The sequence below is a fragment of the Sinohyriopsis cumingii genome, chromosome 12, assembly GCF_028554795.1.
Source record: "Sinohyriopsis cumingii isolate HCF-2022 chromosome 12, ASM2855479v2, whole genome shotgun sequence".
NCBI classification, from domain to species: Eukaryota; Metazoa; Mollusca; class Bivalvia; order Unionida; family Unionidae; genus Sinohyriopsis; species Sinohyriopsis cumingii.
Window position 1 is genome coordinate 20769702 of NC_142972.1, and position 72089 is coordinate 20841790.

A 72089-nucleotide genomic window follows, 5' to 3' on the forward strand; every position below is an offset into this window, starting at 1 on the left:
AAAAAACTCGCAGAGAAGTATGCGAGAAATGCTGGCATTTCCAGCACGAACACTGATACATTACTGACACAGTGTTTTACTGTCCCGGGTGTTGTCGCACATGTAGCCCGAGAACGAAATTCATGGAGACCAACCCCGAAGAGTTTTCTCGAGGATATTCAGCAGAGCTGTGTCGAATACGGACACGGTGGTTTGTGGAATACCCAGTATGATCACCGCGATATGATATCCGTCGACATGACGGCGTGTTATCCAGGAAGTTTCCTTGGGCGCGGAGAATGTAGTGAGTATTTTAAACGGTTTGGTCACATTACAAACTCGATGACAAGAGTAGCTGTTGACGGACCATTGCCTGATTTTGACCTGACCGGGGTTGCTTGTGTGTCGTCGTTTAAATTCGCTACGGGTTTACATCCTGTGTGTTATGCTTGGTTTGGCAGACATTTCGTTGAACAGCGATGGGCACCGATAGTGTTATTGCGATACATGCTTGACAGTCGAATACTGCTGTCGTTGACGGTCAGTACCGCGATTATATGTTATTGTCGTCAAACCGAAGTTTGGTTGCCAACTCCGCAAGTCACCGTAGAAATTGAAAATTTCCGAGAATATCCAGAATCGTTTATCGACACTATCATCGAAAGAGCTCCCCGAACTGATGAAAGCACCGCAAAAGATCTAGGACGAAGAATAATAGGAAAATTTACTCAAGGTGGAGCGTATGATCATAAATTACATCATAGTCGATTAATCATGGACGAGGCCGAATTGGATCTTATTGTCGCTGATGCCGCCACGAATAATACGTTTTGTACCCGCGAAGATGTGTTTCTGTCAAACGGGGAAAAACTAGGGACTGTTTTTAGTTATATCGACGGAGAATCATCTCAGTACACACATTTGAGATCTTCGATGCTAGCTTATGTATCAATAAACCTATTGTCGATGATTAATAGGTTTCCCGTTGACGCAGTGAGAGTTGCAACGGATTCATTCTATATCGATAAAAAACACTTAGCGGCGTTAAATAAGGTTATACCGAATGATCCATCGTGGGGTTCATGGAGAATAAAAAATGAAATGTTGCATGGATATTGTGAATCGGCTGATGTTGAAATCGAGGATGAATATCGCGGCGCAGAAATATCTGGGAAATTTTCAATTTCTACGACAACTTCGCTGCCGCCGGTGCACGATCCTGTTGTGAGACACAAAACAGTTTATCTCAACGGGGCTGGTGGTTCCGGTAAGACAACTCGAGCGATAGAATTATTTAGAAACTCTGACATGATTGTGCTAACACCCACACATAGACTTGCCAGGGAGATGAGACAACGGGATGTTAACGCGTGTACGTATCACAGTTTTTTCAAATACAGCGGCGGCACGTGGACACCTACGCGAATGGGAACGAAGTATATCCCTGGAATAATCATCTGGGATGAGATAGACACTGTCCCGTTGGATACATTAAAACAGTTTCTGGATTGGTTGCTAAAGAAAAATACCGCAGTGGTGATGTGCGGCGATCATGGTCAACCACCGCCATTTACAGGTGAATCTCCACACACGTGGCTGAAAACTTTTGTAGATTATTATGAGGAAATAACTAATGATGTTAGATCACTCGATGAAACGCTGAAAGAGTTTAAGGCGTTGATCAGGCTACAACCTGATAAAGTCCAGTGTGAGATAATGCGTGAAATAATTCCACAGACGGAGCTGAGCGACTTTTGGGAAACGTGGAAACCAAGTGATCTTATAGTGGCAAGTAGAAAGATAGTCAGGGACACACTTCAGCAGCGGTTATTTCAGTTACATCAGAAGAAATTTCCAATGCTGGTAGTGCCATTGTGTTATAGACCAGCTGATACGCGATTGCAGAATACCGACGTTGATATACCTGGGAGATCGGAAAAACAGAATTTAGTATTAAATGATATTGTCACAGTTGATATTGATGTTGTTGAACAGGCACTAAAAATGAGCAAATCCCCGTGGACGCTAGGATACGCTATGACCATCCACAGTTCGCAGGGACTAACTATTTCAGATACAACAGTTTGGATTGTTGATGATCGCATCGAGTGGTCAAATTTAGTTTATTTAGCCGTGTCAAGAGTAAGAAGGATAGGTCAGTTACGAAGAATTGTATTAGATGATGTTATCAACGACAGCATCAACAGCTCAATCGCTGATGATACAATAAGAAAGAAATTAGCCGGTTACAAACAGAGCGACAAAAAAAATGGTAGAGAGTTTGATCTCGACGAAACACTCATTATACAATTACAACAACAGCAGAATAATCACTGTGCGAGTTGTAATTGTTTATTGCTGTGGCAGTATTCGAAAAACGACCCAAGACAATTTACCGTAGATAGAATAGATAGCAGTCGTGGTCATACACGTGAAAATGTGATGTTGACCTGTCTTGAGTGTAACCGACGCAGAGGTGTTGCTGCAGTTATTTAAGTGATCGGGGTGGTAATTGTGTATCCGTGGGAATCACCTGAAGTTGCTCGCGTTTAAATCCGCGTTGAGGAGCAGTCGAATCTAATCTGTAGATTGCGTTTCTCCCAGTTGATCTGGTTATGCTGGATATCTTATGTGTAGTAACACTCCATGTGGGATCGGTTGCTCTTTTTTTTCCTCCTTCTAGTTCGCCTGGTTCGTATAAATACCTAACGGTGACATTACCCGCTAGCGTCGTTGGCTGCGTTGAAACATGTCCGTGAATCACTTTAGTGATCGGGGGTATATATTTTTTTGTGATTGCATTTACAGGTCTCATGTTTGTTGTTCTGGTAATTTCATTATTCAGTGCGGCTATCACGTTTGGCAGTCTTGCAACCCATTCACGAGATCTCGTATCGTAAATGAATTCCCTCGCGTACTGGTATCCGAATAATCTCTCAGCGAGTGTTCTATTAAATCGCTCAACAATTGCCTGATCGTGATGAATTTCAGTATGCCCTCGTCGTATAACAACGTTATGCTGCTTTGTCAACGATGACACCGCGCCCTGAAATTCCTTGCCAGGATCAACTTGTAATAATCGTGGCCAGTTTAGAGGTCCTCGCTGATAAATTCGCGAAAACGCAGAGGCGACTTCGGACGCTGTTTTAGTCGCTAACGGTTCTGCTTCTTTGTATCTACTGGCAACATCAACTACTGTTAGCGCGTATTTGTATATTTTTCTACGGACAGTATCATGAGGCAGGAATAGTATGTCAGCCTGATGAACTTCATTGGGGACACTAACATCAAAATGTGCAAAGTTGATTTGTCGAGGTGGTGGTAAGTAGATTTGCCATATTGCTTGTTTTGACAGCCATTTTTTGGCAGCCTCGCGTGTTACTGATGCCGCGTTGGCGAGTTTATTAATTGCTGAGTTACCTCTCCAATATCCGATTGGGGAATAATAAATCGCTTGCATGGAAACACTAGCGTTGGAAGTCCTTGGACTTGTCTGCATCGTTATTAATTATCCAGCGCCTAATGCTAATTTAGATTTCATCGCTGATCTTACTAACCAATTAGCGAGTGACTCCCTAAATTATTTATTTTTTATGGCGCTTAGTGCATGAATTAATTTCACATCCGCGATATGCCTGTCTTGTAGATCTTTACTTCGATAAGCAATATCATGTATGTGACACGCTGCGTCGATAGCGTTTATCGGATACTCGCCGGGTTTGGGCTGATCGTTGCTGTCAAGCCTGATATCTAGTCGTGTTCCCGGACCGCAGTAATTGTATCCTGGGAGATGTTTTTCTCCGGGATACTTTCCCCAAGGGGTACCTGGAAGTCGTCCGAGGGCGGCTGCAATGTCACCACCTCGTTTTTTTTTTTGAAATTTAAATTTTTTTGTGCCACATCGCGTACACGTACCTGAAGTTGCTAGTCTGTTATTTTTTGTTGTAACCGTTGTTAGATCATTCGTAGGGGTTCGTGCCCGACACTTCACACAATATAGATCCATAATTATTATTCTTTGTATACAAATGGAAATTACAGACTTTTCTGCGACGCGGCGAAGGGAGCCAATCAAGCATAATTCGGTGTTGCCAAATTCTATCAGAATGATTATCATTGGACCGTCAGGATCGGGTAAAACGCAGTTGTTGCTGAACCTGATTATGAAGTGGATGAAGTGGGATAAGCTGTATTTGGTAGCACCATCTGTAGACGATCAGCGATGCTATAATGTTATAAAAGATTTTAATGAGAGTGCAAAAGCGCTGAGTGAAGACGGTGAGGAAGTAGTTGAATTTATCACTGATATCGAAGAAGCTCCCAGCGTTGAGGACCTCGACGGGGAAAAAAATAACCTAGTAGTGTATGATGATGTGATGCTGGATAAACAAAAAAATCCTGCAAGGATATTCTCCCGGGGTCGTCATAAAAACACTGATGTCATTTATGTTACTCAACGTTACACACAAATACCAAAAGTAATCAGGGATAACTGTAATCTTCTTGCGATATTCAATGGAGTTGATGTTCATACGCTGAGAAATATTCATCAAACCTGGTGTAGCGGCGATATGGATATTAATAAATTCAAAAATTTCTTTAGTCGCGCTCAAAGAACCCCGCACGGATTTGTAACAATAAATTTACACGACCCGCGGACACGATACCGTATTGGACTTGATACACTATTTGCAACATAAAAATGTTTCCTTGGCGTCGAAGCATTTCTCGGGGGCCGGACCGACCCATGGATTTTTCAATGACGACCCCGCGAGCGATACTAGCATCGTCGGGGACATTTTTTTTTGTCCTGTATTCTGAATAGAAGGGTTTATTTCGTCGAAATAAGCCCTCTATCGAGGAATAGTTTCCTGGAAGGGTTTGTCATGAAAATAGTTTTGGTCTGTTCGCCCCCTCTGCTTCTCCAAATGATCTGAAGATAATTAACTCAGAATCTGGCAACAACAAAGAAAACAACTTGTTACCAAGTGTAAAAACCCAAAACTGAGAAATCTCTCTCTCTCTCTCTCTCTCTCTCTCTCTCTCCCCACATCACTGTTAAAACTAACAAATGCATAGTTATGGAAAAACCAGAATTGTGAAATCAAATGGGGGGGGGGTCACGTGATGGTGTTTATATCACGTACACCAAAAATCCCTGACGAAAACCAATCATTTTCTCTAAGAAATAAAATTTAAAAAATTGTTTACATCTTAAACCCAAAGCCCCATCATGACCTTGACAACAACCAATCATTTTAAAATAAAATATAACTTTGTTTACTAATTTTGAATCAAGGTCAGCATCCAGGCCAACACCTGGTGTTTATGAAAAGAATGATTCAGGTCAACCAATTTTCTGGAAAAATATAATTTCCATTGAATAAATTTACACTATAATAGCATATAATAGAAATTTTTAAAATTAAAACTGACAAACAATTAAATTAAAATAAATATGAATTAAATCAGATATACGTAACAACACTGGCAACTGGAGCTATAACACAATTCGGGTTAATGTAACTGGGTGGGACATGTAAATCTATGTAGATAGGGTTAACATATCGGAACCTTGGCTTGTGAAGATGTACACCACTAAAAACTGCCACACTGCAGACATTGTAGCGATATGACTAAAATTGTTAAAGCTACGTGAAAAAGCTAAAACCACACACACACACACACACTTCAGGTGTTACAATACTAGCAAATTTAGTACTGTCAGTACTGTTGCTTTATAACAGAAACGATATTTTATTATCAGTATTGACTGTAGTAATAATAATTCTGGTCTTGCAGTACGTTTGGTGTTACAGTATTATAAGAATTTGTAAAAGTTACAATACTGGTGCTCTAGTATCATTTGCATGGCAGTACCGTACTAGTGAGCTGGTATTGTCAATCTATAATGAGGGTTTTCATGACTGACCTGGATGACGTCACATGAAAAATATATGAAAATTGTGAAGGGCAGTGATACACTAAACTCAGCAAAAAAAGCAGATTTTCACAGAATTGTAGAATTAGACTCAGCCTTATTTTAACCCATTATGGGCCGGAAATGATTTTAGATCCCGATTTCAACCCAGTATAGACCGGAAATGATTTTAGATTCTCATTTCAACCCAATATGAACCGGAAATGATTTTAGATCCTCATTTCAACCCAATATGGACCGAAAATGATTTTAGATCCTCATAAAATACTATTTGTATGGGCTACCAAAACCATCAAAAAGACGTAAATCACTTCAAGCGGTGTTCCATTTGTAACAAATCAATGAAAAACCAACATGTTTAGCTGCGTTTCTTGTTCCACAACATCAGGCAATTAATGGATTATTGGGAATCGCTGAAGAATAATTGGTTCCTTAACATATTTCAGATGTGTATGTTCTGAAATGGGAGACAAAACATTCATTGAACAAACAAAAATGCTGCAATCAGTACTTATAAATATTGTATAAAAATGACAATACTTTTTTACCAAATCGTCAAGACAAATAATAGAAATCTGAACGTTACTAGTATTTGCTGGCATTGTCCAGTGTTTGTAAATTATATAATTTACTTGCAAAATACCGATAACAATAATGAAATAGTTTCAACAGCCATTATCATCAACAACACTGGTTCATCCAGGATCAAGGATGCGTTCTACATATACGTGGACCACTTATCTTGTTTACCGGAGACTGGGAACTATGACAAGCCACCGGGGCTATAACGTGGAAACGCTTCGCGATATCTGGACTGTTAGGCGAACTAGAGAAAGCTACCAAGATAGTGCTTTTTCAAACACTTGATCTCTGTAATGCACGAAGTGAGTTCTCCAGTTTCCAATTGAAACTTCCACTTCGCGTAATCGAACTACATATGAAGTCAAAAGGGTCATGTAGAGAAAACATTTCTTGTTCTCGATGCTCGAATGCTTGTATTCAAAGCTTGAATACGCGATTTCAAGCGAACCGGTTCAAACGGTAGTTTGAATATCATATTCGGCACAACATGAACAGTGGTTCTCGAAGCTTGAATACGCGATCTCCAGACAGCCAATCAGGTAAGCAGTTTTCATAATGTCTCTCATGGTAGCATATTTAAAAAGGCGAAGATTCACGTTTTCGACGTTTAAATACGCATTCTCGAGCCTCGAATATGAGATTTAGTGAGAAATTACATTATTAATACCAACTCTTCTATCTGCAGTTTCGATGCCTCGTATTCCAGAGCTGATAAATGCGCAATCATACTGTTTTGATCATATACTACAAACGACTCTTCAAACTGGCTCACTAGAGTTTACGTATCCGATCTTCCAGAACATGTAACGCTTACAGTTATGACCCAGTTGTCTTGCCGTGTAGTTCGATTATGTCAAGTGGGAGTTGATATCTCGCAAAGTGGAGACTTTCATTGCGCGTTATGGTCATTTCGATTACATGACTTACAGAGACGATGTAACTGAAAAATATCTTCTGGCTGACTCTCATAAAGTTCACGTAATGCTGTCCCAAGATGACGATTCCTTACCAGGTCATGGTCAAACTATCAAACCCATAAGGGTTTTGTTAGCATGCAAGGTGTCTCAAACTCAAACCACCCTGAGGGCCACATGAGGGCGTTTTCAATGGCCTAAGGGCCGCACCACCTTTGTTATATATCCTGACACTTTGTGACGCCAATGATTTTGCGGTCACAAGATACTACTGGCCGCGTGTTTGAGACCCCTGACATAGAGGATAATTTTATTTAAACAGCAATGAAAATGTATGGACTACTGATATGTTGAGTGTTACCTTATCTTTTAAACAATCGACAGTTTTATGCCAAAGCATGTCATTATGAGTTACATTTCATTTTCAATTTAATCTGTTCCAGCATGGCCCCGGTGGCTTGCTGTAAGGGACCAATTAAACACAGATTACATCACGGTCAAGGTTTTGGATAACTTTGCCTCGGACTTTGCACATAGGGCGTATGATTGAGTTAGCATTTGAAAGGCATACTCTCAGACCAGTGTGATACAGTTAGCATCTGAAGGACAACATCTCAGTCCTCTATCAGGTAAATTGCGTCGTCTCCACAATACACAATGGCCAACAGAGACAAGGCAGCTAATCAGCTAAACGACTTCAAGGATGCTCAAACAGTGAGTTTTTAACTCAATACGTTTTTTTAAAAATGTTTTACAAGATTCTGACAGAGTGCCTATGCACTGATTTTATTTCAGTAGCGTACAAGTAAGCCATATAGGCATACCCAGTTAAACTTGGTAAATAAGTCATGGATAGATAGGCTTCTATTTAAATCAGACATGACTACAGCATTAGTCAGTTTAATATCAGCAGCAAAAAACAAAACCCAGTATGATGAAATTTAATTTTTCTAACCAACCTCCTCTTTCCAAAATGGTATGTGACATTTCAAGTATACACAGTTAAGTTTGAGCCCAGAAAATTTCAGCAGAGGGAACGTGTTAATTTCAGGAATGCAGAGAATAAAAAGTCAGGTAAACAAAATTAGATATTGTGTATGTACGGAGATGTATATTTTCCTATTTTTAAATCCTCCATACCTGACAATCACATATTTGTTGTCATTATAAATTTATATTTCAACGGATACTTATAACTGCTTTTGAAGTGTGAAACTCAGAAAAGTTGGTGCAGGTTTAACCTGTCCATAATTAGTCCGATAAATCAGCCTGATCCTCTTCCGAAACAAAACAACCTATGAATACTGATGCGATGTTTTTTGGGAGTGATCTCGTGTACACAAATGTGTCCAGCAACACATCCTTATACATTTGAACTACCGGTATTTGAACCACACACACACAGAGTTTATAAATGTTTAAAGCTTGTAAACTCTTCAGGGGCAAGAAACGTCTTACAAAAGCCAAATAAAAACACGAGGGCTAAGAGAATTAATTACATTAATTATTTACATTATTTGAATTACGTTATTTACGCGATTTCCTAAAGCTAGAAAAATAGAGCTATTTTTTTGTTACAAATCCGATGAAATACAGCATTAAAAAGTGCGAAGTACGGTTATATTTGTATGGGTCCTATTGTAGTAGCCCTTTTATGTGGGTGGTTTATTGATGATGATGGTTGTTCTGTGATATATATATATATATATATATATATATATATATATATATATATGCAATCTCTCAGTAACAGCATTTTCAATATGGGAACATTATTTTATAATTATAGAAGCCTGATGTGCTGACTACAGGTACTGGGGCCCCAGTGGGGACCAAGACGGCCACGATGACCGTTGGACCCAGGGGTCCAGTCTTGATGCAGGACTTCGTCTTCACGGATGAGATGGCTCATTTTAACAGAGAAAGGATCCCTGAGAGAGTCGTCCACGCGAAGGGAGCTGGTGAGGACCTTCAGTTATCACTTTATTAAGGTTGAAATTTCAGTAAATATTTAAGGACATTCCAGTTTCTCAATTGTCATGCAGATCAATGAAAACGTGATAGCTCCACCGCCAACAAAATCTGACCGACTGAAAAGAACTTTTTTTTCAGGAAATCACCCAAACGTATAAAATAATTTTAAAAAAGCATTATTTGAGTATAAAAATCAGAGCAAGTGATAAACATTTTTAATTTGACATCATTTTTTAAGTCACGTAACTACTTGGAGTATATAATAAGTAAAACATAATGTAACAATTCCTTGGTCGATTTTATCCCCATGCATTTTGAAGAGATGGTAAAGGTTATATGACCGGGTCCTTGCATGCCTGTATAACTTCGTTTACTACACCGTTGAAGACGGAGACTTCAGAACTGGGCGTATGATTAGAAATGGTCCGTAGATGATCACAGTTTCAGAATTTTAATTCACATGCTGAGCTAGGAGCTTTCAGTCCACATCCAGCGGTCCCGCGTTTAAGGGTGGAAACACGTCTGCATACCGTATATTTAAATGTGTATGTAAACTGTAGCGATTTCATGAGTCGTGTAATACGGTACCGACTTGAAAGTTTGGAATATGATTGCGTGGTCGGTCTGTAGATGTGCACAATCCGGTTCGATGTCAGTTTTTTTTTTTTCTTTACAGTTGAACCCGATTTCTAATTGAATTAGACGGTAGTCACCTTATTTTCATTATGTGTTTCATAATGGGATACTGAAATGTATCAGTGGGAGAAAAATTATTTGAATCAGGATGAACAGATCTTAAAATATATCGACTGGATCGTCTGTAGTATACATTTATGTAATCAACGAGGTGATGCTATCAAGAAATGCCTTAAAACGAACTCCCACCAATGAAAAATAGTCTTCAAGGATTAATTTTTAAAAAATAGTTTTTCAAATGAATCATGCAAGCTGTCAGTGACTTAGCTTACCGGCCCTTTTGCTACTCGATAGTCTGTTTGCCTGTGCCAATAGACTCGTATGCCTGTTACACTCGACGACAAACGGTACACATTGTAAGCACAAGTTCTTGATTATTATAAAGTTATAAAATTGTTTAAGTAGCGATTCATCACAATCATAATCATGTTTTGCAAAGATGGAGAAAGTGGGCATTGATGAGTATTGATTGTGTGAAATGTCGAATTTTGAAGTGCAGCGAACTTTAAAGTTGGATGCATTGAGCATTAAAATTTTATCGCATTTAAGCTAGAAAAGTCTTTGTGAAGGGTCACTTCGACCTTTCTTCGTTCACCCCCTCCCCCCATGTCAAAGTAAACTTTAAAGGGACAGCATTCCAACTTTGTGAAATTGACCTGGGTAGCTTAACACGGTCCTTAGAAAGTAAACATTTGTTGTTGTTGTTGTTGTTGTAGGGTTTAACGCCATTTTTCAGCACACGATAGGCTATACATGGCGGCCAGTATTAATGGTGGAGGAAGAACCCGAGAAATCCACGGAAAGAACCACCGACCCTCAAAGTAAACATTTGAGTTACCGACCCTAACCGCTTGGCAGGAACCTATGTCCACTTATCGTTTTTTCAAAGGGAAATTGTCACGCACTGTCGTTCACAGATTCCGAGCTGTCTAAACCTGATGAAAAGAATTATTTCTTTGGGAAAAAAATAGGGACCGCTGCCTACGATTGGGCAGAATAAATTAGGGCGTACACTTTAGAGCAATCAGACTTTAAAGTGACGGCCTTAGTCGATATTCTTTAGTCTGAACATTTCCCAGAAGAGGAAACTTAGTCTCGACTCCGTGGAAAGCATAACGAGATTAGTGCTTTCCTCGTGAAACAAGGAAGGGACCAAGTGGTCGTCTTGTAAAAAGAAAGATATGTTTAGTGCTAGGACGCACAAGTCCTGAAAGAGAACAGCAATTAGGAACAACTTTCTGAGAGAAAGACGAGACAGTCTGAAGTCATAAGTCCGGGGAAAGAAAGAAGGACGAGGTCAGAATAAAGGGACCAGGAAGTCTATGAAGGGGCAAAGTATAGAGCTTAGGAAGGATGAACTAGGAGACGTTGATATACGGTCAAAGGGAAGGAAGGTGATGCAATCAATCGTGGACATTGCGCTCTTTTCACCTTTCGTTATTATGATGAAATAAATCCAAATTAGACACACCTGTTAAATTCTATTGATATAATCAAACTTGAGTTGGAATTGCCGTTAATTGATAATAACATAGTACCGAATTAAAACATTCAAGTATGTGCTTGTACGGAATCAGTGTCCTGCATTTTTTGTTATACTCATAAATAAGTGGGTGGGTGTAGGTGGGATATGACCTAAGTACTGGTAGCGGATTATGTATTTGCCTAGATTGGTCAAACTAACTGGCTAATACCTGCTGTACCCTTTGTGGGGGAATATCCCCAAACCCCTGCATCTTAATGAATGATGTTTCCAATTGTATGTAATGCACAGATGACGGTACATTGATGTTGAATTTGAATTATTTTAAAGCAAATACATTTTATGGATAGTCATCATGTCAGTGAATGTTAGGGATATTCATCATGTCAGTGAATGTTAGGGATATTCAGCATGTAAAGGAATGTTAGGGATATTCAGCATGACTTAATATAAGGGATATTCAGCATGTCAGTGAATGTTAGGAATATTCATCATGTCAGTGAATATTAGGGATATTCAGCATGACTAAATATAAGGGATATTCAGAATGTCAGTGAATATTAGGGATATTCGTCATGTAAATGAATGTTAGGGATATTCAGCATGACAGTAAATGTGAGGGATATTCAGCATGACAGTAAATATAAGGGATATTCAGCATGTCAGTGAATATTAGGGATATTCAGCATGTCAGTGAATGTAAGGGATATTCAGCATGACAGTGAATGTAAGGGATATTCAGCATGACAGTGAATGTAAGGGATATTCAGCATGTCAGTGAATATTAGGGATATTCAGTATGTCAGTGAATGTAAGGGATATTCAGCATGACAGTGAATATTAGGGATATTCAGCATGTCAGTGAATGTAAGGGGTATTCAGCATGACAGCGAATGTAAGGGATATTCAGCATGACAGTAAATATAAGGGATATTCAGCATTTCATGGAATGTAAGGGATATTCAGCATGGCAGTGAATGTTAGGGATATTTAGCATGACAGTGAATGTAAGGGGTATTCAACATGTCAAATGATTTAGGTACGTTCAGAATGTCAAACGACTTAGGGACATTCAACATGTCAAGTGACTAAAGGACATTCAGCATGTCAAGTGACTAGGGAACAGTCAGCAGGTCAAATGACTAAGGGACAGTCATCATGTCAGATGACTAAGGGACATTCGGCATGTCAATTGACTAACGGATATTCAGCATGTCAGGTGACTACGTGACATTCAGCATGTCAAATGAATGCATCGGATATTCACCATAACCAAATATAAAGACAGTCTAGATAATAGTGATGCAAAATTTATTTGGATTAGTGTGTGTAACTATTATTTAACTCTATACCTTGTTCGTTCTATGAATATACAAGCATATGACTGACCTTCATATCACAGAGATACCATTATCAGTTTGGAAGATATACGTTCTTGAGCTATCATAGCAAGGCAATAGGCAGGTCAGGATCTTTTCATGTTGCACTCCCACCTGTTACATATACCTGTGTGTATCTAGAGTAAGTCAAGGATACCTTGTCTTTATTAAGGCAGGGATACAAAATAAAGAAATGTCAGCTTGAGCAACATGATGATAGGTGAAACTATTGTAAAAGTGCAGAACGCAATTCATAAAGTTGCATCATTTGCATGAACTGGCAAAATATATGGCAAACTATATATTCGAGACTTTAACAGGGTGGCAGATGCCTATGTCGAAGAATGGATCATCAACCTTAGACCACTTCGCGAAAGTCCTGTTTACAATGCTGAACATTGATGTGACAGAGAATGGGTTCCCAATGTGGCCACTGCAAAGACTAACTAGCCGTGAGGTGTGACATCTTTAGTGTGTTCTGCAGAATACACCCCTCACGACGCCCCACGTGACGGACGCTCTTTTCTTTTGGCAAGCCCAAAACTGGCACGATAAAATATTAGAAAAAATAGTGTGTTGTATATACTAGGTGTGGCGACAATGGTGTGGCGACAATGTGTGCAAGTGGCTGCTGCTGGGAAGAACCGATCAATGTGGGGTGGCGTACGCCACGAAGTATTTCAAAGTGTTCAGGTAAAGGCTGATAAAAAGCCATGCGCAACCACTGCCGTGCTGTGTGGAAATGGGACCCGTACAAAGGCATGTCAGCTACAAGGTAAAGCGTTACGTGCAGCACAGGGAAAATAAATCCAGGTCGCAGTATGAGGTGGTGGTCACCGATCGGAGAGGTGTGTCCGCAACGGCGGTAACCATTATTTACAATTATTTTTGCATGGCATGGATAAAACGCGTTGCGAAGTGTATACTTGCATCTATTAAAAGAAACATTGCACAGTGTATACCGCAGAGTGGGCACTGTCAATAAGATGTAACGTGATAAGAGTTTGAGACTCTGGTGGTTCCCACTCCCCTTACCTAAAAGAACCGCGAAGCATTACAGCAGCTTCGGGAACGATTTGACTGTCTGAAGGCCGGCACTTGCAGATCTTTCTAGACCTGAAACAATGGAGTGAGCGTCCCGTGCAGCAGAGACAGGAAGCGGGGCAGTAATTTTACTGCCTCAGTGCTTTGGAGCCCGAGAAGCCCATTAATCCATTTGACCTTGACGATGTTGCGCCACACCTTGCGCTTGTTCATGAAGACATTGTCCCCGTTGTCAACCAAGACTTTGAGGCGAACGGGGCTGCGTACATCTTTAGAACCATTCGTATCGAGGGGGATGATCCATTAGGGCTCGGAGACATCAGCGTCTTGGAAGGCTACATGTCGAAACACGGATGAATGGACCGTTGGGGTCAAGTTCGACTCGGTGAGGACAGAAGTGCTTAGAGGCAGATAGGTGGTTACAATTACGCATAAAACAAGGCCTGAGCTTCTCGTTGGCATTGTCAGGCATTACTAAGGAAATACCTACTCAGTGGATTTAGCTATATACGGCCTTTATTAAGTGCTTGACCCCCAACCATATACGTCTACAACGTCGAAATGCCCTGGGATTACGAGCCAAAATAATTTTCAGCAGTTCAGCGTGGACCACCTGGACAACACCAAGGGTCACTCGAAGGACAATGCGAGGTTAACTTGACTGAAATGCAACTGCAAACGAGGGACTGCGTCTTTTTCTTCCGCAGCGCAAGCACAGCCGGTTTCGACCTCAGAGACGTTTATATTGACTGAGGACCTGGTCTGGTGGTATCTTTATGTCCGTGGACGCTTTAGCTCTTCTCGCACCAACGCACCCTTAGGCCTTGCATTGTCGGTGCTAAGTGGATAATATAGTACGAGCAAGCCGGTCTCAGCCATAAGTGCTCGACGCGAGTTTGATGTTGAGGAAAAAAAAAACAATAATCTAAAGAAAAAAAAAACATATAGAGTGACAAAAATACCTCAGATTACCCCCATGACCCGTTCTGACATAGGACCCTCTTATATATTATGATAGAGAGGGTCCTATGTCAGAACGGGTCATGGGGGTAAACTAAGGTATTTTTGTCACTCTGTGTGATTTTTTCCTTTAGATTATTGTTGTGTTTTTTTTTTTCAACATCAGACTCGCGTCGAGCACCTGTGGTCTCAGCAACTACACCCTCTTGCTTGCAGACGTTTATGGACCACACAAAGCTGGTGGCGCGGCGCTGTCCGCGGTTTAAGAGCTTTCCTGGCGCACATAGGTACCGTACCAAGGTATTTGAAGGCAGGAATTTCTCTTCCAGACGGACCGCGTCAAACCTGGAGTTTGCGTTTTGGTTGCACAGACGTAGCATGAACGGTATCAGTAGGTCTTACCGCTATGCGTTGCAGCCACGCTTTCCATGGTTTTGTTATACAGTGTCTACTGGGTGTACCGGTGTCCAAATAGCAGTTCAGACATGACAACCGTTGACCATCTGTATAATGACCTGTGCACGATTGATGCCGGTCTTGCCCCGCCTCGCATGCGTGTTCATCCTGGTCAAGATACGCAACACAGTGACAATAAACTCTAGGGTACGTTTAACGTACATCAAGCATATCGAACCTATTTGGAGGCACATGCTTCTAGACAAGCGCCCGCATTTTTACAGCTTTAAAAACCTCCTTTGTGGCCAATGGGATTGGTTTCCGTGCGATAAGAAAAGAAGATCCATGTCAGTAGAGTCACATTATTTGTTGGGAATGTCCTGAGACAAGGCAATCCAAGTTAGTGGAGTTTGAGATTATTAGGGGATTGTCCTGAGATCTGTAATTCAAGTGAGAGGAATTAGATTATTTGTTGGGGATTGTCCTGAGACAAGGAGATCCAAGTAATTGGAGTTGGATTATTTGTTAAAGGGGACTGTCCTTAGACCAAAAGATCCAAGTAATTGGAGTTTGATTATGTTGTTATATTGGGACAGTCCTGAGACAAGTAGATCCAAGTCACTGGAGTTTGAGATTATGTGGGGATTGTCCTGAGATGAGTAAATCAAGTGAATCAAATCAGTGGAGATAGATCAGTTGGGGATTGTCTTGAGACAAGGGGATCCAAGTCAGTGGAGTTTTGCAATGTTTGTTAAACAGAGGACATCTACCACAATATATTGCCAAGAGTGAGATTTTCTTGTCACAATGCCAACCACCTTTTTAGATTAGTTTTATGTCCCACCATAATGGTGATAGAGGGATATAGCGTTATCTTTTTCTATCATCCTTTTGTATGTTTATACACTAGGTGGATACTGTGTTATCTTTGTCCATTATCCTTTTCTTAAATGTCAACACATAAGGGGATATAGTGTTATGATTTTCTATCATCCTTTTTAAATACATAACTTTAGTTTTTTTAAAAGAGATTATGGTGATGGATTTGTATTGCACGAACACAGTTTTAGTCTTACACATTTGTTTCAACTGTTTTCCCTTTGTACTTATTTGCTTCAATTATGAACGTAAATAATATTGAAAATGTTATAGTCACCATCCTGAAGATAAATTACTTTCTTTTGCAATTTTAATTAGATATTTTCCTTATTGCTATGTTGCATAATCTTGTGAGTCAAACTAGTCCAACTTGGAGTCTTATGTACTGTTTGACAGAATCCTGTGCCGATCTAGTCTCATAGTCTTCTATGAACTGCCATGTAACTTTATACGTGTTGTGGTCATCATTTGAAGATGACCATGTACATAAATCCATGTATTCAGTTATTGCCCTTGCAGTTGAATGCTGTGTTTGACAGAATCTCCTGAATGCAACATATTTGCATTTTTTTTATTAGCTCTACTTCTGGTCCATCCATTTATTAATTCATACTGATTTGTCATTGCTAATCCTAAACTATTTGGAAGATTGCACACACACACACATTCACACCATGGCCTAGTTGGTCCTAAATGGTGACACTCAGACATTCATTCTGGTTACCTCAGTGGCCAGTTTAAAAATCTTATTGCTACTCCTGAATGGACGGTCATATCAACTTGGGGTTTTCACTAAAAGACTTTTTATGGTATCTAGTTCAACTTAAATGTAAACTGTGCTTATCTTATGTCCAATATGGCCACCATAGTGGCCATCTTGAAAATCTTGTTATTGCTACTACTCAATGAAAAGTAATACTGCCATGTGGTTTTCACTAAAAGACTATTTCTGATGTTTAGTTGGCCATCTTAGAACTATTATCACTACTCCTCCTGAATGGGTGAAAGTATCAACAAATTCTTGTAATTTCTTGTTGGTCCGAGTGAGGTCAAATCAGACATTTAATGTGCCCTTCACAGTGGCCATCATGAAAATCTTTTTACCTCAATTTCTCATGAAGGAATGGTCATAGCCAGCATGAAAAACCTTTTATGATATCTAATTGGTACTAAAAAAATTGTGCAGATCTAACTTTTATTATGACCTCCACAATGGATAACTTGAAAATCTTGGTATCACTTGGTCTTTAGATGGCTGATCATACTGACATTGTTCTTTCACCAAAAGACTTCATATGAAGTCTATTTGGCTCAAAGTAAAACTGATGCCAGTCTGATATCAAATACAGTCACCATGACATTCATCAAGATGGGGGTTTTTACCCGAAGACTTCTTATGATGCCTGGTTGATCCTGAATGAAAATGGTGCCAACGTGATATACAATACATCCATTACAGCAGAAAGTCTGAAAATCTTTGTATTACTGAAGAATATGAAAGATGATTTCAACACCCAGAAGTTAAAAGAAGAAATGGCCTTATCTTGAATTCATGCAAAAAAAATTCATCCAGTAGAGCACCAGTCCCTTTGAGGGACTCATGTTATTGATAACTGTGAAAATGTACAGACTGACAAATCTTTTTGCATCCATGATTTTTTAGAAAGAATTTATGCCCCTTTTGACTTACAAATGGATGCAGTATATGGCAAAATGTTTGTGAATACAGCTAATCCTGTAGTAATTACGGAATGCTGTGAAATTATTCACATGTTGTGCTCATCATTTTACTATTAAAAAAGTATCTTGATCAGTCATTTTGGTGGCACTATTTTCAGCAAAATTATGACTTATGATGGCTTGCTTTACTTGAAACTCATCTCCTTTGTGAGGTATTGGTTGCATGGAAGGGAGTTGGGAGTACAATTACATGACGAAGTTGCCTGCCATTCCACTAGTTTATTATTTGCTGATGGTGAAAACTTTGTTTCAGACCTGACCTCCAGCTTTCATGATCTCCAAGTCTGGATTACTTGATCCAAGTTTTGAAAACTTATTTTTACAGTCAGGGAAATAAAAATGTTAGAATGAAAATGTAACAACATGTTAGTTACAATTATAGAAACATAATATAATAATAACGTTTCATGATCTGGGTTTCAGGTGCCTTTGGTTACTTTGAGTGCACACATGACATAACCGCGTACTGCAAAGCCAAACCCTTTGAAAGTGTCGGGAAGAAGACACCTTTGGCTGTGCGTTTTTCAACTGTGGGTAAGTAGTGCTTGCCATGTATTATAAAATAATTAAAGTTAAATTACCTGCTTGTAATATTATGTAAATGTACAATTTATTCAGCTGCTTAATAGAATGTAGTTTTTATTTTTTTCATGGCCCACTATTTGCAATAGAGACATATTGATTTGGTTTTGTCTGTTTGTATGTCTAACCTGAGGAGCTCATTTATAAAATTTCAGAAACAAAAATGAAATTTATCAGCATAATTGTTTATATACATTGATGACTTAATTAGATCTTCATGCCACTTATGCACTGCCACCATTTTATAATTTTGTGAGCTTTTTAGACTTGATGTTTTGAGTGAAAACCAAGGTAGCATAATGAAATTTGGTAGCTAGGTATATCTGGATGCATGTACAAATGACCTAATTAGATTTTCATGCCAATGAAGCATTGCTTCCAATTTTATACATCTTGGAACATTTTAAACTTTTGGGTGAAAACATTTTTAGCCCAGTTGCATGAAAGCCACTAGACACAGACAAATGAAATTTGTATGCCACTTTATGTGTATACAGTGTATAAAATATATTTTTTGTCTATACATTGTATAAAAGACATGATATATGTGTCTACAGTGTATAAAGGACCTGTTTAGATTGTCATGCAACTATAGCTATTTCCATTTTTAAATTATTATGTGTTACTTTTAGGATTTTTTCCCACTGCATGGAGACATACCTTGTGTTACAAACATACATTTGGTTTGTTTCTAATGCAATTTTATTAAGACTAACAGTTAGCGACACTTTTAATCCTGTATGTTTGAAAACTGCTTCAAGTTGTTGCTTTGAATAAAGTAAATTTCACACATAGTCATTGTAGCCAGCCTGATTTTGTTACATCAGCTAGTTTCAGACATTAGAATTGTATGAATTGTTTGAAAATGGTTCTTATGTTACGTTTGCTCATGATAGACTCTGTTGTGTAAGTGCTTCAAATTGGACTACCAAGCATGACCTCAGAGCACTTTTAAAGCAAATACTTCAAATTGGACTACCAAGCATGTCCTTTGAGCACTTGTAAAGTATAATCTTCAAACTGGACTACCAAGCATAATAATAATAAATACCTCAGAGCAATTGTAAAGTGGTTCAAACCGGACTACCTATTCTACTCCAGTGGCCTTGTGCTTAGAGCGTCAACCTCTGATATGGTAGGTCACAGGTTTGAGCCCTGGCTAAGTAATACCAAAGACTTAAAGTAATGGTACTACCAGCCACCTCGCTACGCATTCAGCGTTAAAGGGTTAGTGTTAGGGCTGGTCAGCCTGGTGTCAGGATAATGTGACTGGGTGGGACATTTTAAAGCTACATTAAAAGTCCAAAGCACACACACTCAAACTGGACTACCAAAAGCATGACCTATGAACACTTGTAAAGTAAGTCCTTCAAACTAGACTACAAAGTATGACCTCAGAGTATTTGTAAAATACATGCTTCAAATTGGACTACCAAGCATGACCTCAGAAGACTTGTAAAGTCAGTACTTTAAACTAGACTACCAAGCATGACCTCAGAGCACTTATAAAGCAAATACTTCAAACTGGACTATGAAAAGCATGACCTTAGAGCACTTGTAAAGTGAGTCATTCAAACTGGGCTACCAAGCATGATCTGAGTGTACTTGTAAAGTGAGTGCTTCAAACTGGGCTACCAAGCATGATCTGAGTGTACTTGTAAAGTGAGTGCTTCAGACTGGGCTACCAAGCATGATCTGAGTGTACTTGTAAAGTGAGTGCTTCAGACTGGGCTACCAAGCATGATCTGAGTGTACTTGTAAAGTGAGTGCTTCAGACTGGGCTACCAAGCATGATCTGAGTGTACTTGTAAAGTGAGTGCTTCAGACTGGGCTACCAAGCATGATCTGAGTGTACTTGTAAAGTGACATTAAGTGGTAGTATCTAGAGTAAAATAAGGGATTTTTTTTATGTATGATGGGGATTTTTTTTATGTATGATGGGGATTTTGTATGATGGGGATTTTTTTTATGTATGATGGGGATTTTTTTATGTATGATGGGGATTTTTTTTATGTATGATGGGGATTTTTTAATGTATGATGGGGATTTTTTTTATGTATGATGGGGATTTTTTTAATGTATGATGGGGATTTTTTTAATGTATGATGGGGATTTTTTTTATGTATGATGGGGATTTTTTTAATGTATGATGGGGATTTTTTATGTATGATGGAGATTTTTTTTATGTATGATGGGGATTTGTTTTTTTATTGATCACACAAAAATAAAGACCACACATAGTTTGTTAAATTATTGTAAATTACCAAAACACTTTCAGAGAGCATTTAGACTCTATGCTTCACTGCTTGCATCTGGTCAGATCTTTAGATATGTTGCATATTTGCATATTTTATGCAAATAAATTTACTCAAACTGCGAAAAGAATTTAAAAATTGTTTTCAATGTATGCAGATAGTTTAATTTGGGGCATTTAAACCTTACTTTTCAGTGGTTTTTTGCATTCCATAAACTCAGTCAATTTTGATTATAGTCATTTGATCAATATAAAGTATAAACCATGAAAATGGATCTCCTCCAGGTGGTGAGAGTGGCTCAGCTGACACGGCTAGAGATCCTCGAGGATTTGCTGTCAAATTTTACTCTGAGGATGGAAACTGGGATTTGGTTGGGAACAACACTCCCATCTTCTTCATCCGAGACCCAATGTTGGTAAGGCATTTATGTTTATAGTTTCCTCCAGGACCATATGTGTGGCTTGTGCCACAGTTTAGATTGGTCTAATTAAAAGCACCGTAATGCTAAAATATGGATCGAAATAATTCACTTCATTTAAAGATTTTAATTTTCAAACCAAGCTTTTGAAGGGATAGACTTTCTTCTTTGATAGCATGATTTGGATTGTAAAGCAGATTAAGTATTACTGTATATGCACACTTATAACTTGTTGGGGTATAAGAACCCCTTCCCTCCTTGCAACTGAAAATGGCAACATTTTACTATGACCAACTTAACCCTTTACTTCCCATTTAAAAATCTAACCCTCTTACCTGTGTGTCCCATATGATGTTCGCGACGTCATACTCTTGCTCCCCATAAAAAAACACATAAACTGTAAATCAACGTCATCCTCAAAAAAATTATTCTTGCATTCCTGGAATAGCATCAAAATAACCTAAATCATTTCTACCAAAAGTCTGCATTTGTTATTAATGCCGGATTACTGTAAGTTATTATTTGTCATCATTTCGTGATAAAAACAACTATCGAAGCACAACTTGTTTTGTTTTAATCACTGCAACTTGTGCTTCGAATCTTTAAACATTAATATATAAATACAAACATGTATTTAATCAGCATACTTGGTGAAATTATTGTTGAAAATATTTAACTAAAATATTTCACTGCCGTGTTCGCGTTATATTCTTCGTAATATCAGTTAGAAGTCACAAGTGATGGGAGGAGCGGCATGAAAATGTAAAACTTCTTTTGAATTGACAGTATTCAATATGTACAGCATGCATCTAGGGTTCCCAATATAATCCTTAAATTGGTCCGATTGTTAGTATGTACAGCATGCATCTAGGGTTCCCAATATAATCCTTAAATTGTTTTAGTATGTTAAAATTACAAGATGAACCCTATTCAGCAGTACTTGAATATTCAGTTAATCATCACTTATAACCAAGACTAAGTGGTTGTTTGATTTTATTAATATGTTTCCAGTTCCTAAATTTCATTTATACCCAAAAAGTTAACATATTACCATATAAGCAAGTCCAAATGGCTTTTTGATTTTATTAATATTTTTCCAGTTCCCAAGTTTCATCCATACCCAAAAGAGGAATCCTCAGACTCATTTAAAGGTAAGTGTCACGTTGTGACATACATTGTACTGACATGATAATCATTGTATCTAATTTTCAGACCTTGGGGGTGTTCAAATAAAGGATGGTGTAAATGATCTAAGCATTCTTGTATTATCATGGAACAGTTCACATGATTAATGTGCTAAGAGTTCTGTTGTGACATACAGTGCATTCATGATGATTGTAAACAGTAGATAATGTTGCCTTTGGCGGTGTTCACCTAAAGCATGCTGCAAATTATCTCACCATTTATGTGTTACCATGAGACATTTGATGTGTTTTTGGGGCCCAGAGTTATGTTGTGACATACATTGTATTCATGATGAATGTAAACTAATATTAACCTTGGGGGTGTCCAAATAAAGGATGCTGTAAATGGTCTCACCATGCTTGTGTTACTGTGGGACAGTTCACATAAGTATTGTTGGAAGCACCAAACCATCTCTCCCCATAAGGATGCAGTAGATCAGACCCAAAACCAGAACAATGTAATAAGCCCTATGCATTGGTATCATAAACACAATATTATAGTGAACTATTTTTTTGGCGGGGGGGGGGGGGAGTCTTATATTAATAAGATCAAAGTGTAGTGCTGTGAGAACACATGGGAATGACATTCCCATACTTATTTTGCATGTTCCCTTTTTTTGCAATCACCAATGTCCTCGGGCTTCTGAGTAGGATGCATTACCTCACTTCTTTATTGCGTTCTCTCATTTCTTTATTTTAGCACTACACCACTGCAAAACATATATTATTTTATCTCCTATCATTTGGACAAGATATGACATTTTAGTCCTCTCACCCTCGATGACGAAAATGAATTTAATATTTTCCATGTTTATTAGAATTATTTTGAGCTAGTAAATACATTTCCTTTTATATCAACCATTTTATATTTTTGTTTCTGTCATTATTCATAAGTTTACGAATCTATACAAATTATTAAAATGTTCTGACTTAGAAATGATCAAACCTACAATTTGAGTCTGAACTGGAGTTTCCAGTCTCAGCCAATGAAAAATTACTTTTTTAATGTGGATTTTTTGTGATTGATTGATACAAAATTCTCTTATTCAAAACTAATCTGATATTCAGGCCTGTTTATCAAGACTTGCAAACTTTAGAAATTTGTCCCCTTCTTTTACCAATATCACACCTTATGTCTACTTACACTGCACATCATGTGCTATGATTCTTAAAGCAATTTTTATTTGGTTTATCACCATTTGCAAACCATAGAAATCTTTCACCCTAATTTAGCAAGTATCACTATTTGGTTATTTACACTGCAGATTGTATGCTGTGATTCATTACCTAATTTTAAATTGATTTTATCAAGGACCCTGACATGTTCTGGGACTTCATCACCCTTCGTCCAGAGACCACCCACCAAGTGTCCTTCTTATTCTCTGACCGTGGCACCCCAGATGGTTTTCGTCACATGAATGGCTATGGCAGTCACACATTCAAAATGGTGAACAAGGATGGCAAGCCAATCTACTGCAAGTTCCACTGGAAGGTACATAAACGCACCACATTCACATGATGCCAAAATACAGTTGGAACTAATTTCTTGGATATCTAACATGACCACCACACCAGCCAGCTTGTAAGAGCAGAAGAAGTTAATGCATGGGATTGGATTCATTAGTTTTTTCTGCCATCTGTTAGAAGTTGTGTGCAATCACTGCTGTTCATAAGCTACTTGGAAGAAAGTCATGAAACTTGACATATGTTTGATCCTGATATTTTATTGGTTCTAAATGAAAATGGTACCCCACAAACATCCAGCCTGGCTCCACACTGGCCATCTTGAAAATCTTGCTGTCCTTACTCCTCTAAATGGTTATGCTGACATGGGGTTTACACTAACAGACTTCTAATGACATGAAGTTTGTCCTAAATGAAAATGGTACCCACAAACATCCAGCCTGGCTGCCACACTGGCCATGTTGAAAATCTGGCTGTCCTTACTCCTCTAAATGGTTATGCTGACATGGGGTTTCAACTAATAGACTTCTAATGACATGAAGTTTGTCCTAAATGAAAATGGTGCTGATCTAATTTCCATTCTCTTGACCTTGTTGAAAATCATTGCTACTCTTCCAGAATGGGTTGTTGTGTTGACATGGAATTTTCACCAAAATGATGTCTAGTTTATCCTAATAAAAATAGTGCTAGTTTGACATCAAACATGAACTCCACTTGGAAATCTTGTTGTTGTTACGTCTGTTGATTCAATTATCATGTCAACATGGGGTTTTAACTGTATAACTTCTTTGGATATCTGGTTGGTATTAAATTAATATGGTGTCATTCTGACTGCCAACATGGTAGCCATCTTGAAAATCTTGTTAAATCACTCCTTACCTGGCCATAACAATGTGTAGTTTACACCAAAAGTCTTATTATTGGATTTCAAGGTGGTTTTATAATGAACTTGATGCTAACGTGACAGCCAATATGGCCACTAGCCATCTTGAAAATGTTGTTATTGCTACTTCTCATGAATGGCTAGTCATGTGAGCATGGGGTTTTCATTTAAAGACCTAATATACAGCATAATCAAAACTGCTCTCAACAGTATTGTTATATTCACATACTTTTCATGAAAGCACTTCTTATTATTTTTAGTTTTCCCCCCAAAGAATCTTATGTGAATGAAAATAAAGGCCTTTTCCTTCTTGCAATTTATAAATGTTGTAATATTAAAATGATGCTGATCCAATCCTGAAATTCTTATATGGCTATTGCATGAATGCTCAGATCAACATGGAATTTTCAGAAAACACTATTGCAGTATGTAAGTGGTTCTAAATGAAAATGATTTCCATTTGATCATGAGCATGGCACCTATTTGAAAATCTTATTTTCACTACTCATGCAATAATGGTGGAATTAACATGGAATTTTTACTACTCATGCAGTAATGGTGGAATTAACATGGAATTTTTACTACTTATGCAATAATGGTGTAATTAACTTGGAATTTTTACTACTTATGCAATAATGGTGGAATTAACATGGAATTTTCACTACTCATGCAATAATGGTGGAATTAACATGGAAATTTTACTACTTATGCAATAATGGTGGAATTAACATGGAATTGTTACTACTCATGCAATAATGGTGGAATAATGGTGGTTCACCATGAACGAAATCTGAATTGTAGTGCCTACCGTGAAAGACATCTGAATTGTATGCCCTACCATGAAAGACATCTGAATTTATATGCCATACCATGAAAGACATTTGAATTTGTATGTCCTACCATGAAAGACATTTGAATTTGTATGCCATACCATGAAAGACATTTGAATTTGTATGCCATACCATGAAAGACATTTGAATTTGTATGCCCTACTCATGAAAGACATTTGAATTTGTATGCCCTACTATGAATGACATCTGAATTTGTATGATCTTCTGTAAAAGAGGTTAGGTTCTGTGGTCTTACCTTTGTCTATCCATCCATCACACCTTGGGGAGATTTGAGTCATCTATGTTCTATAAATTTCTGATTTCAAAATATGATTAAGTGATTTGAATGGAGATAATTGTAGCCATGTGCTCTTGAAAAAAAATATAACAGCACAGTGAAATATCAGTATGGTTACTGAAACAAAATAGTTACTTTAGATTTTTTTTCTTCAATTCTATTAAAATTGAGATTACTGAAAATTGTCTTGTTTTGTTGATCTTTGAAATTTCTAGTCCACTTAATTTTAGTGGCCAATCAAATAAAGCCTTGTATTCCATGCTACAGAGTATTATTATTAGTAATGATACATTTTGAATGTCTTTCAGTTTTAGCAGTATGAAACCTGTAATTTCATTGGTGAGAAAAAGGTCAAGAGAACATGAACTCATATTAGTGCCCATAAAATCTATTTCTTCCAACCTTCAACTTTGTAGACTGACCAAGGTATCAAAAACTTGCCAGCAGACAAAGCAGCTGAACTGGCCAGCAGTGACCCAGATTATTCCATAAGAGACCTATACAATGCCATTGCTGAGGGCAACTTCCCATCATGGTCACTGCACATCCAGGTCATGACCTTTGAGCAGGCTGAAACCTTCAGATTTAATCCATTTGACCTTACCAAGGTAAGAGCTTTTTGCATAACACATTTGTATCATGTAAACTTTAAAAACTTTTGAGTTCCATACTGCCATTATGAAATTTTGCAAATTGATGCAAGGGATGATAAAATAGATAATATTTTAAAAACCTTTCTCTGTTTTTTTTTAAATTTCTACTTCAGATACATTGCCTGATAATAATATGTCAGGAGAACATCCACAGTACCTTGCAAATCCAAAGCTAAAATCATGTTTACCATGTCTTTTGTCAGGAGAACATCCACTACCTTGCCAATCCAAAGCTAAAATCATGTTTACCATGTCTTTTGGCTTGTTTTAGCAATAGACAGGCTAATACATTGCTTGCCAAGATGGAAGCAGACTAGTGGTACCCCTGCCTTTGATTTAAGAATTTATGCCAAATCCCACTAGTGATCAGTTACTACTAGCATTTTTGCCTGGTCAGCTTACTCCCTTTTGTGCCTTTTCACAAGCTTAAACAAGAGAGGGAGTTATAAGCATTCTTTTTGTACACTGACATATTTTCTGACTGAATTTGATGTTATCATCGCAATATGCAGAAGTAATTTTTGGAGCAAGTAAGATATTCATGCCGGCTGACAATAATCACAATACTTGTATTAACTGTATGAGGTGTAGATTTGACCCTGTGATACATGTTCACACTAATCTGAAAAGAGATGGGTGAGAATTATGTCCAAACAGTCAACCCAAGCTAGTGAGAGAGACAAGAAACACTCCTTAAAGGATGTAGATACTATCAGTATTGCTGTTTATGCTGTCTTAGTTGCTAGCACTGATTCTTAAAGCCAAATTAATGTACCAGATATCCAGTAATAGTGCTTCTGAATATTTACGATCACTATTGCAGTATAGGCTACCTGGCAATGCTCCCCACCTGTGGTCCATGTCTACCAAACAGGATAAAATTCCCAAACCAAATAAGGAATTATTTTAAAAAAGTTTCCAATACTCTGGAACTTTGCTCTGGATTAGTGTTCCAGTTGAGATTAGAAATGTCCACTCTATTTCCTTCTTCCAAATCCAATATATCCAGTAGCTTCTGAGAGATGCAGCTAAAATAAATAAATTCTTTTGTATGAGGGCCTCAAGGTAGATTAGTTCTTAGCTAATTGTGTTACCCTCTTTAAAAAGAGTCATTATTATTATTATTATTATTATTATTATGTTAGTCACTTGAGACAATCCCTAGTCCATTCATTTTTGCTATCCCTAACCTCCCACACAGTCTCCGAAGCTGTACTGACTACAGTGCCACAGCCAGATCATAGCAACACTGAGCAGTAGCAGATGCCTTTTGATCATGGCTGGAGACATTACCTGGAAAAGGCATTCTAATTCTTTCTGACAGCTCACCTGTCATCAGTTATCTCAGAAGGTAAGGGAGAACCAAATCTTCAGATCTCTGCTTCCTTGTTTGGTATTTTCTCAGGTGGAGTTGTCAACATATCCATATTTAAGTCTACCAAATCCCAAACTGGTTCATTGTTCTAGAAGATTCACTCTCCAGATGGAATCAACTGATTCACACAGAATGGTCCATTCAACACTCTTCATTTGAGTCTGTACCTGCTGGGGCAACCTGTCTTATATGAGGCATGATGCCAAACAACTTATATCTGATAGCCTGGGTACCTCATGCTCTTTCACTGAGCTGTAATGATCTGAATGTGTACACTTTTCCCCAACCTCTGATTTCAAGCTCATTCACAGAGTGAAGGACTCTATAAGCAGACTAATAAGGATCACTCATGTTGACTTTAGCATTAAAAGTTAAACAGAAATTGAATTTAGGAAATGACTGTCACATGTTTCAGGATGTTAGAAAATAGATGAAGGCCATGTGTAACTCTCAGACCCTCTTACAATCTTAGGAGATGACAGTCATATCTTTGAGGACTTTAGGAAGAAGATGGCTGTATTTCATGCATGTTAAGTTTTACAACTGATAATTATGGTGAGGTGGTTAAAAAAGGTATAAATTGCAACAATACCATTATTAATGTCTTTTCATCCTCTAACACAAGATTTTCATCCAAACTTAACACAGAGTTTTCCTGAGAAATGGCCCATAATATGGCTCCTTTTGGCATTATATCACACAGAGCATGAGCAGAGATCTTGGAAACACTTAATTACATGTATTTTGATGCCAATTTTTGATCTGGGATGCAGAAAATCACTGAGGCGAGAGTCCTCCATATGCATGGTGTGCGGCAAAATTCAAAAACTTGCCATTCCTGCTTCAGCCACCTGCTTTGTGGGAAAATGTGTTGATCAATTAGCTGTGTTGATATTTACAATGACATAATTCAGTGACTGAAAGACCCCTTGATGTACATACATGTTGCCATTATAAGAGTACATCAAAAAGAACATGATGTAATAGCTGGGCAACCAGTTCAAAGGCTTTGACTGGCGGCCGGGTGGGAAAATGTACTGATATTTACAGTGATTGAATTCAGAGTCAGAAAGACCCAGAGATGTACATGTGGTCATCTATAAAAGTACACCAAATAAACAACTTTAGCTTTCATTATTGTGCTCATTTCCAAATGTATCGGAATAAGTAGTGCACGAGAATCAAGATATGTTGAGACTTAGACAGAATGCCATTCGTAAATTTGGATAAGTATTTTGGGGTTAAACGGCAAACTTACGAAGATTGTAACGAGATTCAGAAGAGTGCTAAAGCTGCTGGAATTGATAGTTTGGATAGGACAGTAGCTAAGCGTAAGAAAGTGTGTGATGCCTAGCTTAGTGTTTGGAATAAATCCTTACTTGGATTGACAAAATTCAGTTTCACTCTGATGGACAAACAAGAGCTATTTAAGAGGTACATTGACTGACCATACTTATTTTAGAATGCCCCTCGCCTTAGCCCAGTTAGTTCTAGTGTTTGTAGCGAAATGTATTCATCAATAGATCAGTAGCTAGGCCAAGTTTTGATATCAATTACGTTGACAAACAAACTCCTGCCCATTCACAAGCATATGTTTTGATAGCTGATTGACCATTAACCCTTTTTCAAGTAAGGTAGCAACTATCAATTTCCTGCATGATATCCTTTGATGATAAAACATACAAACATGTTTTTTAAGATCAGAATCGGTGATCTGGATATATATTAACTGCCTCTTGTACAGTGTTTCGTCATAAAATTAGTTTGAAACTGTAAGTAAACCAGTAGGCTTAACGGGAAATAATGGCGGACTTCGCTAAGTCTGGGATGTACCAGTTTATTAGATTGTCTGTTTTCGTACATCATCGGGCAGATATTTTCAGAAAAATATACAGATCATTGAAAGCAAAGCCAAGGTATTATTTTATTAAAGATTGAACTTTAAACTGTAAATTATGTAGGTCAGAAACGTAGAGAACAATGCTGTGTTGTGGAATTCGCGAAATGAGCTTTAAGGTCTAAGCTGTTTTCCGACTTACATGTATTTGCGAAAATACAGGGAAAAAACAGCAAATCAGATACTATTTAACCATTGCCTAAAATTACTACAAGGACGTAGACAAATAAATAAACCATAAATTTGCAATCCTGTCAATGGGCTGTTGTACTGAAGCTATATTAAAGTGAGTGATTACATTATGGAAACCTCTCCATCTAAAAATAGATGCACTCACGTCTGTGTTGATTCTGTAGGAAAGAAGGGACTGCAACTTTTGATGGTGTGACTCCTATTTTTACCAAAATCAGAGTCCTGTACTCTTTGTTTTAAAATCCTAGCGAGATCTCTGATGAGGGTCTCAATAGTTAATCAATTAGCTGTGTGTTAGACCCAGATAGGGTTGGAGAGACAGTGAAGGAAAGAGGGAGAACAATGTGAACATATACAAGTAGATATTTCAAACCTTTTTTATTTTCACATAGGCTGTATTCCAAGTTCACAGAGAATGTATTCCAAGTTCATGATGAATTTATTCCAAGCTTACAATGAATGTATTTCAAGTTCACAATGAATTTATTCCATGTTTACAGTGAATGTATTCCAAGTTCACAATGAATGTATTTCAAGTTCACAATGAATTTATTCCAAGTTCACATTACTTTAATCGTGTAACTCTTCATGTCTTAAATGTTAACATGAAGTGCTGTGTTCTGATTTAAATTCAAAAATGTTAAGATGAGAGAGAGAGAGAGGAGGAAGGGAGAGAGACCTCAAGAGCAACAGAATCTTTTTTTAACATAAAACTATGTGTAATGTACGTTCTCTTGTATTCTGGATATTAGATTTGGCCACAAGGGGAGTATCCACTGATACCTGTGGGAAAGATGGTGCTCAACAGAAATCCTAAGAATTACTTTGCTGAAGTGGAACAGATTGCATTCTCGCCAGCTCACATGATTCCTGGCATAGAGCCAAGTCCAGATAAAATGCTGCAGGTCAGTATAAAGGACAAATTGAAATACAGTTAATTACTGATGACATGACAGGTACCATGATCCCTGGCATAGAGCCAAGTACAGATAAAATGCTTTATAAAGGACAAATTGAAATACAGTTAATTACTGATGACATGACAGGTACCATGATCACGGGCATAGAGCCAAGTCCAGATAAAATGCTGTATAAAGGACAAATTGAAATACAGTTAATTACTGATGACATGACAGGTACCATGATCACGGGCATAGAGCCAAGTCCAGATAAGATGCTGCAGGTCAGTAACAACACAAAGCAAAAAACAGTTTGTGTGTGTGATTTGGATTTTTAAAGTAGTTTTAACAAGTATTCAGTCATATTGCTACAATGTCTGCAATGTGGCAGTTTATAGTGATGTCTAGCACTGGGGCATCATATCGCAGACATGTAGCATGATGTCCCACTCAGTCACATTATCCTGACACCAGGCTGACCTGTCCCTGACACCAGGCCGACCTGTCCTAACACTAACCTCTTAGTGCTGAGTGCCTAGCGAGGTAGGTAAAAAGCAGTTATTGGTGATACGAAATTTACTATGAACTTGAATTTAAATTTTTCAAACACTATTATGGCTTTTTATTTTGCCTGTATTAGGAGACAACAACATTGCTATTTTCTTGGCATCTTGCAACTAAATTTGCATCAACAAATTTTTGGCATTTGGGGCCGTAGGATAGATTAGTTCCACAAAACTAATTTTGTCACCTTTAGATAAAGTCTTGATTATTATTATAATAATTAGTATTATTTACTCACCTGTCCATAAGACCATGTGAGCTTATGCTATGACCAGTGCATACAGTGAGTGTCATCCATTGTCTGTCACCAATGAACAATTGCTATTTTAAAATTTTTGTGAAAATTTACTGGAACAGTTTTAGACAAAATTTATCAGAGAGAATCCTAACATAAAATTTCGAAATTTGCACAAAATGATGCCAGTCCACTATCAAATATGGGCTCCATTACTAAAAACAAAAGCATTTAAATGACCTCTTCTCAATAATTCAAGCCAGGTAGAAAATGAACTAAATTTTGGACCTGGTCAAGTCCAACATATAATGTCACATTATCAATAGCATATACTGAAATAAAAGAAATAAATAAAAGATTAACTAACAAGCAATATAAATTAAATATACATAACAATATACCACACCTTTATTGCAAAATGTAGTCTCTTTGACCTGTATTTCATGCTTTGGTGACTTTGCTGAAGGTTTGTGTTTCAGGTTCAAAATGTTGTCTTTTTATGTTCCAGTCATAAAGCTTGATAATTGAATGCATCTCTATTAGTAGTTCTAGATGGTTCTAAATGATGCTGTTCTGTAGCTTGTCCTATACTGACATCACAGTGGCCATGTTGAAAATATTGTTATCTCTATTCATGAATGGATGGTTGTATCAACATGGGCTCTTTAGTAAACAACTTCTAATGACATCTAGTTGCTCGTAAATGAAAATGGCGTAATTCAGACATCCAGTATGGCTACCTTAGTGGTCATCTTAAAAATCTTATCTGACACTATTTCTCCTAAATTTATGGTCATATTAGAGCATTGTGCAAAAGACTTCTTAAGATGTCTTGCTTGTACTAAATGGAAATGGTGCCAGACTGATATTGTTTTTGTTACTCTTCCAAAACAGAAAGTCATATGAACATGGGGTTTCCACCAGAAGAATTCATATGATGTCTTGTTGGTCCTAAATAAAAATGGTCTCAGTCTGACATACAATATGTCCACCACAGCAGCTAATTTGGAACTCTTGTTATTGCTGATAAATGTCAAAGATGGTTTCAACTCTCTGATATTATAAGGAAGAAATGGTCTTGAAATCCTGGAAATTCTTTTCAGCCAGTAGAACATCAATCCCTTGTCAAGGGACTCTTGTTTGCCTCTTATGCCCTGTTACAGTATGTATGTTTGAACTTACATATACATGTATTTATCTACTTTTAAGCTTTTATCATCACATTTATTTATATGGTTTATATCAGCACATATCTGTCTGTATAGTGTCTACTAAAAATTGAAAAATATTAATATTTAAAATGTTAAAATACAAACTTGCAACAACAAAATTAAAACTGCTCTGTATGATAATGTTTATAGTGGTTACAGTCTTTTGTTTGTGTCATGAGAAATGTTCATATGTGAATTTACCCATTGTATGCATGCAATTTGAAATTCATGCATGAATATTTCAGTCCTGTATTATCAAGAACCTTGTGCATCAGTTTATAGTGATGTCTAGCACTAGGGCATCATGCCGCAAACATGTAGCATGATGTCCCACCCAATCATATTATCTTGACACCAGGCTGACCAGTCCTAACACTAATCTCTTAATGCTGAGTGCCAAACGAGGCAGCTGTTACTACCATTTTTGCAAGTCTTTGGTACGGCTCAGCCGGGGATCGAATCCACGACCTCCCGCATCCAAGTCGAACACTCTAACCACTGGGCCACTGGAGCAGTGTTCACAGTTGGACTTGTCTTATAAGTGAGTATATATGTTACTTTTTAAATCCAGATTTGACTTACCTAATTTCCACGTACCTCTTCTTAACATTTCTACACCTTATTTATCTACAACATTTTGTTCTTTCACTAATGCATAAACAAAAGTTTTACTTATTTTCTTTTTCAATCCAGGGACGTCTGTTCTCTTACTCGGACACCCATCGTCATCGACTGGGAAGTAACTACCTTCAGATTCCTGTCAACTGCCCATACAATGCCAATGTCAAGAATTACCAGAGGGATGGCCCACAATGTGTTAATGATAACCAAGGTAAACATCACATGTAATTTTCCTTGTATTAAGAGCTGTTGAAATTTTTGATTTTCTTTGTTTAGAATAGCTTAGCTGTAAGAATGTAGTATTTGATAGTTATGATCTCTTAAAATAAATTAACTTAAAATATCTTTTAATAAATTAACTTTTCAAATTCAGAGATTAACCAGAAGGATGGTAACACTTTGTCATATGTATATGGTAATCAAGGTGACCACATTGCAGAATTTTCTACAAATTATGGATTTTACAGCAGTTGTCAAGATTTGTGACAGATTTGTCCATTTTGCCAATTTTTTTTGACATTTTTGTTAAATTTACAGATTTTATTGGACAATAAATATCATCAGTTCAGATCTTGGTCATTAGAAATGAATTGCACATAAATTATAATAACAGAGTACAAGTAAATTAGAATGTAGTGAAAATTTGTGCACAAATAATATCTTACAAAAATAATTTCCTATTCTTGTGCCATAATTTAGGCAATGAAAACAGCATGTTAGCATCCTAGGCATGTTGTCCTCTCATTTAAAAAAATCCTTTATGAGAAATGTTTATAATGATGAAAAGTCTAAATTTTCCAGTTGAAATGTCCAAATTACTTATTCAGTGAACTGAGTCATAATATTTTTAATTTTCCTGTCAGATGTATGATGCATGTGTCATTATTTTCACATAAATAAGATGATGGGGGCTATGCAGAAACATGCTTTTTGTTTGTTGTTGTTCTAAATCATGTTTGGAAAACAAAATATGTATGAATTTATTGCTTCCTTAAGAACAGTAACCGAGATATAGGAGTATGTTGTTGTTCCAGTACCAGACATTGTCACTCTTATCAACCCTATTTTGGTTAAATTTAAGTGATACAAACCTTCAAATTCACTACCTGACCATAATACAAAGGGTTCAGTTTGACCCAGTAGGGACTGTACCTGGGCTACCTTCCCAGGTTACTTAGCAGTTTCATAATGATGTTGTTTACTCTGTTTGGTGCAAGAGTGACCATTAAGGCTGCACCTCTCCATCTATCTGTACTATCTTCTGCCTGTATCTCTTATGAAACTTGAAATGCTGTTCATATTTAGGAGACCAAACTTAGGGGTTTGGGGATGTAAATTCCTCTACCTTGCACCTGTTTTTCTTACATATTTTGATCAGGTAATATTTTAAAAAAAGAAAGTTTTTGAAGTAAAAGATATATCTTTGATAATACTTGACTGCTCATAATAATAATAATATACTCCCTCACAAGCACTGTCTGTTGTTACTTTCCTGGAAGAGCATGCACTTCTGTTCCTGTAGCTAGCTAGCAACTGAAGATTGACAGGATTTAGCACCAGTCCCTTTTTCCATGGGGAGACCACTCTCATTTGATTTTAGTTTAGGTAAGTAGATTTATCAGTACCTTAGGTAAGTAACACTTTCATTACTAAAAAAGTCCAAAGACATTTCTTGGGAGTGGTGGATTGGCAATAATATGGAAGGACTCCTAACATAGTATAAACAAGCTAGTGCTATTCAAGAAACAAATTTTACTTCAGATTTTAAAACTTCCAAACCCGCCTTAGCATTTACTTTTGCATACTAGAGCTTTGTTGAATACTTATGTAAGTTTAGTTGTTGGAGTGTTATGTGATACTGACATGTGCATTAGAAAATTTTCAACTGTATTATAGCTGGAGCACCGAACTACTTCCCCAACAGTTTCAGTGGCCCTCAAGATGATGCCAAACACATGGAGCACACCACTACAGTGAGTGGAGATGTGGCTCGCTACAATACTGCTGATGAGGACAACTTTTCCCAAGTCACCACCTACTGGGAAAAGGTACACATTTTTGGTATATGGCCATGTGTAAAAACCCGGTGAGCTTATCATGTGTTCCATCATCTATCCCTCTATCTTCTGTCAATAATTACTTATTATCACTCTTGAGGCCATATTTCTGATCTGATTGTGATCAAACTTGGACCATAGGCCCATACCATCAAGATCTTGGATGAGTTTGATAGTGAACAAGATACACCAATAATAATGAGATGATCTTGCATGATGGGCAGAGCTTGTTTTCTCCTTATCTCTACTGATCATTTTTCATTCAGTTTTGGTAAAATTTGGAAAATAAGTTTATTTATGTGATCAGGATCTTGAATGAGTTTGATTTTTAGCAAGAGACCATGCCTAAATCTCTGGAAAAAATATGTTATCAGACTATAATCAGTGAGGTAAAGTCAGCATGATATAAAATTTGGGAGATAGTTTACATAGGGTTGTGTTCTTACAGTACTATATCATCTTGCTTAATGAAATGGTCAACTAGTAAATTATGTAAGTCCTTCAAGTGCTATCAGTCCAACTTTGGCATTGTGTTTTATTTTTTTTTAAATTTACAATGTTTTTGACTGTGCCCATACATCTATTTAAGGATGAGTTTTTAAAACATGTGGTATTCATTCAATTTTTTTGGCAACAATTAGAAGTGTGTCTTAAATGGAGTTTTCACATCTCCATGAAATATCATCACATTGGTTGTGTTTACTGTTTGTGCAAACATGGTAACTTAGAATGAATCAATCCATGTGAATTGGATTAATCCATATGAAATTAAGGGTCAGGTGGGTTATTTTCTTATCTGAATACATTCATTGGTTACATTAAAATTACGAAAATAAACTCTGTTATTTCTAGATATCAGACATCATGAAAAGAAATGACAAAAATTCAGACTATGCCATAAGAACAAGGGAAGAAACTCTTACGTCTTACCTCCCTTTACCACTACTAATTTTTTTGTTGTTGTTATAAGTAAACACTTTGCTGCTATTTCAGATTCTTTTCTTGTTTTAAATTAAATGATAATGATGTTATGTGCCAAAGTCAGTGAGGATATGCATGATGCCCATCTTTCATGTTATGTGCCAAAGTCAATGAGGATATGCAAGATGCCCATCTTTCATGAGGAGAGTGTTCAGCAACAACGAACAGCATTGTGTGTGCAAAGTGTTCAGCAGTAATTGGTCTACAGTTTTGCGAAATATTTTGAAGAGATGGGTGAAGTTTTGGTTGATGGAAAGTGGCAGAACTTCCATTTGTGTCTTGGATTGGATGGGAAAGTGTCCTCCCTTATTCCAGCAACCCATTGGTCATAGTCACTCACCCACCCCTGCTTGTATGAACATGACCTTCAGGCCTGTTATTCCAGATTTTGATAAGCTATATTGCCACTCCTCCAAGCTGTGTTGGAAGGATGCTGTGACACACTTTGAGACAAGGACAGTGCCTTGTCCATGCCTTGGGAAAATGTTCTACATGAACATGGGGTATTTGTTAGCTGTTGATAATATATATTGCCACTCAGTTCATGCTGTTCACCACCAATCTAGCTGCCATCCAGCCAGTATAGCTGTCTAGCTGACCATACCTGTTTATTTTCGTCATCAAGGTCTGTCACGGTGGCAAGCATGAACATAGAGGTAGTGCCTGATGAGGACAACCTCCACAGTGAGTGCAAATAACTGGATGGTTTTACTAAGATCCCACCATTGAGTAGCTGTTGAGGTAATAGATATCATGTGTTGCCAACTTTTGAATGACCATTGCCACCAACTGTGAGCCAAGTCAAGCAGTTCAGATGAAGTGTTTAGTATGCTCAGTATAGTCTAAAGTCTTAAAAGATTAGATATACCTCATAAAGGTTTCAGTTCATGAGATTCGAGTGATCTCTGCAAGCTTTGCACTTGAACACAGCATTTCAATGTGAGGCATACAAGAAGCTGTCAGCTGGCATGTACAGTCAACCTTCTCTCCCTGTGATCTAGTTTCATAGTGACAAGACTTGAATCTGGTGTGTCCAGTGGCTGTGATCCAGATGACCACCAGGCCCATTTGACATCAGCTTAAAAAGCCTCATGGAAATGATTCTATTCTTCTGCTGGTTTCACTTGGCATTTTTATTGGTATGTAGAATTTATTAGTTTGTTCTTGTCCATGTATGGTTGTCATGGGATTATGTTACTCTCAGTTGTGTTACTTTCATGCTAGGAGAGTGGGTTATCCTTCCTATGGGGAATCCGACCAGTTTTCCCTCAAAAGTTGCCAGTGGTAGAGGTTGGATAGTCAGTATTTTTTCCTCCTGTTGCCTATTTTCCTAACCTTGATGTGATAGGGGAGTGTATTTAAAGGAGAAAGAAAATTTTAAGTAAGTTATGTTGGTTGGTAGCCACCTTATGGTAGTGAGGGGAGATCATGGGTAAGGGTTTATGTCCTTTGTCTGTATAGATTCAGGAGTTAGTGGAGTTTATTTTCATAACTATAATGTGATCAGGTATTACTGGAGAAACATAATTTACTAAAAACATGTATTTTTTATATCTGCAGTTGCTTTTCTTCAGTCTATTCAAAGAAAATTTGGTGAATAAAATTCAGTATATATATCTTTTCTTTAATGCAATTTAAACAATGATTTCAGGTGTTACAAGCAGCCAAATGGCCCTATGTTGAAATTAACTCACTAATAAGGGCTTTATACCTATTCCATTAGAATAAACTATATGAATTAAAAGTGTCAGTCATGTGAATGGTTTGATATAGGTGTCACTTTTCTAGCAGCACTGTTGGTGGCAACATTGTCATTGTCAACAGTGTTACAGTTTTGTGCTGAAGTTTTACTTTTTGAAAGTCATGTAACTGGCAGCTGCATTTAACTTTGGAACCATATTACTATATGCCTAAACATTTTAGCTGACATGCTAGGATATGTGCCTTGTCCATTTTGATGCCAGTTGTAAGCTTGACAACATTTTTGTATGGTACCATTCTTTTACATTGAATGCCATGCATACTTTGTTAGGTTTTGAACCCTGAAGCAAGACAAAGACTGTGTGAGAACATTGCCAGTCATGCAAAGGATGCCCAGGAGTTCATCCAGGAGAGAGTCGTCAATCAGTGGAGCAAGGTTGATCCAGAATGTGGACAGACAATCCAAAAACTCCTGCTTAAATACAAGTCTTTGTAAGGAGGCAAAACAGGTAATTTATTTCTTGATTTCAAATATGTCCATTGAACAGGGATGCCCATACAGGTACGATGCAGTTGAAAAAATCTTGGATCAGTATGCAATGGCAAAATTCTAAGTGAATTAGAGGCCTTTAAGTTCTTTCGTAGCTGTTAAGCAAAAGCAAATTGTGATGAACATGATATGATTGGACATGAGTTGTTGGACTTGGGTTGTTGGATATGATATGATTGGACATGAGTTGTTGGACTTGGGTAACTCTATATCGGATGCACGGAAGGTGTACTAGCAGTCTTGTGGATAATAACTCAAGTGTGCAACAGGTAAAGGCTGAAAATGATCACAAAACATTATTTCGTTAGTTGTTTATTCTAGATATGTGATATTTCTGATACATGTATAGAACAAAGACAAATAACTGTAACTAATTTATTATTAAGATAATGCTCTACAATTGTTGATTATTTAATCACAGAAGTGCAAACTTGAAATTTTTTTTTAAAATTCAAGATGATCAGGTAATTTTAACTGAAAATTATACTTTATAAGGTTATTAGTGAAGCCTTTGCCTACAGTAATAAAATGCTTTCAGACAATTTATAAATAGCATGTAATTTGTTGCTATTGTGCAAAGTAGTGAGATTTATTTTAATGACTCAAATTTGAATATGCAACTGAATTCACAGGTAGCAAGAATCATACACTTTCTAGTAACTACTTCAATTTTGTACAACTGTTGGTTCTTGAATGAGGTGTACAGATGGTAGCAATTTGTAGTGTACAGCTATTAGTTCTTGATTGTGGTGTACAGATGGTAGCAATTTTGTAGTGTACAACTGTTAGTTCTTGATTTTGGTGTACAGATGGTAACAATTTGTAGTGTACAACTGTTAGTTCTTGATTTTGGTGTACAGATGGTAACAATTTGTAGTGTACAACTGTTAGTTCTTGATTTTGGTGTACGGATGGTAACAATTTGTAGTGTACAACTATTAGTTCTTGACTGAGGTGTACAGATGGTAGCAATTTTTTGTTTGAGGACTTACGTTGCAGATTCCATTTTGGAGTAAAGAATTGAAATGGGTTGCTTTTGATGTAACTTGATTTCTCTGATGATCAATAACTATATTTAATTTTTTACACTGTAAATATTTAGTCACTGCTGATCATGTGTTTAATGTTCACTGGAAAAACATCATTTTAACCTTACCAAACCCTTCATCACAGCACAGCTGGGCTGGTTTGAATGTTTGATTATTTCCTTTTTATGGACTTTAGCTTTTGAGGGTAATTGTGAGACTTTATTGCTCCAAGTAACCCTTTTATTGGCCCTGGATAACCCTTTTTATTGGTCCTTGGTAACCCTTTTATTGGCCTGGGTCACCCTTGTATTGGCACTGGGTAACCCTTTTTATTGGCCCTGAGTAACCCTTATACTGGCCCTTGGTAACCCTTGTATTTGCCCTTGGTAACCCTTGTATTTGCCCTGGATAACCCTTGTATTGGCCCTTGGTAACCCTAGTATTGGTCCTGGATAGCCAATATTCTGTTAATACACCATTTTAGATCACTAACTGCATACTTAACATATCCCACAACTACATGTTAGTTATTTTTCAAAATTAACCAATCTATGAGGGATACACTGCTCTTGGTTTTAAACTGCACTGAGATTTGTACCTGACAATTAATCCAAAAATGCACTGATGTCACTGACCATAATGATTATAAAGACTTCCTTCCACTTGTTTTGCTTCAGTAATTGCATTCAATCTTTCATAACCTCTTGCCAGCATTAAATTTTCTATTCATCCTGAAATCATAGGTCCCACAGAAAATGTTCTATTCATCCTGAAAGCGTAGGTCCCACAGAAAATGTTCTATTAATCCTGAAATCATAGGTCCCATGGAGAATGTTCTATTCATCCTGAAATCATAGGTCCCACAGAAAGTGTTCTATTCATCCTAAAATCATAGGTCCCATGGAAAATGTTCTATTCATCCTGAAATCATAGGTCCCACAGAAAATGTTCTATTCATCCTGAAATCATGGGTCCCATGGAAAATGTTCTATTCATCCTAAAATCATAGGTCCCATGGAGAATGTTCTATTCATCCTGAAATCATAGGTCCCACAGAAAGTGTTCTATTCATCCTAAAATCATAGGTCCCACGGAAAATGTTCTGTTCATCCTGAAATCATAAGTCCCACAGAAAATGTTTGAACAAAATCCATCATTTTTTGTAATAGATAAAGTTGTGATCTGAGCTGCAGCCACTTTATTACAATTGAAGTTTCCCCACAAAATCATGTCAGAATTACCTATCACCTGAGCCAAAAATGACTATAATGGTTGTCCTACTCTTCAGTAAACTTTGAGCCCTACTTTGTAAAAGCTTTTATCTTTCAGTTTGGTCTCTGCAGTTAATTTCATATATTTTTTGTCAGATAGTATGCAAAAGCTAGCATATTAGTTGCTTCAGTTTTTGTGCACAATTTGTATGTTATTTAACTTTCCATATTGGCAATTTTCCTGTTATCTAATTCTGAGTTCCTCAGAACTTTTGAATCCAATTTTAGAAACTTAAGTTTTTAGACTTTTGTGATTGGGTCAGTCACACTTACCCCCAACTGCTGTATCAGTCATACTTACCCCCAATTGCAGTATCTGAACTTGTAGTGAGAAATATCAAAAGAAACTCTGACTTGATTTTTTTTAAATTAAAGAATTATCCTGTTGCTTGATTACAGCATGCAAGAGATTAAATTCTATATATTTCAGGAGATTAAATTCTATGCATTCTTTCACTCAGCATCCCCTCAAAGCTATCTGCCATGTTAATTATGGGAAAAATTTGATTTTTTTTGCCCCACCATGACATTCAAAGGATGATACACCTCTCCATCTGTTACAATGTGGTTCAGTTCACTGTCATGGGGCATCAGTGTTACATGAGCACATTTCTAGTTTTTCCATTATTTTCCACAATTGCACATAATGTTCCACTTTCAGTATTCCAGGGTGCATGCATGATAATTTTTATGTGCCTTGGGAACATTGACAGGATGGAGTGCATTGTGCATATGTTTACTGTGTATTAACCCTTTACTTCATAGAGCATAGTTACAAAGTGCAGCGCGATATAAATAGAACACCTGTTACCTAGTCGACTCCATATGCATAGGCCTGCCAGTGAACTGTTAAGCAATGTAGTGTATGTTATGTTTAACAGCAATTTTAACCATTTTACATTTTTGGTACACATCTATTATATGTGGAAAAATTTAAGAGTAAAGTCTGATTTTTATAGCTGTGTAATTATTTTTCACGGAAGAATTTTCTATGTGCTTTAAAATCTTGAGAGAACTCATTCACCGTCATGTCAGTGAGGCCGTGTGACCAACCGTAGCTGCCATTTCTCATACTCGGAATTTGCAAGTTTTCCGTCTGCGTCTACATCACTAAGTCATCTGAATTTGATAATTTATAAAAACTAATTGCTGCCCACATCAATGACAGAGCCTTTACCTAAGTTATTGAATCTTTCATAGTTGTGATTCTAATTGTGAAAACTTCGTAAGTACTGAATGAAATCTGCGACTGCCATTTTGGAGAGTGGAGATTACGACCCAGTTACTTTAAATAGCAGATATCGACCAGTGCATAAACACTGACCACGTGATCTGACGTAATTGTCATTCGCAGAAATGAATGTAGTATCTAACAGGGGGGTTTTCCCCAAAGGTGGCGCTATGAAAACCAGCTCAAAATGGCTGATGTTTACAGCAGGCATCAAAAAGCTCTTCCATGCAAATGGAGTAGAGGCGTCAAAAGGTGCTTCCATGCGAATGGAGTAGAGGCATCCAAAGACGCTTGCATGAGATAAAGGGTTAAGAAACCTGGGTGACATCAGTGGTTTATTACATGAAGGAAGGTTGATATACCTATCACATGCGATGATTGTGAACTTATTTTAATTTAGATGTCATCAACAGACATGAAGATGATTGAAAACTATTTATTTATAATTCATTGGAAAATTTAAGTTAAAACACATACTAAACAATTCTGATAGAACAAAGTGTTTTTATCCATCATAAAATTTGTTTAAAATTTAATGATGCATCAAGAATTGTAAAATCTACATATCAGCATAAAGTAACTGGAAACCAGTTGAAGAACTGTATACTTATAGAAGAATTATGTCCTCTGTTGTGTTTTATTTTGGTTTCCAAAATATTTAAATTATGGCATTTTTTTCAAGAAATGTATGCACTAATTTCCTTCATAGGGTTGATACCAACAAGAATGGTAGTACACCTTTTCAAGGGAATGTTATGGAATCCTTCATAGATATGGTGAGGTTATAAATGAAAGCACTGTATAATTTAATTTAGTTTCTTCAAAAATATTATTTTAGAGTAAATTAGACAATAATTTCAGGTAATCTGTATTATGTACACTTGATTATTTACATTGTGGCATTTGTGATAGTTAAGGTGGAAGAAACAGGAAACTCTATTAAAAAAATAATCACCAACCATGAATGGTAACCTTTGGCAGAATTTAAACTTCAAATATTAATATTGTAGAATTCCCATAAGATTTGATTTTATGTTAAGCAGATCTCCTGTAAAAATCACTACTGGGGAGAAATATAATAATTTCATAGGAACTATGATACACTGCCAACTGCTGATGTATAATGCCTGGTAAGATGAATCTGTTGTATTTTTTTCTTACAGTCCAGAGTTACTGCCAGCCTGTAGACAGCTCACTTGGGATTCCTGGAAAGCTTTGTTACTGAAAATGGACTTAATGTTTATACTGTAACATTCCATAGAACAAATTGAACAGATCGAGACCCATGTTGCATGGCACTGTATGTAGAAGACACAATATGATCTAATATAACCAGTGATTCCTTATGAAAGTGCTAGATGGGGATAATTCCTTTTATCTATTTGTCCTGTACAGTGATTCTTAAATCTAGAGAACCCATTTATACAATTTTAATTTAGATAAGAAAAAGATAACAGTTGTAGCAATAATTGTATAAGATAGATAACAGTATAGCAATGCTTGTATACGGTAGATAAAAGTTATAGTAATGATTGATAAGGTAGATAACAGTTCTAGCAATGATTGTATAATGTAGATAACAGTTCTAGCTATGATTGTATAATGTAGATAACAGTTCTAGCTATGATTGTATAATGTAGATAACAGTTCTAGCAATGATTGCATAAGGTAGATAACAGTTCTAGTTATGATTGTATAGTGTAGATAACAGTTCTAGCAATGATTGCATAAGGTAGATAACAGTTCTAGCTATGATTGTATAATGTAGATAACAGTTCTCGCTATGATTGTATAATGTAGATAACAGTTCTAGCAATGATTGCATAAGGTAGATAACAGTTCTAGCAATAACTGTTTATGATAGGTTGGATACATAACACTCAATGCAAAAATTGAATGAATTTGTTTTTTCAAAATTTGTATAAAAATTGTTCTATTTCAAAATGTATAGGGGTTTAGCAACATTAAGTCCTCATGAGATGTAGTTTCACATAAATATTTTATCCATCAAATATTATTTAAAATTTAAAAGGAAGAGTTGTCACACTATGCATTTTTTTAAAGACTATATATTTTTTGCTTTGCTTTACTTTCATCTTCATTGATTTGATATTGATTGTTAATTCAGTTATTACCTGCATACATATTTTGCATCAAGGTGTATTTATTAGTAATTCTTTTTCCTTGAGATAACACAAATGCTTTAATGAAGTAATTTTAACTTTATTGAAAGACAGCAGGGTTTCCAATGTACATAATTATATTACATATATAGTATATGTCTTTACATTAGGAACATCAGATTAACATGCTCTCAGATAAGGTGTTTTGTTGTTGAAAATGGTCTCTGGAAAATTAAATTTTCATGATAGATGAAATAGAAACTAACTGAGCACTTCAATTGTAATAATTAACAAAAACAATAAAGAATTAATAGCACCTTTTTGTTGTATTTGTTATCTTTGTATAGTCATTTGTATGAGATGAAATATTCTGCATCAAACTTGTAGTGATGCAGTTTGTATCCAAAGCAGTTTTAAAGGAGACCTAATTTGTATTGACATTTTCAATGTTTGACATTGTTACGAGTCGATGCTCTTAAAATAAGTAACAGAAATGAGTGAGAAGCAACAAACTTTGTAAAATTCAACAAACAATTTACCATTACAAATACAAGTCATAATAATAACATTTCTGAATAAACTTTAGTGGAAATAAAAAATTAAATCCAGTGCTGAAAGTGGTGATGAGCCTGTGATGGCTTGTGTCATGGTGTTGTACCAAGTCTTTTGTTGAATCACAGTCATACAATTACAGATTTAAATTCACTATAAATCCCAGTGAATGTCTCTTCCAAGAATATTATTTTTTTATAAGCACTCTGTATTTCCAGAAAGAATCACTTTTTTTTCTTCACTTCTTTTTTTTATTAACCCCATAATAGGTTGACCAAATGAATTGAATAATTTGAAGAAATAAATTCCAGCCCAAATAAACTACTGGACACAACAATAATACAATTTGATTCTGCTAGATCTTAAAGTACAAAAAACAAATTTCAGATAAACAAGATTTATATTTTAAACTAAGACATAAAAAGAGACCCTTGATAAGGGTCAAAAGTACATTGTTCTTGAAAGATCTTTGTTTAATTAGAAAGTCCCTCACCAAAAAAAAAATAAAAACACATGATAAAAAATACAATGTCCTTGACTCATCTCTGAGAAAAAGATGTTGTTTACTAAAACTGTCACTGATTTCATACAAGGTCAGGCACTAGATACAATGTTTCAATACTAACAGCATACAATGAAATAAAAAAAATTAAAAAACCCTCACAAACAAAAATCAGGCCCTAAATATTCTTTATGTGACAAATCTCATTTGTTCCTTCTCTTTAAGCCTGTTTTTAAAATGCAACATTGCTGAAAACTTTAGAATCCTACACAACTTTAACCTACATAATTAAAAGCTGAAACAATTTTTTGAACGTTTAGTTAATCTTTTTTAAACTTTATTGTGTGTATGTTTGTGTGATTTGGATGTTTAACTTAGCTTTAATAATTTTTCAGTCCTATCACTACGATGTCTGCAGTTTGGCAGTTTATAGTGATGTCTAGCACTGGGGCATCATTCCACAGACATGTATAATGATGTCCCACCCAGTCATATTATCCTGACACAAGGCTGACCAGTCCTAACACTAACCTCTTAATGCTGAGTGCATAGCGTGACAGCCATTAGTATTATACTTTATTGAGCAAAAGTATGACCAGAATTTTTTGAATGATTCTCTATTTATATGAAGTTATGAAAGAGATGACATTTTCATTAGATCTGAACAATACGAGTGGCTAAAGGAAATGTTTTTGTTCATTGCCTTTTTGCAAAAAGTGGTGGATGTGGCATTCACTTTTCCATCAATCCATTCATCTCCGGTGATCTGTTTATCTGTCTTGATTTTCTTTTTAAATACATTACCTGATGATAACATACTAAGAACACATCTACTGCATCACAAATCCAGCTCACCTAAGCTAATAACGGAGTTCACCATGTCTTTGGCTTGTTTTAGCAAGAATATTGCTTAATAGTCATCTGTTTGCCTTGACAGAAATCCAATTTGAATGGTTTCCCATTGGATAGAGGGGCTGTCTCCCAATACTTACAGTTATATACCATTGTACCTCTTAAGCATATTAACTCATTATGAGACCTAACAAATATGAATCTACATGGACTTGGTGCCTTTTCATCAGGTTATTGATTCCTTTGAGTTTTCTAAACTTGGGAAATATACTCCAGTTTGTGGTTCTGTCAATCTCACGTTATCTTCCTTTTAGATTAAATTTTTGCAATTCAGATGCCTAACTCTGTCTTGACATTTACTGTTTATAGGCCTATGCATTGGTCATTACTTTCCACTTCAAAATATGAGTATGTGATGATTGACTGATTTTACCTATACAGGCCAATTGTTTTAATGTGCTCTTACAGGTATCAACACAATCAGCATCACTAAGTGCTCTTGGTAGAGAAGGCAGTTGCTTTAATCTGGCTGGGAATAATCACACTGCATGTGTGGAACCTGTGGGTGTGATTCAGGCTATATATAACACATATTCACATGCTGGACAGGGTCAGTGGGCTACAGCACACCCAAACAAAGCACATCATTAGCAAGATAGTGCAACAAGTAGAGATGGATACATGGCTTTAGCTGATTCAGATATGGACTGGTTACAGAAATCCCCTATCTTATTCTGGCATCATTAACTTGGCACTGGAAGGAAGGAAATGGTGACCCTGTTCCATTAAGACCAAACTCTCAGATCAAATGTCGATTCTTCACTGTAAAAACAGAATCAATGAAGCCTACACCTGTGCCTAAGTGAACTGCTTACGAAGATCTATCCCAGCATCATGAATTTGGCACAGGAAGAAGGAAATTTTGACTCTGTTCCATCAAGTCCAGACTCTGTCATCAGATGTAGATTGTTTATGGTCAGTACTAAATCTAATCAAGCAGACATTTATGCCTGAGGGGATGGCTAAAAATGTATGATTTAGTACCCCATGCTTACATCAGAGCACAGGCACTGACAGGGAAGAGCCCATCCACTACAGTTCTATGATGGACCAATGTCATAATTGCTATGGCCAGTTTAGTAACACATTGACCAGTTACTTTTGGGGACCCAGGTTGGTCCATAATCATGAATCAGTCTATATCCTTTAACAGATCCATCCATTCACCATCCATCCCTTTCATCTAAAGCCATTCAGGCAATCATGCTGGCAAGTTGATCATTTGTATGGGTCATGCAGTAACAGAGCAGTACTCACTAAACTAATGCCATATCAGCATTTTTTTTCTTTCTTTGGTGGAAGAAATGTGTTTCTCTTCATGCCTTCTAGCTGGGCTATCATTATATAATTTCCCTTAGATTTTAAAAGGCCACATGAGATGCAACCCTCGCTGTCCCATACACTCAGAACTGAGTCTTCAGCTCCTTGGGAAATTGTTGTTGTTGTTGTTGTGGGGTTTAATGCCATTTTTCAGCACACGATAGGCTATACATGGCGACCAGTATTAATGGTGGAGGAAGAACCCGGGAAAACCCCGGAAAGAACCACCGACCCACAAAAAGCTAATAGCAAGCTTTCTCACATACCCACATTGGCTGAATCGGAGACTCGAACCGCCACAGACGGGTGAGATGGCAGTGATCTGTAATGGAGAGTGCTTTAGACCACTCGGCCACTTGGGGCCCCCTCCTTGGGAAGACAAAATAAACAGGAATGATCCTCTAGGGAAGGGGTCTCAAACTCGAACCACCCTGAGATCCGCATGCAGATATTTTTGAAGGCCCATGGGCCATACCACCATTGTTATCTCTCATGATACCTTGTGATGCCAATCTTTCTGTGGGTCACAGGATACAACTTGCCAGGCCACATATGGCCCATGGGCTGAGTGTTTGAGACCCCTGCTCTATGCTATCAGCTGCAAAAAGGATGCAAAAGTGCATTGCACATTTGTTGGAAACCAGTATCAAAGATGGTATGCAAGGGTACATCTGAAATTTGAATGAGTCGTTTTAAAAATAAGCGAAATGGAGACGTTTTATGTGAAATGGAATTATAACATTTCCCTTTTATAAAAGAACCTTTGAAACAATACTTTAATTAAAAATTAATGAGCATAATTTGCAATATTTATTTATTTATTTATTTATTATTATTATTATTATTAAAATATTTCAAATGTTTCATTTCATCAGATTATATATATATTTGTGTGAAATGTAAATGACTTATGCAAATTGTTATAATAATTTGTCTCTTCATTCAAGTTTAGAAAAGACATTTTTTTAAATAAATGAATGTATTAATTAATTTGAAAATAAAAAAAAGTAGTTTACATCTTCATATAATTTTTGCACAGATTTGGAAATCGTCATGTGAAATGGAATACAAAAACTTTTTTTTAAATCTCTAATATTTAATCCTATTTGACCTAAAACTTAATGTAAACATTAGTATAGTTAATTGTTCAAAGTAAAGAGCAAATAGTCATCAGTTTCAGCCCTGTTGTTTATTAATTTATAACCAAACTGGAATTGGCATGAGAAATGAAGTATTGATGATTGATAGTTTCTGATCTCCTTAAGTTAGTTACTAAAATTATGAACTTAAAAAAATATATTTGTTATTTACCATTAAGCTGTATTTATTTTAAAAAGTTCCTAATTGTTACAAATATCAATGAAGTGCAATTTCGGCATGCGAAAAGAAATCATGTTTTGGAAAGTGAATACAACCTTGTACAAAACTGGATACTGTTGCCTAATGAAGCACACCAGGTATTGTTTAGTTCCATAATTAAATAGTGTATTTTGTTTTGAGATATAGCAATGTTTTCCATGGTTTCATACATTCACTAGAAATATTAAGAGAATAACAAATAACAAACGAGTAATTAGTCAAATAAAAAAGTAACTTTCCATTTTCCAAAATCGTAACTTTATTTAATTACATAGTGTTTTCCAAAATCGTAACTTTATTTAATTACATAGTGTTTTCCAAAATCGTAACTTTATTTAATTACATAGTGTTTTCTTGCAGGAAAATATGAGGGCTCTTCTCGATCATTTCGATTCATACAATATATTTCATGAAACCGTGTTTTTTTTAAGCCTAGGCCACCATTCTAAGTAATAAACTGCCACTGCGTCTATATCAAAATATTCAATGGTGTTAGATTTCTATATAATTTTCTTAGCATGGTGATTTAATTTGGTACAGTATTGTAAAAAGTTGACATAAATTTGGGATGCAGGAACAGCTTTAGGTGAGCAACATGTCAAGAACACACACACATGAAGAAGTGACAGCAATGAAGACGACTTCCTCTGGGCAATCTGATTAAAATCAGTGAAGATCTGATCTTAACCAGAATGACTTCTGGGAGAAAAACAGGCTGTGCAGTCAGAACCATCTTCACTAGCCAAGGTTGCGATATGTGAACCCTGTCTACACCTTGGCAGCTTGAGCAGACATGTTTGTGCTTCAGGTATGTGAATTTCATTGGATATGGCTGCATGCCACCATATCCAGTCAAAATTAAGTTGATCAAATTTGAAAATTGTTCCTATATGATCGAGACAAGGAGAGCTCACAACTTTAATGGATTTATAAATAAGTGATTTTCCACTGTCAGTCAGTGTTTGTACAAACACCTTTCACTCAAATACACCTGTAATGCGTTCTCACTGGTACGTTGTCATACTTTTAATATTAAACTTACCAAGTATCCTTTTGAAGTCAATTGCCTCCACCATTTTTGGCCGATGTACAAAGCACCACTGTTACACACCTTTGGTTAGTTGGCATTACACACTAAGGGAGGCAACTCATAAAATCCAAATACAGAGAACAATTAGTAAATAGTTAAAGAAATGGTTACAAGATGTGATATATAACTCGATCTTGTCTAAAATAAATTTCACTGTGTACCTGACCATGGACAATTATTTTGTAAACAACAAAATGCACAGCTAAAAAATTTCTATGACTGTGTATTAAATATTCAGATCAGTATTAATGTAAACATATTTTCCAGAATTTGAGTTAAAAGATATTCTTGACTCTGACTCCGAATTTTCTAGAATGGAAAATTCCATTAAGTGAGATATTTTCAGAAAATGGTAATTGTGAAATATGTTAAGTAGAGGGCTATATAATCTTGTTTATCTAAAAGTTAATTCTTGCCTTAACATCTTGAAGTAGAATTAGTCTTATTGTTATGCTAATTTTTTCATTTGCTTGGAATTATTTATTCAAATTTTATTCACTGGAAATACAAAGTACTCATTGGTAATGTTCTTGAACAGAAACATTTGTTTGGAATTATAGTGAATTCAGACAAGGACATTTTTGGATAATATTATTGTGATACATAATTTTTTTTTAGCACATCGACAGAATCCTGGCTACTGGTACAAAAGCATAATCAAGACTACAGGCACTTCAACACACTCAGTATTGGAGTATATTTGGGATACCACTGGAACTCAGTGGGAACTTTATGCATTTTGACTTGTGATAAAACTTTTAGGACTATTTGGGATTTAATTCACAATATTGTATTTCTTTTTTTTTTTTTTTAATTTGCACTTTGTATTCCAGGTAAATAAATTATTTGTTGAATTTTACAAAACTTTATGGTTTTTGCTCTTTTCTTTTATATATAAATTTTACATTTTTTTTTAACAAGATAAGAGAACTTACTATAACCCCAAAATTAATACATATAAGGTGGTCCAACCCCAAGGACCATAAGGCCTGGCTGCACAATGTGGCAACAAAACACCTAGCGAAACTAGTTAGTACTCCAAAACTTAAGAATATATGAGGTTGTTCAAGCCCCAAGGACCATCAAGCCCGGCTGCACAATGCGGCAACCAAATACCTAGCGAAACTAGTTAGGACCCTAAACTTAAGAATATATGAGATGGTCCAAACCCCAAAGACCATCAGGCCCAACTGCACAAAGCAGCACACCAAACAGCCTAGGAAAGCTTAAAATAACCATAAGTAAAAGGGTGAACTCAATCAAAATCACCCCATCCAAATCAGACAAACTGGGTACAGTTATAATAACCATACAGACTATCACTAAGCGGTCACTGATGCAGTACTATCCTTAATTAAAACAGCACAGAATATTTCTTCAGTATATCTCAAAAAGTTCGTGAAACGACAAATCTGTAACCTTTTGGCAAGAGGGTCAAAAAATAAATATCCTGGATACACCAAGGTGCCTTACTGTTGCGCGTGATCCTCCCTGAAAGAACCTTCTTCCTTGCCACTTCCAGACATAAAATTAATTAATGTGCCTAGCACATATTAATTACATGAAGGGAGGGGCACTTTTTCCTCTCTTCATGAACTAAAAAACCTAGGTGTCCCGATATGACGTCATAGTGGCGATCAATCGCTACTGGCGTCACATACTGCTTGGTCGATACCTGGCGCAGTAAATACAAACTGCATTACCACCTTTAACTCGAGTGTGTGCTGGGACTAGCCCCACTCGAGTGCAGCCTTTCATCCAGGTAGCTAGGGTCTATGAAGCCAGTCATATTGACCCAAGACTTGACGGCTCAATTAAATAGTGCCTTTTATGCACAGTAATGACTGGGGAATGTGGCACCATTCCGCTCCCCTTGACCAATTAAATAGTCCATTTCGGATATTAAACAGACGTGCATGCCCGTATGGGCGATTACGTCTATAATTTAAATATGATGATGATGATGATGATGATGTCTGACCGTCATTCCATCTAATTCTATCTCAGTAATCAATTTAGTATGACAATTCAATGAGCAATGCAATAAGTGATAAGCAATAAGTAACTAACAATGCAGTATAACTATTAATCTCATTCCTATATATTTATCTTATACATTTTACAATTTATCTACTCTTACCAACCCCAACACCTCCCTGTTCGTTTCAATAATAACTTTAAAAATGAAACAAAAAGCTCACCCAAAGCGAATAATTTGAATGATGCCACTTCCATACAGACGGCTACAAATTTACTAGACGCCTTTATGAATTTTGCCTAAGTAGGGAAGTGGGTGCGGAGGTGGCATACGATATATCACTCAAGTAGGGGTGGTCCAGCCTTACGCGTGCCGATGCTACACCTGCACCTACCACCCTCTACGACAACGCAGGCGGCGTTGGAAGTGTGATTCGTTAAGCAATGCAATACGACTACAGATACACAAAAGTGGTCGGCAGCCAACCCATCCCAATTTCTCACAAATACAACTACTAACAATTTCTTCCTTCTTTTTACTACAACTTGTGATATGGTGGATCACTTAAATATAAGCAATCAAAACTGGCCGTTAAAATTAGTTATTTATAAGGTGGCTTAATTCCCAGCCATCAGGACCAGCTGCACAATGCGGCAAAGATTATACTAACTAAATTATTAAGTATAGCGACAGACTCGAAATTAGCTTTATAACGTGGCTAAAAACTTAAAGTCACATGGCCCAGCCGCACAATTAAAAGTAGTCAATTAAGATATAGGATCCCCAAAAATTAGACTTATAAGGCGACTAAACCCAACCATCAGGTTCCCCACACAATGCGGAATACTTTATATTCTAAGTAAGGTTCCCGCACTATTAACTTCTTTAATAAACTCACTATAAAATCTCTAAGGCAGATCCACTATACCACCTCTACTACTATAAACAGCACAAATAATGTTTTTTCTAAACTATCATTCCGGCAAGATGACACCATTTACCATTCGGGAAAAGTTGGGAGCTAAAAACAAGTGATCCTGGATGTAAGACGCCTTCCTTCTATACAGTCCGGACATCTCGTACACAAGTGAGTGAGTGTGGGTCGACTTCCACTCACCACAAGTCCTGTGAGAAAACAATGTCTCGAAAACGGACAATTCAATTAGCACACGGTGTTTGCATTAAAGCGTTGGGGGGACGCGGTACTGTTCCGACCCCCTCGAAAAAAATTAATCAGTCCACTATGGGGGCATCAAACGGTCGTGCATGCCCTAGTGGGCGAATGAGACCTTAATCCAACAAACCAACCAACCAGTCTGACCATCATTTCATTCAGTCACGTAGAATCTAGCCAGAAGAACACGTGATGGAACTCAACATTGCAGCAAAAGACGTGGCATCAAGATGGCTGCCAGCTATTGCAGTTATTCCTACACCAGCCCTTAGTGCCATTAAGGCACTGGGGAGAAAAGATCTTCAAATTGGAGTTTGCGAGCTGGAGCAAGAAGAACTATGCTTCTTTTAACATGGGATTTTAACAATGAGGGAGAGGACCTGAATATCGAGAGCATGGGAGAACATGGTTTAGTTGAAAAAAATAGCAAGAGGAAACGTAACAAGAGGAGGAAAGCCGCTTACGCCAGGGCAGCCAACCACTCTAATATGCCGGCTAGTAATTTCTGCAGTACACTGAGACTTCTGACCAGATACAGACCCCTAAATGCTGAAAACATCAATATCCACTCAGACCATTACTCGGCAGAAAATTATGAAGGACGTGGAAGCACAGACGGATAATTCCATTTCGGAAGCCTCACCGAGTATGACTTAGAGGCAACGACAGGAACTGAGGCTCGAACACATGATGAACAAGACTCAGACGAAGAAATGGACGATAATGGGGTGCTAATCCTGAGGATGAAGAGACAAGCGAGTTGTGGAGCGATACTTTCAGCTAGGAAGAGAAGAAACCTTACATAGTCCGGAAAAGGCTGAAAACTATGCAAGTGCTGTGAAATATGTGGCGTGAAGAAACCTGAGAACTAAGAAACCCAGTCCACGGCACTGGCAATTTGCGCTGAGCATCCTCATGGAATATTACAACAAGGCGTACCATGAATTCCCGCTTAGCACCCTCATTGAAACCGCCATCGAGTTAGCCAGTATGTACGGGTTTGAGGCAATACCTGAGGGAACATATAATGAACCACGTACTGCGGCGGAGATGCAAGAAGAAGAACATCGCAGGAAGACCTTCAAGCTGCCGACCTAGTGTTGATATAGTGGACCAACCTAAAATAGTTTCGTTAGGAGTTATTTGAAAAGTTAATATTTGGGGAAACGTATTCTAATTTTAATTGTTCCGTTTGTGCGGGGGTGGGGGTGGGGTGCCTGATGACTGGTATTTGCCACCTTAAATATCTAAATATGGGTCCTATATCCTAAATGAGAATTAAGGTGCCACATTGCCCGTCTGGTCTGATGGCTTTGGATTTTAGCAGATCTTATATAGCTAATTTGGGCTCTTACGCTACTTTTTTTTAAAGTTAGGTAATCGATTCATTGCCACATTGTGTAGCTAGTCCTGATGGCTGGGATTAAAGCCACCTTATGTAATCTAAGTTTAGTGGGCCAGTTTTGTTAGCTTGTATTTTAAATGATCCACTATATCTTGAGATATAGAAAGAAAAGAGTAAGATGTTGTTAGTATAGCTGTATTTGGGGGAAGTGGTCATGTGGGTAATTTGGCTGCCAACCACTTTTGGATACCTATACTTATGTTGCATTGCCCGACGACTCACATTCATAATGCCGCCTGCCGAAGCGCAGGGGGAAGTATGTGCAGTGTAGCGTCGGCCCGCGCTCAGGCAAGTACCACCGCTATGTAGGTGGTCAGCCGTATGCCACCTCCGCACCCACCTCCCCCCTTGTCACGTCTACATAAAGGCGCCTATTTGAATTCATAACAACCTGTTTAATAGCAGCACCACTTACACAATCCGAATGTGTATGAGGGGGTTATTTTAAGCTTGCACTACGCTTGATACGTGATGGGATGGTGGGAAGTGCAGATATGAAAGATAAAAGTTATAAGGTTGTAAAGTCCCTATCCATATATTGAAATTCCTGTACTTGTGATGTATTGCTTCACGGATTAGATTTATGGTAATGCCTTCAGTGCCACAAGGGCCAATAAGATAGCACTATCAGCTATATGATCCGTTAGTGATCGGTTGGTAAAATAATTAAGGCAAGTGGAAATACACGGTCAAAGGCTAAACGGTAGTAATTTGGTCGATGTTGGATTGATATTAGATTTTTCCAACTTTATATATATATATATATATATATTTTGGGGGGTTTTGAATTGTTTTCCTTCACGTCCTTGCTGGAGACGTATAAAGTGGAGCGTTCGTCATTCGCACCATACGAGGTTCTTCCTTTGGTTTATGAAGTCTTCTTTTGACAAAAGCTCTATCCATAAAATCCTAATCTGAACCTTTGATTACCACCATCAAAATTCAAAACCAAAAATAAACAACCTAACAGGATACAAAAAGTATACAGGGTACCTGATACCCAGCTGATTGTCACCTTTTCGGAAAAATAAAAGTACACCATGTACACAAAATTCCAATCTTTTGTTAAAAATAGTAAAGAAAATTATACAACTCAAAAAATTTGGAAAATTGCATAGGTGGCTCACACATTATTAGAAGACTAAGTGTCCAATAGTAAAACTGGACGAAAATTTGATCGTACGAGAGTAGTATATGGGGACACCCTAGGGACAATGGGACTTACCATTAGAAAACACCTTGGGACACTCTGGGGACAATGGAAATTTAACATGGGAGAAATTGCTGGGACACTCTAGGGACAAGGGGAATTAACATGGGAATCTATTTTGGGTCAGTCTAGGGACAAGAGAAATTTAACATGGGAGAAAAAAGCAATTCTAGGGACAAGGGGAATTGAACATGGGATTTTAAAAAAAAAAATTAAAAAAAATAAATAAAATAAAATAAAATAAAAATAAAAAAAGATATAAAAAGGGGTAGGCAATTGAAAGTCTATCTCTTTTCGAGAAATTGGAGTGGCCCTGAAAAGGGCCTTTGGGTTTCTTCTTCTTCTTCTTCTTCTTCTAACTCCTTAACTTCTTTATCCATCCCCTTATTTTTTCCATCATTCCTTTCTTCTTCTTCTTTTCTGTTTCCGGTATCCAGTCCGGGTGACCCAGCGCTCTGAATTTCTCCTGTATTCTTATCCAGTTATGGTTGAGTTTGTCGAAGTTTTCTTTTCTCTTTCTATTTTCTTCTTCATTTCTTTCCTTAGACCACTTTTCTTTGATGTTCTTGACCTCTTCGGTCAGCACTTTCCTCATTACTTCTTCCGCTTTCTTAAGCTTGTCTAAGCCCCACTTCACAAAAGACCAATCTATCCATTCTACAATGTCTTCTGAAAAAAAAAACACCTTACACTCGTCACATAAACTATGGCTTCTTTTAACTTTTCTACTTTCACATACGGTGGGTTAATGAAACCTCTGATTCTCTTCTCCTCATCCTCTATCATTTCTTTCACAATATCGATGGCTAAGTGGAGGCTGGTTACTTGTCTTGAGACGAAGTCTTTTGTCACTGCATGCCTCCATTCCTGTTCAAGCCTTTCTGCTACATTCAATCCATCCACCATCCAATACCAACTTCCCATAAGATTGTTATACAAAACTGAAGCTGCTGGCATCTTCTTGTTTGCGTATTCCGTGGAATGGGCTCCAATGGCAAACACTGTTAGTTTTATAGTGAAAGTGCGGACGTGAAGGAGAACATCCCCCTAAGACATAAAATTGATATTACCTAGATCATTACTTAAAACGCGCGGACGTGAAGGAAAACATCTCCTACTTTTCTCATTTCATATGATCTACTATTCACATACGTGAAGCAGCAATAAACTAACCCCAAATCTACTATCCACACACGCAAAGCATTATAATGAAACCCAATAATCTACTATCCACACAAACGTACGTGAGCGCTTACAAACACACACACACACACACACACACGGAAAAAAGAGTCAGTGTTTATATTCACACTACTCTACATACACACATTGGCAAATAGATTACTATTTCTTTTCTAAAGGTTTGGGTAGCCCTGAAAAGGGCTGTTTGTTTTTAACTCCAGATGCACCTATCTAATGCTGGCACCTTCCTGGCCTGGCACCACACATACATCTTCTTCCCCAGTCTCTTTTCACTCTTTTTTGGGGGGAGAGCAGAGGCGGGATAAGTGGCTTCAGAAACCCAATCTTCTGTCTCTGGGATTCTGAAATTTCCTCTCTCCTTTTCTTCCTCTTCTTTGTTTCTTCTCTCCTCCTCTTCTTTGTTTCTTCTCTCCTCCTCTCCTTTGTTTCTTCTCTCCTCCTCTTTCATCCTTCCCTCTTCTACGATGGCCTCTGCAGCCAGCTCATTCACTATACACCTGGCATATTCCAGGTGCACATGAAGTTCAAGCAGTTTAGCTAGTCTGGTGTTCATTCTGCTGGTGTTGATCAATCAACAAGGGTAGCTAGACTGCCGAACGATTTTTAATTTATACTGAAAGCGCGGATGTGATGGAAAACATCCCCCTAAAACAAAATTGATCTTACCTAGATCATAACCAAACAAACGCGCGGACCTAAAAGAAACACTCACTCACTTTTTATACTACCCATCACTATTCTAAAAAATTTTATTAAACAAATAATATACTATCCACATACACAAAGCAATCCAATCAAACCCCAAATCTACTCTCCCCACACGTCCAACAGCAAAAAAAAAAATCATCATAATCTACTATCCACACAAACGTACGTGAGTACTTGCGAACACACAATCATATACACAAACACATACACTCACACTATAAAAAAAGAGTCAGTGTTTATATTCACACTACTCTACCTCCACACATTGGAAAATGGATTACTATTTCTTTTCTAGAGTATTGGGTAGCCCTGAAAAGGGCTGTTCTTTTTGTTTGCTATGGCAATCTTTTAGTTTCTAAGAATGCGATGTCCTCTGACGATAGACTTTGTGACGATAGGTCTGCTTCTTCGGAAAGAGAAGAAGAACTCTTTGGTGTCGATACGACAATCGACAAAGCCTCTGTCAGGTTCAGGTTGCTGCTGCTGCTGTTGTTGTTGTTGCTGTTGCTGCTGTCTCTGAAGTCTGTACTTCTCTGTCCATTCTTCTTTCTCCCTGTTCACTTCTTCTCTGAAGAGCTCTTCTATCAGGTCTTCAGTGACTTTTAGCATTCTCACATTCTCTATCTCTTCTGGCTTCGGTATCAGACTGTGTCTGACATTGCGCAAATTCACGTAACCTTCGTTTAGCTTAGCTAGTTTGGAGCACATCTTCGTAGGAGGATGAGTCAACAATGGATGGTTAGACTGGAGGCTACCCCGGCTTTAAAGTCAAAGTGCGGACGTGAAGGAAAACATCCCTCCACGGTTTTCGAGCCGGAACGTTCAATGAGTGTCATGAGAGGGATAGTAAGAAGTCAAAGAGCATGAATCAAGATTTCTATAGTCAAACAAACCACAAAGGCATTTTTTTTCAAAACAACATTTTTTATTCAAAATCACTTAACACTAACAAACAACTCTAACATTTTTAACAATAATCCAACAATATAACATCAAACATTTTGTTTCAAATGACAAACATTTTTTTCCAACTAGCACATTATTTTGGACAGGGCTGACAACGTTGAGAATGAAATTGTGATTTCCACTGTTAGAAGTCATTAGGCCATTGATGGACACTACGTTTCCTAGCTTGAGACAAAAGATAAGCATAATGGTCACAAAACCATTGATCTACTTTCACATCGTTTCTAGAAGAAGAACGAGGATCAAAATGAGTCACTAAATGTTCTAAGGAATAACCCAGACTGCGATGATGCAGAAAATACACACAGTACTGTCCACACACCAAGGAATCTGTGCCTTGTAATTTCACATTATTGAATCGGGTGGTCTGAGCATTTCTTCTCATAAAGTCAATGATATCGTCTTCCAAAGGGGGCAATCCATATGAATCAAAATATTCCACACATCCTTCTTGAGGAAAGTAGACGGCTACCCAGTGGGTTCCTGGGAGATGACTGTCGTCCGTGTTGATGACATAAGCTAGATAGTCTTGAGGTTTGCGATGAGGGAATTCATCTTTAGCACATACGACAGGATTCCAAGAAGCCGTGAACGAACTGAGGTTCAAAAGGTAATAAAGTTCCCAGGTATCCATGTTTTGTGTGTTTTTTTTTTCTTTCTTCTTCTTCACAGGTAATAATAAGTCATCAGTTCGATCCTGACTTTTTGCTTGAAAATGTCTGACAAATAACCGTTTCTTCGCTTCGTCTCCCCACTCTGATTCAGGAGAGCTTCGATACGATGGATCTCTTGAGTGGTTAATGGTGGACAAGAATGTTCACGCAAGTCTTTATACCACTGATGCAACACGACTTCGTCCGAGATGAGACTCCAGATACTCGTTCAATTTTTCTTCTTGACTCAGCATTAGGCATTTATCGTGCTGAATTTGACTGGGATGATCGTTTTGACATCCATAGCAATCTTTCTTGATCAATTCCGTCATTTTTTCGACCAAGTGTTTGGCAAAACAGGAGACTAAATGGGCTTCTTGTTCTGGCCATCTTGACTTCATCATGATAACTTCTTCGTCTTTGTCTTGAGATTCTTCTTCCCCGGTCTCCTCACATTCCATCTTCAAAGTTTCTCCACTAGGTAAAGAGGGATAACAGTCTTCCATGGCTTCTAATAGTCTAGAATGACTTCTCTCAAACTGTTGATTTCTATGGTATTGTCAAATTCTGCATACAGCAGGACGTTCACTGTGTGATCTGGAGGTGGATTTGCAAACTGAAGTTCCACACGAATCTGACCCGATTTTATAGGGTGGAAATGTCCCTCGTCGCTGCCTTGGTCAGGAGTGAAATCAAGCGCCCACAAAGCGTAACCTCCTGCATAATCGTCGTACGAAATACCGTGACTGGTGTTGGTTCCTAACTGTCCGGTGGCTTCGTACAGGGACAAGTACGATCTCAAATAATTCTTCGCGACACCAAAGTTGGGCTCAAAGGGTGGGGTACACAAGGTCTTGCCTTCGCGACTGACTTCGATCTTGGATACATTGTAATGTTGAAACTCAAAAGGATTTTGATCGTGGGTTCCGTTGAAGGCTGAATTCCTGACGATACCAACAATCAAACGCTTGGGTAACTATCCTTGGAACTAATGATATTCGATCATAGATCGCTGTCCAGCGGGAATGGTGAACGTTTTCGCTTCTACGCGTCGTATCGGATACTTGGCGGTCGTTCTGCTCAACGTCTGACTGACGTCGTTTCCCACTTTAGGTAACACTTCCACACGACGCACGTAAAGTCGGGCTTCTTGAATGATAGTTTTGTATTCATTGGCATGGGCCATCAAATGGAAAGCGGCACTGCTACGATTCAGTCTCAGACGGATATCCACCCCGTCCAGCAAATACTTTTCTTGTAACCACATGTCCAAATGCAAACGATCCATCAATTCTAAACTTCGCCCTTGCAGAATTTTCTTACGACGGTCGTTAAACCCCACATTGTGAGGATTTTCATCTTCTGTTAGGACTGTGTTGTTAAACGTGCCTACACCTGCCGTGTCAGGTTTCCATACCACGCAAGCATTCAGATGAGTATTCTTGGCTTCTTTTCCGTACGTCAAGAGATTTTCCAGGTAGGCACGATATGGGTAAGTATCCATGCTGCTGCTGACCAGTTTGTTATTCAAGTACAAGTCCACTTCGCTAAACAAGGAATGCATGAAATTGTTGACATGAGCTACTCTAGCATCGCCTCCTGGATTGGTGTTGTCCGTTTTGATCACTTTCACTTTCAAGAACAGGCAACTACTATTCAGATCGATGTAATCTTCGGGCTGTCCTTTGATTTCAAACTCGATGGGAGCGGAATCCGTCAAAGAGGAGACGGGATGAAATTCCACCCACTGGGATTCTTGCATGGTCATCATGGTGGAAGGCATGGCAAATAGATCCAATTACGACTTGGAACAAGCGCAACACTCTCGGTGCATCATTTTTTTTCTCTTTCTCAATAATCGAAAACGTCTAAGTCTCGAACGGTTCTTCTTTTCTTTGCCTTTCTAGCTTTAGACGTGTGAAGTCTGGTGAAAGGGTGTTTTCTTCGTCGTCTCTTTCTGCCTTGTCCTTGCTGAATGCTTGACTCGGTAGCGTGCAGGGCATTTATAGGTGTGTCTCGTCGGCCCAAAAGGTCTTTGCACGTTTGCAGCAAGACATTTTTGCCTGCCCTCATGAAGGCTTCTTTAGGATTTTGTTTGTCGATGATGACATTTTGGAGAAATTCTTTGCCTTGTGTCAGTGCCGCATCTTTCACGGCGTGCAATCCGCGTGTCACCATCGGTTTCAACACCGGGGCCACCGAACGAAAGGCCGATTTTAACATATCTCCTAAACCGTGTCCTCGCTGTCGAGCAACCCCTTGGTACACTGGATACATGACTTACGAATCGTGAGAGAACCGTTTTCGAAAATGGAGTTTCACCGTGACTTTTCCTTTGGTGAATGAAATATTTTGTCCCAGATCTCCTTTTATGGCAATGTTGACCGTGTCCAAATACGACTTGCTGACAGGCAAATAGTGAGGATGCACAAATTCGCGGTGAACGTGGTAAGTGTTTCCACCTTCCTCGTCAGTGACCGTGGCAGAATCCACTTTGAAAGGAATGACACGTAGTAACGGCACAGAGGTGTGTCCCACCACGTTATACTCCACCACATCGGAGTACACAAACATCAAATTCAGTCCTTGGTTCAGTTCTACCGGAGGCACGAAATAACTTGCTAAAAGACTCGTTGTCGTAAATGATTGGTAATTCGTTTTTCTTGAACATGGCCTTTCTCATGTCCATGTCTCCGCCCAACATGTCAAACAATTCAGGACAAAATAAAATGGACACGATTTTACCCCTGTCAAATTTCATCAAGAAGCGACGAGCTGCTTTGTGGTATTCCAGGGTGACACTTTTTTTTGACACTTTCCAGAGCTTTCAGAAACACGACATTAAACCTGGAGGTTATGGTGCTCACCAAATGTTGACCACTAAAATAATAGCCTAGGGGAACGAACAAGTGAGAGGTGGTGTACTTTTGATTTTTTGTGCCAGGGGTTTTCTTGTCATATCTGCAATAGGTATCCAAGTACTGTTGCAATTGTTCGTCATGAACTTCCACATCAAAAAAATTTTGATTGGGAAGGACATTGAGGACTTGAGTCGGGTGAATGATTTCTACTAAAGCCACTTGCCAATGGGCTTCGTGGTCTAATGGGATGGTCTGAGGTAATTTGGCCGCGTAACAGCACAACGTGTTCTTGGGAAACACCTCCATGGAACTGTCACTGGGTAAGGTTAAGTAAAATTGGTTTTGGTGACTCATAATTCCAGAGTTCTGTGGCTGTCCGAGGGGTTACTGGACGTCAGAGGCGTGTCTCCGCCCAAATTAGGGTTGTTGTTGTTGTTATTGGAGTGGTGACAGACACTGGCGCTGGACACAAGGTTCCCGTGGTTCCCGTTGGAAGAGAATTTCAGGGAGGGATTGGGAAGCAGGTAACCGATGCAGCTGCTCAATAAAATGGTCCACAATTGTTTGTCTCCTTGTTGCAGACTTAAATTGGCGATGGCTGCCCCGATGACACAATACACCACGAAGATTTGGCAGAAAAAGACGATTTGTGTTTTAGGCACACGTTCTCCACACCACACCCACAAGGGTTGTTTTTGCAAATCTTGCAGAGAAGAACTGGGTGAAGGAGTGGTAGCAGTAGTAGCTGCGTCTGTGTGAAAGGGCATGATGGTCACTTCTTTTTATAGTCGATGACTTGCGAAGCGTCGATCCAAGAATCAAAACTGGGTGGATATCCTTTCCAACGTACTTTGACTTCTTTGACACGTCGTTTGCCCACTTTACGGGTTCTGCGTTCGAGAATGCTTTCGATGTCGTACACGTCGTCTTCTTTTTTGGTGACACGTTGTAACTCGGGCAAATAAAACGTTCCTTTGAGCACTTCTCCGTTCATGTCTTCCAATTTATAGACGGCAGGATGACGACCATGCACTCGTCCAGTGACGCGAAACAATTCGGTAGTCAGTTAGGTAAGTAACCTTTGTCGAAAGTGCGTTTGGTTTTGCCAATGCGCACCCAATCTCCTACGGCCAACTCTCCACTTTTCTTGGGGGCAGCCCTCGTCGGGGACGTACCAAACAGGCGCTCAAACACCAACACTTCGTTTTCGGGAGTCACCTCTTGCGGGGCACGTCCGATGCTTCGATGGTAAGATTGGTTGTACGCTTGCACCAGGTACAGTAAGATGTCGATGTACTTCAGAGTGTGGTGATGCGTAAAATATTTCCACATGCGTTCTTTCAAAGTGCGTTGAAAACGTTCCACGATGCTGGCTTTGGTTTCGGGATTCTCGGTGGTAAATAAATGAATGTCACGTTTCTTTAATTCTTTTTGGAAAGCTTGGTTCAGAAATTCGGTGCCTTTGTCCGTTTGCCATCGAAGAGGGTGACGACCGCTTTGTTTCAACACTCGTTGCAGGGCTCGCACTAACTCGCTGCTCGATTTGGAAGTCAAGGGCACGACCCAGGCAAATTTGGAAAAGACGTCGATGACACAAAACAAATATTTGTAGCCACGATTGTAGCTGGCCAAATGAGAGACATCGGCTAAATCGGCTTGCCATTGATGATCGATGCCTTCCACTTGGGTGCGACGTCTGGAAAACTTGCGTCGAATGGGTTTGTGTAAAGTGTAGGTAGCTTGTTCTTGTAACCATCGTTGCACTTGAGGTAAACAGAAACTTTTCAGTCGCGTTTTGGCAGCACGATACAATTTTTGAACTCATGCGTAACCTGCAGGATGGGACGGATCGTAGTAAATGCTGGCTAAGACTTTTTCCATTTGTTGGTTTGTGTGTTAATAAGGCACCCACTCTTGGAGGATGCTACTCTTTTTCTCTTGGGGTACTTTCTTGGATTGCAATGCTTTGCGTGTGCGACCGGCAATAGGTGTCGCAGAGGAGGATGTCTGAACAGGGGATATCGGTTCTTGTTTCACTTCTGTCTTCACCTTCTTTTTCTCTTGTGATGAAGAAGGGGTGGTCATCATTTTCTTAATCCATCCAATTCTGGAGGTAGGTGGTGTTGTTAACTTGCGTCCTTTTTCTGGTGGAGTTTGAAACCCTTCTTCTTCTTCTTCTTTTTCTGTCTTGGTCACTGGTAGTGGTGGTACTGGTGATGGTGCTGGACTTTTCATCAAGGTCTTAAAATCTTTCAGAGTGGGTAGAGCTGTTTCGTCTAAAGCTTTCTGGTGAAAGAGTTGCAGTCGTTGCAAGAGTTGACCGTACTTTTGCGATTTTTCTGTTTCGGACAAATCTTGGCGATCCATCAAGGACTGCAATTCATGTTGTAACTGGGACATCTCGCTCAAATGGGGATTGGGAGGTAAATGCGGGGTGCGTTGTTCTTGCCAACGATGGTATTCCATCCATCGTTTGTAAGGCACTAAAGCTAGTTTTCGTCCTTCCATGGTGTTGTCAAGGGTCGATTCTGAGATCTTGGGACTTCACAGGGCCTTTTTATCTTGCTTCCACCAGTCCTCCCAACATGGTTCCCAAGACTCCTTTCAGCAATGGGCCTAACAAGAGGGGTAAAATGCCTCCACGTTGGACCAACATCTTCTTCTTTTGACGAAGGGGAATTTTTTTTGAACCATTTGGCGAAGAACGTGACAATGTTTGCCTAAGCATTGTGTCTGGTGTTTGGACAAAGGGATCGTACCTTTCAAGACGTTCAAACAACATTCGTACACGGTATCGATGACCTCTTTGGAAGCTGATTGAATGAGTTGTTTTTCGTCGGGGTGGAGAAGCTTTGGACAGGACAGATAACATGTCCCCATGTTTGACTAAACGTAGTGGCAGTCCTTTCCTTTTCTTTCCTTGGGGTTGTTTAGAAGAGGGATGTTTTCTAGAGGGTGACATCTTCAGGAGCACCAAAACACTGATACCCTACCTGGTCACACACCTTTTTTATACTGGAACGCGTCGCCACTGGTTGTCTTTACGTCGTATCAACTTCAGGACAGGCATGACACGTCGTTCAGGGGTACGTAACGGACTAAATCGAGCCAGTTCTTGCTTGGACAAATCCAGTAAACTCTGTAACATGCCCGATCTTTCTTGGACTTTGATTTTGGGAGAAGGTACTTTGTGAGCAGCAGCCACTACCACTAAATTGGAGGGTCCTGCCACTGGGGAAGTTCTTGGGGTCATCAACAGAGAAGTTCTTGGTGTGATCAACGTCTCCAAGTACTCTTCAGTTCTTGGTGTCATCAACGGAGAAGTGGATGAACTTGAGGCTGCTGGAGACGCAGTCACCGCTGTGGCAGGTCGTGGTTTGCGAGTGTAAGGTTGCGTCCTGGCCGAAGTGCCTCTCTTGCGACTAGTTTTCTTCTGTGGACTTTTCATTTTCTGGGGGCTTTTTCTCTGTTTATTTTTCTGGGGGCTTCTTTTCTTTTTCCGGGGTGGTGCCTGGTAAGAGGAAGGTCCCGCCATTGGAGAAGTTCTTGCAGACACGGGTCTCCTTGGGGACCTGGTCTTTTTCTTCTTCTTGGAGCTTCGTTTGACTTTTTTCTTGGGGAGAACTTTGGGGGCATTAGGATCCCATCTTAAGAGAGAGCGAATGATGACCCCTCCTAGAGTACCGCTCCCTCCAGGTTTCAAAATGATTTGTTTTTTGGTTTGAGTGTCGATGCGGGGATCGGCCAGTTGGGTCAAAGCGACTTTGTTTCGATGAAAAAAGCGTTTGGTTTGATGAGGAATCTGAATGATCCCTTGTAGTAATTGACGTGCCGTCACCGTGAACCATCGTAAGACTTCTTTGAAACTAGCTTCTAAGACACGAGCTCGTGTTTGTGGATTTTTTTCTCGACTGATGCCATACAAGGCACGAATCAATTTGACGGGAAGATGCGACTGAAGGGACGTCATGTTCAAAATGTGTGTGAGACAGACGAAAAGGGTCTGAGGTTTTTATAGATTTTTTTGTGGAATGAAGTTAAGTCGAGGACGGAGACGTGTACAGGACAGGCCCTCCGTCTTGGCACCAGTGGTGAAACAAGTGGGTACGAAATCGCAAATCATCGGGGGTCGTAGGTTTCAAATCGACGAGTAAATAGGCGTGTGGAGTTTGAGTGGCATCGTCGTACGCCTGAGTCAGCCAAGGTGTCCCTAACTGTTTTGGCTAAGACTTGCACTTGCGATTTATCTCGAGGGCTTTTAAACAAGACCACGTAATGCGCATTGAGACTGATGGTGCGATGGGCTTTACTTTGTTGAAACAAATTTTGAGTGATGTAAACGACACTGGCATTACGAGGATGCCCTTTGCGCGTGAACCACAGTTTAATTTCTTCTTCGTCTTCTCCTAACATGTCGTCAAAAATGACCAAATGGGTTTGACGGGAGTCAGAGACGATGCCATCGTCTTCTTTAGGAATGCCTTCCACAAACACGATGGAAACGCCTTGACTTTCTCGCAAGAGGCTGTACGCCGATTGCCACTCTTTGTAACACCACACGATGCGTTGAGGTGGACGATCGATCAAATGATGTTTGTGTTCGATCAAGCGTTTGACGAATTCCGTTTTGCCTGAACCGCTAGGTCCAGCAATGAGCATGTTAAAGGGATGGCGAAGATACAAAGCCTCCCAACTGGCACGTTCGTCGATGACTTTGACAGTAGAGGAAGAGGGAGCAGGGACAGCAGAGGTAGCCATAGTGTGAGTAATGTCACTTGTGACACGAAAACAAACAAGACGAGAGTTTATATACTTTTTTTCAGGGCACGTTTATTCAATGTTTTAAACATGAATACGAAAGACAAAAATACATAAAAGCCAAAGGCTTAAGTAGAACGATAAAACGATACATGATAACCATCAACGTGGAAGAAAAACAAGTGTCTGTACAACATGTTTTGGGTAATGTTCTGATCCGTTCTATAGGTGGTAAGGTCACACAAGTGTCCTCCCGAAAGGGTGTTTCAGGGATGTCCACGACATTCCTGTCCTGGGTGACGTGTTCTTCTGGTACTGTCACTAACACAGGTTGAAAAGTCGCAAGGCTCACAATCGCATTCCACTTCAGAAGCCCCACACTTGAATTGTGCCTTTCTAAACTTGTTTTGTGTTTCTCTGAAAGTATTCATCTTGTTCGCTTGGTCTTGGTAGTCATAATGAACTATCGATCTTGCCTAGGGTTCCTTTTTATATACAGACCAATACCAACGTGTCCATACGGTAAGGTGAAATGATTGGGAAGTCGCACTCGCTTCTGGTACACGATTTGATAGACTTTTTCCAAGGGTCGACTGACGATGTGGTGAGTGGGTAAACGTACAATCTTGTTGGGTTGATAGGTGATCACTTTAAAGTGTTCATCCTCTCCAGATTGCAAGGCTTCTTTCAATACCCCAAAGTTCACCACTCGACTGGTACGATAATTCAGAGTCAATCCTTTCACTTTACACTTCGTGTGCATTTCTCCTTGTTTGTCCCGGTATTCGTAGCCGTAATTTTTTGGACCGCCACTGACGAAACTTAGAATCTTGTCGTCGGGATGCTCGTCTGTCCAGGCTCCTAAACGGTCTCCTTCGATGTCAGGGTGCTGTTGACTCGGGTGATGGATGTAAATGCAACTGTCCGTGTCAAAGTACAGGACGCGTTCCCCTAACAGTTCTAAAGCTTCGTACAATTGTAGGCGAGCATGGGCTGTCACGTAAGCCGCAATGATGACATTTCCAAAAGGGTCGTCTTGTACAAAGTCCAGATCTTCTTCGTAATTGACCAAGATCAAATCCTCACGAACGACATCAACGTGTTTCATGTATTTGGTTTTGTCGTGAATCATCTGAAAGTAGCGGGAAGGTTCTGTCAAATATTCCGTCTTGGGTAAACACAGTCGTTGTGCCATTTAACCCCACAAGCAATTTAACATCACTTCGGCAAACGATCGCCTGCCTTCGTTTTTCTCGATGTGGTCTAAAGTAATGCCTTCTTGTGCCAAGTATTTCTCTTTGAAATGTATTTGGTCTTCGGGAGTGTGACACCAGGAAGGATAGCCGCTGGCTTCTTGCTTCAGTTTCAAAAAGGCATCCAAGTAGTCGGCGAAAATGTCTTTCTGAGTGGGGTCACCCTCGTGATATTGTTGTGTCTTGGGAAAGTGACAAATTTCGTACACTTCTAACAGTTGGTATCCCATGTCCAGAGCTTTGAACAATTCTACGCTGACCCAGGTTCCCGTCAAAGCCCGTTCTTCCTGGGTGTGCTGACAAGGTTGATCTTGGTTGCCCGTTTCGGCACAAGTACGGCACAAAGGAAACATCAGTTTGCCTTGGCAATGGTGAGGTAAGACGGGATGGTACAAGTCCGCGGAAGGCAAAACTTTGCACTTGATCAAGCCTTCGTATTGTCGAATGTTTTTCAGGTCGATGTGTTCGGTGAACAATTATGGGTGCCCTGCAGGAAAGCGACAATATTTGCACACGTAGGGATACAGCGAACACACGTCCAAGTATTTGATTTCTTCTCCTTTCTCTTCGTCGGCTTGGTACAGCAAACAGGTGGTATTGGTCCTTCCTCCGTACAAACTATCCCTCGGGTTCAGGGGGTCCATGAACTGGTAACTTTCAACGAGGCGTTTAAATTCGGGATCAGTTTTCAAACGGTGATCGTATTCGTGTTCCCACATTTCCACCATTTGGTATCTTTCCTGTTCTAACTTTAGGCGTCGCTGACAAGTGGCCTGGTACAGTCTTCCATGGTTCGTTGTAAAAACTGATTTTTAGTGTCACGGTCAGGGTAACAGACAGGACATACCTGAAATAAGCAACCGTTAAACTCGTACACGATCTTGGGGTTTTCTAAGTCCCAGTCATCGACCGAATGCGTTCCGATGGTCTTTTCGCCCCCTCCGTTGCGGGCATGCTAAATCCATTTGTCTTCCTTGTCGCACAAGTAATGTAACCAGCGTAGGGCTTTGACCGTGTATTGACGTTTGACATAGTTGGCCGTTTGAGGACTGATGACAGCTACGGTGTTTTCAGGCATGAATCGTTGCCGGTACACTAAGGAACACGCTTTGGCAATGGTGCAAGCTTCTTTCAAAGGATCGACCCCTCCGTGTTCCATGAACAGTTCTCGAAATTTTCCACAGCAACGTCGTAAAATGTCCACGTCGGAACGACAGTACTTTAGCATTTCTTCCTGAGAGTCAAAAGGGTCGGAAGCGTGAGCCTGGTACCAAGCGTAGAAAGCGTCTCGTTGTTCGGTATGCATGTTGTCAGGGTCGTAATAGTGAGCCTCAGGCAAATGGGGTAGAACGGCGTGTTGATTGGCTTCCGTATTGAAAAAGTGTGGAAAGTACCCTTTAGCCATTTCTGTCATTCCAAATGTTTTAGGCATTCGACTCAAAGGCATGGCCAAATAGCTCATCGAATCTTTAAACTGTACTTGTCCCACTTGCATGGAAATGATTTTGGCTCCGTTCAAAATCACTTTAGGACGCTCGGTACCATGTTCCGTATAGTACCTCAAAAGAAACTGTCCATCGTATCCGGAGAAATTGTGAGCCATCACTGTGGCATGACGATGACAATCTCCGTAACGTTCGATGTCCTCTTGGTTCCACGTCTTGTCGATGGGGTCTAAGACCCATTGTGCAAAATCGGCTAACGTGTTCGGTCCTCGAAAGATTTTTTCACGCCCTCCGGGACCTTACTGCAGTGAGGGCAATGACTGAAGATAGGTTCCTGAATGCACTTCTCGCACTCTCGATGAGCCACGCAGAAATTAGGAATGTGAATACCGGTCTCTTGCATGCATTCGAAATCGAAAAAGATGAAATTGCCTTTCTTCTTGTGTCCATCCTCTTTCTCTGGTGGGGGTTGGTATTTTTGCACGTAGCATTGGTGTTCCAAGTCCACGATGTGGTGACAAATGTGACATTTTTCCTTTCCTGAACATACCTGTGCCTTGGTACTATTGGTACGTAGACCTTGTCCACACGTAGGGCACAATCTTAGCAGTTGACAAGTACATTTCTGGTGTGAACCTTGCGTCTTCAGATGTTGTTGGTAACAGGTAGGACTGACAAACGTGCGCTGACAAGCTGGACAATGCACTGGTTTTTGTTCTTCGCTCAGACAGGGTGGAGAGGCCAAGCATCCTGAGCATTTCCATCCGTAATGTTTGTGTTGCTCTCGATTTTTATAGCCATAGTCACATTTCTCACAATAATATCTGTATCCCAGGAATCCGGTGATACTGGTAATGGTATCAAAATGGTCATCGTGATGATAGACATGAATGTATTTTCCATCCTTAAAGACTTTCCCTCGAAACAACAGAGGCCCACGCACTTTTTGAGGGTGCACTTTCAAGGTGTAGCGTGGAGCTAGGACATTTTGCAATTTTTGCATTTCAGGAATGCCGCAGGGTGTGTCTTTGGGCAAGTCGGCTTGTTGCAACAGGAGTTCTGTTTCACTTCGTTGTTTGGTTCGGTCCGATTTTCGAATATTCTCCCAGGCTCTTTTCCATTCTACCGTGTAGTTTTTGTTGGCATAGGTTCGTCCCACAACGATAGCCCTGGCTGAACACATCTGGTCTTGAGGGTTGTGAATTCGGACGAGACTTGTTTTGGTGCTGCGAAGCTCGTCCACCAATAACATCTTTTTGCGTCCAGTCCCTTGAGGAGGAGATACGTGGGTCATGTCCAGTGTGGCTTTTCCATCGGTGATGTCAAACTGGTCATTGGATTGTTGTACGTGTTGAATTTTGTCCATGACTTTGGAAGCGGTCAATTCTGCAGGACTGCTAAACTCGATCCAAACCGGGGATTTCAAGCCGTCGTGTTGTATGGAAAGTCTCAAGCGATCGTCTTCTTTTGGTTGACATTGTCGCTTGAGTGTGGTGAGCAAAGAATCCCACACCCCGGTGATAAACCCTTCTGCTTTCTCCAACGGTACTTCGGACTTGAAATCGTTAAACTTCACCGTGTATTTGTAAGCCGTGGTTCTAAATTTTCTAGAGGAGCGCTTTTCGGTCTCTCGAATGGAATAGTATTTTTCAGGGTTAACTAAGGGTGGTGAACTTTGTTTAGAGGGTTTGGATTCTGGTTCACTCATGTCCTCTTCAAAATCACTGGCATGAATTTGTGCCAAGACTTCAGCTCTGGTACGAGGCGATAGATCACGTTTCTGCCTCTTACTTTCTTCTTCTTTCTTCTCAAATGAATTGGATCGTTTCATCTTGAGTGAAAAACGTCAAATGACTCAAGTTTAAACACCATGGACTAATTTATAGACATGGCAAACCAGCGTATATAAAAGGGTGTTTGTCTTGTCCTTTCACTATTCATTTCACTCTCAAACCGAGCACAACGATGGAAGAGACTACCCAGATGGAACGTTTCATCAGAGCTTTGCGAGGGGTCATTAGAAAATTCTCTTCAGACCAGCCGACGGACTACTCTCCTTCCTTTCGAGATAAAAGTGAAGATACTTGCTATATCTGTCAGAAGAAAGGGCATTGGTCTTCAGAGTGTCCAGACCGTCAAAATAGAAAAAAAGGGGTTAGAAAAGACAAAAGTTAAGATACCTGTTATTATTGTCAAGAAAAAGGACATTGGTCTCCAGATTGCCCTAAGAAACAAGAGGAGCAAGAAGAGAGGGATTCTGGAGAGGAAGA

At 38.6% G+C, this 72089-nt stretch overlaps 1 protein-coding gene and 1 long non-coding RNA gene across 2 annotated transcripts; both read left to right on the top strand.

The window, feature by feature from the left end:
* The first annotated feature begins 7453 nt into the window (after window positions 1–7453).
* On the top strand, window positions 7454–44786 carry LOC149786072 (catalase-like). Its single transcript, XM_089976364.1, has 12 exons — window positions 7454–8130; window positions 9206–9377; window positions 18391–18501; window positions 21089–21219; window positions 22323–22373; window positions 23719–23898; window positions 26298–26489; window positions 30751–30903; window positions 33601–33739; window positions 35425–35576; window positions 38599–38776; window positions 43511–44786. The coding sequence occupies exons 1-11, from the start codon at window positions 8074–8076 to the stop codon at window positions 38761–38763; spliced, it is 1503 nt and encodes a 500-aa protein (XP_089832490.1). The 5' UTR covers window positions 7454–8073; the 3' UTR covers window positions 38764–38776; window positions 43511–44786.
* Window positions 30912–33590, top strand: LOC149786073 (uncharacterized). Its single transcript, XR_016424862.1, has 2 exons — window positions 30912–31181; window positions 33266–33590. It is a non-coding gene; the product is annotated as an uncharacterized LOC149786073 (long non-coding RNA).
* Window positions 44787–72089: the final 27303 nt, after the last annotated feature.

Excerpts from the sequence above, each read along its gene's own strand:
- LOC149786072 (XM_089976364.1), top strand. The coding sequence starts at position 8,074 with ATGGCCAACAGAGACAAGGCAGCTAATCAGCTAAACGACTTCAAGGAT. Across the intron at positions 21,220-22,322 it reads TCATCCGAGACCCAATGTTG|TTCCCAAGTTTCATCCATAC; the intron begins GTAAGGCATTTA and ends ATATTTTTCCAG. Across the intron at positions 26,490-30,750 it reads ATCCATTTGACCTTACCAAG|ATTTGGCCACAAGGGGAGTA; the intron begins GTAAGAGCTTTT and ends TCTGGATATTAG.